The sequence below is a fragment of the Bombina bombina genome, chromosome 6, assembly GCF_027579735.1.
Source record: "Bombina bombina isolate aBomBom1 chromosome 6, aBomBom1.pri, whole genome shotgun sequence".
NCBI lineage: Eukaryota > Metazoa > Chordata > Amphibia > Anura > Bombinatoridae > Bombina > Bombina bombina.
In genome coordinates, this window is record NC_069504.1 from 1081610608 (window position 1) to 1081682696 (window position 72089).

Below are 72089 nucleotides of genomic sequence, written 5' to 3' on the forward strand. Positions count from 1 at the left end.
CCTTGGTCAGTATACACTTGTATAGATTACCTTATGATAGACAGAAACCACCTATCCATAACCAAAGACTCTGACATACAACCAACTTCTTGGTCTGACCACTCTTCAATATGCATTTATTTACAATGGCCAAATCACCCTATCGTACCATTTATTTGGAGAATGGATGATTCCCTACTCCACTACCCACCCACTATGGCAGCAATTACAAAATCACTAATAGAATACTTCCATATCAATGCTAACCCGGACACCCACCCAAGTTCTGTTTGGGAAGCTCACAAGGCAGTTTTACAGGGCGAATGCATTAAACACTCACGGCTAGATTTAGAGTTTTGTCGGTAATGACCCACGTAGCTAATGCAGGCCTAGATTTAGAGTTTGGCGGTAGCCGTGAAAACCAGCGTTAGAGGCTCCTAACGCTGGTTTTAGGCTACCGCCGGTATTTGGAGTCAGTCAGGAAAGGGTCTAACGCTCACTTTTCAGCCGCGACTTTTCCATACCGCAGATCCCCTTACGTCAATTGCGTATACTATCTTTTCAATGGGATCTTTCTAACTCCGGTATTTAGAGTCATGTCTGAAGTGAGTGTTAGAAATCTAACGACAAAACTCCAGCCGCAGAAAAAAGTCAGTAGTTAAGAGCTTTTTGGGCTAACGCCGGTTTATAGAGCTCTTAACTACTGTGCTCTAAAGTACACTAACACCCATAAACTACCTATGTACCCCTAAACCGAGGTCCCCCCACATCGCCGCCACTCGATTACATTTTTTTAACCCCTAATCTGCCGACCGCCACCTACGTTATCCTTATGTACCCCTAATCTGCTGCCCCTAACACCGCTGACCCCTGTATTATATTTATTAACCCCTAACCTGCCCCCCACAACGTCGCCGCCAGCTACCTACAATAATTAACCCCTAATCTGCCGACCGCAAAGCGCCGCTACTTACGTTATCCTTATGTACCCCTAATCTGCTGCCCCTAACACCGCCGACCCCTATATTATATTTATTAACCCCAAATCTGCCCCCCACAACGTCGCCTCCACCTGCCTACACTTATTAACCCCTAATCTGCCGAGCGGACCGCACCGCTATTATAATAAAGTTATTAACCCCTAATCCGCCTCACTAACCCTATAATAAATAGTATTAACCCCTAATCTGCCCTCCCTAACATCGCCGACACCTAACTTCAAACATTAACCCCTAATCTGCCGACTGGAGCTCACCGCTATTCTAATAAATGTATTAACCCCTAAAGCTAAGTCTAACCCTAACACTAACACCCCCCTAAGTTAAATATAATTTAAATCTAACGAAATAAATTAACTCTTATTAAATAAATTATTCCTATTTAAAGCTAAATACGTACCTGTAAAACAAATTATATTTATATTATAGCTATTTTAGGATTTATATTTATTTTACAGGTAACTTTGTATTTATTTTAACCAGGTACAATAGCTAAAATAGTTAAAATAATTACAAAATTACCTGTAAAATAAATCCTAACCTAAGTTACAATTAAACCTAACACTACACTATCAATAAATTAATTAAATAAAATACCTACAATTACCTACAATTAAACCTAACACTACACTATCAATAAATTAATTAAATACAATATCTACAAATAAATACAATGAAATAAACTAACTAAAGTACAAAAAATAAAAAAGAACTAAGTTACAAAAAATAAAAAAATATTTACAAACATCAGAAAAATATTACAACAATTTTAAACTTACCTGATGAAACGGCCAGTGAGCATTATCGGCCGAGAAACGCGTTGTATTTAGCTCCAAATAAATTCCCTTTTAATTATTTTTACCCAGCATTTTGTCCGCTGACTTTTTTTCGCACTGGTGATTTTAAATATTTTTTAGTCACTTGTTTTTACTCTGTTACTAACAAATCTGAATAACAACTTGTATGCACTGTGTATGCTCTGAGCTTTCACTAAGCCTCCAGGTGCATTATTTTGGTTTGTTCACGTCACACCTAGAGGATTTCCTCCCACCAGAGAACAGCTGAGCCACAGCCGATAATCCAGTGCACACGCTGTGTGCAGAGGACAAGCCTGAGCCGATAACGGCTATAAACAATCAGCGTACTGACTGCTGTATTAAGGTCAGCCTGCCTAAATGCACTACTTGTGAGTGCCAACTCCATTGTGAGTATACATCTTGCTGATACTGTGTCTTTTTCGTGTCCATCTGGGTTCAGACGATATTGCACCATTGGTCTTTTTGTGTTTCCTTTCTATCATAACAGATCTCCGATACGACTTCCACACATTCAGCGTAATGACTGCTGTACAAAGGTCAGCCCGCCTATATGCACTACTTGCGAGTGCCAATCTCTTTGTGAGTATCCACTTGGCAGATACTGTTTTTGTTTGTATCAATTTGGTTCTTGACGATATTACACCATTAGGCGCTCTCTCTTTGTGCTCTCAATTTTACAGTTTACCCGACTTACCACCGGTTTGGAGTGGAGCAGCCTTCCAGAATTACAGATTCTGACAGCGTCTATTTCACCTATCTCCTATATACTTCGGACTTTACTGTGAATTCAAATTCGTTTGTATTTTTATTTTTAATACCTAATATATTGTTATAATATTAATATATTATTATTATATTATTAATATTTTATCACCCCTTCTTTATTCTTTGCACATTTTATTGGATGACATTTAATTGGAAGTTATTTTCGAGTACACACTATATATCACCAAATCTTATCTTTTCACATAAGTGCTAACACAATTACAATATGAACATCATATGACCACTAGCAGATTCACTACTTCTATTTATTTTTGTAGATACACAAGTATATAAAACACGCACAACTCTCTTTGCATAATATAGCACACCCTATTGTATGATTTAATATCATACTTTTTTTATTAATTTTAAACTAATTACACCTACTCTAAGCCCCCTAATAAAATAACAAAGACCCCCAAAATAAAAAAATGCCCTACCCTATTCTAAATTACTAAAGTTCAAAGCTCTTTTACCTTACCAGCCCTGAACAGGGCCCTTTGCGGGGCATGCCCCAAAGAAATCAGCTCTTTTGCCTGTAAAAAAAACACACACAATACCCCCCCCCAACATTACAACCCACCACCCACATACCACTAATCTAACCCAAACCCCCCTTAAATAAACCTAACACTAAGCCCCTGAAGATCTTCCTACCTTATCTTCACCATACCAGGTTCACCGATCGATCCAGAAGAGCTCCTCCGATGTCCTGATCCAAGCCCAAGCGGGGGGCTGAAGATGTCCATGATCCGGCTGAAGTCATCATCCAAGCGGGAGCTGAAGAGGTCCATGATCCGGCTGAAGTCATCATCCAAGCGGGAGCTGAAGAGGTCCATGATCCGGCTGAAGTCTTCTATCAACGGCATCTTCAATCTTCTTTCTTCCGGATCCATCTTGCAGACCTCCGACGCGGAGCATCCTGCTGGCCCGACGGACTACTGACGAATGAAGGCTCCTTTAAGGGACGTCATCCAAGATGGCGTCCCTCGAATTCCGATTGGCTGATAGGATTCTATCAGCCAATTGGAATTAAGGTAGGAAAATTCTGATTGGCTGATGGAATCAGTCAATCAGAATCAAGTTCAATCCGATTGGCCGATCCGATCAGCCAATCAGATTGAGCTTGCTTTCTATTGGCTGATCGGAACAGGGGGGTGTTAGTGTTAGGGTTAGACTTAGCTTTAGGGGTTAATACATTTATTAGAATAGCGGTGAGCTCCAGTCGGCAGATTAGGGGTTAATGTTTGAAGTTAGGTGTCGGCGATGTTAGGGAGGGCAGATTAGGGGTTAATACTATTTATTATGGGGTTAGTGAGGCGGATTAGGGGTTAATAACTTTATTATAATAGCAGTGCGGTTCGCTCGGCAGATTAGGGGTTAATAAGTGTAGGCAGGTGGAGGCGACGTTGTGGGGGGCAGATTAGGGGTTAATAAATATAATATAGGGGTCGGCGGTGTTAGGGGCAGCAGATTAGGGGTACATAGGGATAATGTAAGTAGCGGCGGTTTACGGAGCGGCAGATTAGGGGTTAATAATAATATGCAGGGGTCAGCGATAGCGGGGGTGGCAGAATAGGGGTTAATAAGTGTAAGGTTAGGGGTGTTTAGACTCGGGGTACATGTTAGGGTGTTAGGTGCAGACGTAGGAAGTGTTTCCCCATAGCAAACAATGGGGCTGCGTTAGGAGCTGAACGCTGCTTTTTTGCAGGTGTTAGGTTTTTTTTCAGCTCAAACAGCCCCATTGTTTCCTATGGGGGAATCGTGCACGAGCACGTTTTTGAAGCTGGCCGCGTCCGTAAGCAACTCTGGTATCGAGAGTTGAAGTTGCGTTAAATATGCTCTACGCTCCTTTTTTGGAGCCTAACGCAGCCATTCTGTGGACTCTCAATACCAGAGTTATTTTAAAGGTGCGGCCAGAAAAAAGCCTTGATCCCCCTTGATCAGAGTCTTGATCAGAGTCTTGATAAAGGTCTAGCACAGACCGAAACGCGTCGACTGGTGAGTTCTTTTCCAATTGTTATATGATTAAGAAAACTATCTGCACTATTGTGTTTTTACTTTTTTTAGGTATCGTCGAAACTAGAGAAGACTAGGACTTCCGGTTTCTAACCTCATTCCTGCTTCGGCTGCAGGATCATTGCAGGAACGCTAACATTAGCAGAGGGTTTTAGGAATTACTAATCTGTCCGTTGGATTGACTGTTCACTTACATGTTTTTTCTTTTTTTCACAGTGGCCACTGTTTTTTGAATCTATTGGTTTGCTTTAAATTTATGAACCACGACTTTCTGAATTGATTTTGAATTTTGAACGCTACCAAGGTCTATTACAGTGTTCACAGTGCTTATTTGTTTTTTTTGCTCTGATATTTCACGTTATCACGTTAAAGTTTTTTTAGCGTTGCTCACAGTGTTTATTTGAATGTTTTAGAATTTGCTTTGATATTTCACGCTATTTTTAACAATTCAGTGTGTTATTATTATTTGCATTTATAGTTTTTATTTGTCACGCACTAGTTTTCACACTCACGAACATCATCCAGCAATACTACTTTGGACAAAATTTACCCACAATTTGAACAGCACTAAGTTTAGGTTTAACCTACACATAAGTTGGATAAACTGTGAGGACATATCTCACACAACACACATTGTAAATCCTAAACGCTGCTGTAACTAGCAGATTCAATTCACTAGCACCCAAATCACCTTTAAGGACTTCCACAGATAGGTTGTTTAACTCACTCAACCTTCAAGCATTTGCACACACAGGTTGTCACACCATCTCAAACGACACATATTGTATGTCACACAAGCTGCGGTAATTAGCAGATTCATTTATCTTACATAAATCATCTGATCTTACGCAATTCTGTAGCAATTGCACATATAGGTTGCTATACACTATAGACGTATCTTAGGACACCTACATGTCCCACCTCTACTAGTCCACAATCCAAGTGTTTATTTTTTCCAACATTATTTGGAATATTGTGTACTGGGAAACCGGGCATTTTTAGTGCTTTACTAGCCACTGATCAAGGCTAGTACTTTTAATTGGTCTTTTTGTGCTGTTTTATTTCTTTTTAAGTGTCTGTTAGTTGTATTTTACCTGTGAATTTGTATGAATAAATGCACTTTTTATGTAAATTGTGATTTTAACTATTACTGGCTCAGACCCAGCCTTTTGTTGGCGCTTTGGCAACCCCCACCCTTATCTAAATTGTATCTTGACTACTAGGAGTCAATTTTCCAAAGCTAGGGTCTTATTTAGGCAGGCGCTCAGTGTACTCCATTGCAAACTGCTTACACTTATTAACCCCTATTCTGCCGCCCCCGCTATCGCTGACCCCTGCATATTATTATTAACCCCTAATCTGCCGCTCCGTAAACCGCCGCTACTTACATTATCCCTATGTACCCCTAATCTGCTGTCCCTAACACCGCCGACCCCTATATTATATTTATTAACCCCTAATCTGCCCTCCCTAACATCGCCGACACCTATCTTCAAACATTAACCCCTAATCTGCCGACTGGAGCTCACCGCTATTCTAATAAATGTATTAACCCCTAAAGCTAAGTCTAACCCTAACACCCCCCCTAACTTAAATATAATTTAAATCTAACGAAATTAATTAACTCTTATTAAATAAATTATTCCTATTTAAAGCTAAATACTTACCTGTAAAATAAATCCTAATATAGCTACAATATAAATTATAATTATATTATAGCTATTTTAGGATTAATATTTATTTTACAGGTAACTTTGTATTTATTTTAACCAGGTACAATAGCTATTAAATAGTTAAGAACTATTTAATAGCTAAAATAGTTAAAATAATTACAAAATTACCTGTAAAATAAATCCTAACCTAAATTACAATTAAACCTAACACTACACTATCAATAAATAAATTAAATAAAATACCTACAATTACCTACAATTAAACCTAACACTACACTATCAATAAATTAATTAAATACAATACCTACAAATAACTACAATGAAATAAACTAACTAAAGTACAAAAAATAAAAAAGAACTAAGTTACAAAAAATAAAAAAATATTTACAAACATAAGAAAAATATTACAACAATTTTAAACTAATTACACCTACTCTAAGAGCCCTAATAAAATAACAAAGACCCCCAAAATAAAAAAAATGCCCTACCCTATTCTAAATTACAAAAGTTAAAAGCTCTTTTACCTTACCAGCCCTGAACAGGGCCCTTTGTGGGGCATGCCCCAAGAAATTCAGCTCTTTTTCCTGTAAAAAAAACACATACAATACCCCCCCCAACATTACAACCCACCACCCACATACCCCTAATCTAACCCAAACCCCCCTTAAATAAACCTAACACTAAGCCCCTGAAGATCTTCCTACCTTGTCTTCACCATGCCAGGTATCACCGATCCGTCCTGGCTCCGATATCTTCATCCAACCCAAGTGGGGGCTAGACATCCATCATCCGACGGCTGAAGAAGTCCAGAAGAGGCTCCAAAGTCTTCATCCTATCCGGGAAGAAGAGTAGATCCGGACTGGCAACCATCTTCTTCCAAGCGGCATCTTCTATCTTCATCAGATGAAGACCTCCACCGCGGACCCATCTTCTTCCGACGACGACTTCCCAGCGAATGACGGTTCTAATTGAGCTCGCATTCTATTGGGTGTTCCGAGCAGCCAATAGAATGCGAGCTCAATCTGATTGGCTGATCGGATCAGCCAATCGGATTGAACTTGATTCTGATTGGCTGATTCCATCAGCCAATCAGAATATTCCTACCTTAATTCCGATTGGCTGATAGAATCCTATCAGCCAATCGGAATTCGAGGGACGCCATCTTGGATGACGTCCCTTAAAGGAACCGCCATTCGTCGGGAAGTCGTCGTCGGAAGAAGATGAGTCCGCGGTGGAGGTCTTCAAGATGGAGCCGGTCCTCATCGGATGAAGATAGAAGTTGCCGCTTGGAAGAAGATGGTTGCCGGTCCGGATATATTCTTCTTCCCGGATAGGATGAAGACTTTGGAGCCTCTTCTGGACTTCTTCAGCCGTCAGATGATGGATGTCTAGCCCCCGCTTGGGCTTAGATGAAGATTTCGGAGCCTGGAACGATCGGTGATACCTGGCATGGTGAAGACAAGGTAGGAAGTGGCTTAGTGTTAGGTTTATTTAAGGGGGGTTTGGGTTAGATTAGGGGTATGTGGGTGGTGGGTTGTAATGTTGTAATGTTGGGGGGGGGGGTATTGTATGTGTTTTTTTACAGGCAAAATAGCTGAATTCTTTGGGGCATGCCCCGCAAAGGGCCCTGTTCAGGGCTGGTAAGGTAAAAGAGCTTTTAACTTTTGTAATTTAGAATAGGGTAGGGCATTTTTTTATTTTGGGGGTCTTTGTTATTTTATTAGGGGGCTTAGAGTAGGTGTAATTAGTTTAAAATTGTAATATTTTTCTGATGTTTGTAAATATTTTTTTATTTTTTGTAACTTAGTTCTTTTTTATTTTTTGTACTTTAGTTAGTTTATTTCATTGTATTTATTTGTAGATATTGTATTTAATTAATTTATTGATAGTGTAGTGTTAGGTTTAATTGTAGGTACTTGTAGGTATTTTATTTAATTAATTTATTGATAGTGTAGTGTTAGGTTTAATTGTAACTTAGGTTAGGATTTATTTTACAGGTAATTTTGTAATTATTTTAACTAGGTAGCTATTAAATAGTTCTTAACTATTTAATAGCTATTGTACCTGGTTAAAATAAATACAAAGTTACCTGTAAAATAAATATAAATCCTAAAATAGCTATAATATAATTATAATTTATATTGTAGCTATATTAGGGTTTATTTTACAGGTAAGTATTTAGTTTTAAATAGGAATAATTTATTTAATAAGAGTTAATTTATTTCGTTAGATTTAAATTATATTTAATTTAGGGGGGTGTTAGGGTTAGACTTAGCTTTAGGGGTTAATACATATTCGGTCGGCATATTAGGGGTTAATAATTGAAGTTAGGTGTCGGCGATGTTAGGGAGGGCAGATTAGGGGTTAATACTATTTATTATAGGGTTATTGAGGTGGGAGTGAGGCGGATTAGGGGTTAATAACTTTATTATAGTAGCAGTGAGATTCGCTCGGCAGATTAGGGGTTAATAAGTGTAGGCAGGTGGAGGCGACGTTGAGGGGGGCAGATTAGGGGTTAATAAATATAATATAGGGGTCGGCGGTGTTAGGGGCAGCAGATTAGGGGTACATAAGTATAACGTAGGTGGCGGTCGGCAGATTAGGGGTTAAAAAAATTGAATCGAGTGGCGGCGATGTGCGGGGACCTCGGTTTAGGGGTACATAGGTAGTTTATGGGTGTTAGTGTACTTTAGAGCACAGTAGTTAAGAGCTTTATAAACCGGCGTTAGCCCAGAAAGCTCTTAACTACTGACTTTTTTCTGCGGCTGGAGTTTTGTCGTTAGAATTCTAACACTCACTTCAGACACGACTCTAAATACCGGAGTTAGAAAGATCCCATTGAAAAGATTGGATACGCAATTGACGTAAGGGGATCTGCGGTATGGAAAAGTCGCGGCTGAAAAGTGAGCGTTAGACCCTTTTCTGACTGATTCCAAATACCGGTGGTAGCCTAAAACCAGCGTTAGGAGCCTCTAACGTTGGTTTTCACGGCTACCGCCAAACTCTAAATCTAGACCTCAGTTTTTTGGAAAAAAACATACAACAGTACTGTTAACTCACTAACAACAACACTGGAAAGTTTAGAATTTAGGCATAAAAATACCCCAACAGATCTCACAACATTTAAACAATTATCAGAGACTAGACCGGAACTCAATAAGATTCTAACCAAAGAAGCACAAAGAAAAGCATTAAGTCTAAGGAAGACTTATTACTACTACTACTGAAAGTGCAAACAACCAAATCACAAATACACAAATTAATAACAGTAGACAATCAGACCATATATGACAGTAATAATATAGCAAATCACTTCATCTCTTAATTTGCTAAGCTTTATAACTTAGACTCTAATGACTCACTTGAACTGTTAGAACAAATGTGGGCTTATATAAACAATGCCGATCTACCCCGGTTACAGCCTTCCAAAAGAGATGACTTAGAATAACTCTTACAGAAATACTTACTACAATCAGAGATCTACCCTCGGGAAAGAGTCCTGGCCCAGATGGCTTCTCAAATGCATATTACAAGTCATTTAGAAAGATACTGGCTCCACATCTACTAAAACTGTTTCACACACTAGATGAAAACTATGCGCTTTCCCAAGAGATGTTAACAGCGCATATATCTGTAATCCCCAAACCAAATAAGCCTCCCACAGACCCCGGCAGCTACAGATCCATATCCCTCCTTAACACAGAAATTAAGATCCTGGGCAACATTTTAACAAATCAAATTAATAGCATATTACAAAATCTTATACACAAAGATCAAGTTGGCTTTGTCCCAGAGAGAGAGGCTAGGGACAACACTATCAGGGCGTTGACTCTGATTTTATATGCAAAACATATTCTGGCAATCCTTATGGCCACAGACGCAGAGAAGGTGTTTGATGGAATAAATTGGAAATTTTTAAGAGAAACCCTATCATCACTAGGATTCAGCCCTAAAATGATCTCCCACATATTTAGTTTATATACACATCCTACTGCCAAAGTTAAAGCAAATGGTATGCTCTCTGAGCCTTTCAGCATTCAGAATGGTACAAATCAGGGATGCCCCATGTCCCCAATACTGTTTATCCTTTCAATGGAGGTCTTCGCTGCACACATCAGGCAAAAACAAGAGATACAGGGCATTAATATAGGTCCACACAACTTCAAAATAGCAATGTACACAGATGTTGTACTATTTACAATTTCGGACCCACTCCACACTATCTCAGTAGTCCTTAAAGAAATTGACACTTTCGGACGTTTCTCAAACTTTTCGGTCAACGCGCAGAAATCGGAAACCCTGAACATATCCCTGCCACAAAACACATTCCAATCAATTGAATCCATATGCCCTCTAAATTTGCAAAAAAAAGTCCCTCAAATATTTAGGCATCCAACTTTCCTCCACTAATTCACAAATATTTGATGACAACTACCTCACACTTTCTCGTAACATACAGCAAGACTTAAGCACTTGGGCAGCAAAACCAATCACTTGGTGAGGACGTACACAATGCATTAAGATGACAACCTTGCCCAAGATCTTATATTTGTTTCAAACACTCCCCATTCCCATTCCTTAATGGTATATCTTGAATAAAAAAAACATATTAACTTCTTTATCTGGGGAAAAAGCAGACCTAGGATTCATAGGGACAATATGTACCGAGTGTTTGTAAATGGAGGACTAGGCCTACCATGTGTAGCAGATTATCACAACGCAATAATTTGGCAATGAATCCTGGACTGGCACAGATCTCCAGACACTAAGGATTGGGTATCTGTGGATTCCCATATACTTCAAGTTCCAGACGTGGGAGCATTGTGTTGGGTAGCTAGAGAACTCAGGCCACCACAGTGTTCCGAACTGGCAATACACAGACATATTTTTGACTCCTGGGACAATATTATAATGTGAAAGAAACATATCTCCGGAGCTCACTCCCCTCTTTTCCCAATCCCTATAAATGCAGAGGTGATAGGGGGCCTGGACAGAGACCATCAAAGAGTGGTAAAGTGGGGATATTCTACCCCCCTTAAGAACTTTATCCAAAATGGTAAATTACAGACTAGAGAGAATCTTACAACAATTGCAGAAGGCAGATAGTCCAGCTGGTTGAAGTACTCCCAGCTAGCCCATTTTATACACACATCCCCATAAAGAAAAAACTTTTTACGAGAACTAATGCCCTTGGAAAACAGGATTGCATAAAAAACTCACTATCAATTTCCAGAAAACTCTTACAAACAGAACACGCCTTACACCTCCCCACATATTCACTGAAATGGCATGAAGACCTAGAAATTAACATGACCAAGCATGAATGGGCAAGGATATTTAAACTCACTAAAAAAGCATCAATGTCCCCTCAATCATTAGAGTTAAACTTTAAGGTCCTAATGCGTTTTTACCCCTTCACGGTTACAGTCTATATACCCAGATGCTAGAGATAGGTGCTGGAGGATGTAACAAGAAAGGTAGTTATCTCCACATGTAGTGGAACTGTGACAAAATCAGACCCCTATGGCTCTAGATATAGAAAAACTTCAAACCCATGCTAACAAACAAATTTTCCCTGACACCCAAAATTGCACTACTGAACGACCTCCCAAAATTCCCATGCAAACTTAGGCTTACCTTGTTACAAATAGGACTGACAGGAGCTAAAGGTTTAGATGCCCTACACTGGAAAACCCAATATTCCCTGGCATTTAATAATTGGATAGATAAAGTATCAGACCTGCTTAGTACTTTGGAAGAGAGCGGCTACCTGAAGAGGAAAAAAGTAAATTTCCTCACAGACACTAAATTTCTTTGGGAGGACTCCTTACAGACACTAATTTAACGTCTACACCCAGAGACTCGACAACGACAGATAGCTAGAAAATACGTACAGAATGTACACATTCTCTCTACCAGATATTGGAGTCAGGGTATCCTTCCCATTTCAACTCCCTACTACCTATCCCCCACGGTTAACACTCGCTATATCTATACTTCCAAAACTCTATTTCTCTAGCTTTCCTGCTCAAATCTTTGCTTATAGACTTGGAAGGACAAGTTTAAATAGTAAAGAAACTTATGATACGTGGATTTGAAACTCTCTGAGTGATGCTTTGGTGAGCGAACATTACCCAATTTTTAGGGTACTTTAAGTTATTGGTTTTATTGTTATAGTAATCATCCAGTATACAAGCTATGCAGGTATCAAACCTATTATTGGAAAGAAGCTGTAACTTGACTCAATGCTTAAACTTACCTGTAACTGTTTTTCATTTATCAATAAAAGATAATTAAAAAAAAAAAGCTCTACATTTTACAGTTACAGTAATTTGGATTGTACTGGAGAGCAAAACTGAACCCATCACTAGTAATACTAGCACAATGAGTATGCTAATAGCGATCCCCGTGCTATCCATTAAATAGTGCACTTACAAAAGATATGGCCTTGTTAAAATGCTCTGGTTAAAATTTTTAACCATCCGCTTGTAATAAGAGATTATAATTAATTTTTTGTATGAGACCAAACAGAAGATAAAGCACCCTGGGCTTGCAATCTAGGCCTATTTTTGTCAAACTTTAACTCTTTATACACATATTGTATACATAAATGCATTGATGAAAATGGGACAAAGCAGTTGATCTTATATATGGTCAAACTCATCAGTTTGGTTTACTGAGGAATGATAAACACATGTAAAGGGAAAAATCTTATTTCAGATTAATTGTTGGCTTTTTTGGTACAGTTTAATAATTAGGGATGCTGCAATGCTTCTCATTGACTTTTCAAGCTTTCCAAGTAACTGAAAACATTAACTGAGTATCAGTAATTAATTGTGTAGCAAGGTAATTAGAACACAAGTTTCAAGTTTCAGCACATGCTGTGTGGATTTATCTACAATATATTGTTATATTTAATGATACTAAGCTAGTTGGACCAATCATATGTCTCCATTACTGAGAACTAGTCCTCTCTGTTCTCTCCAGCAAGGCAGTAATGGATGGATTAAACAGTCTTCATCAATATCTATGCTCATTACATTGAGACTGATTGCTTGGTACTGACTGAGTGCCACTGTAGGTTATCCAACTCAATATTCATTACATGTATATAAATTATCTATCTTCATTGTTTCAGTTAAGCAGAGCATCATGAATAATGAAAACAATATTTAAGAAAAAAAATCTAAGCAAATCAATTTATAACATTGTATTACTAGGTTAGAAGATGTTTTAGGAACTATCAATTTTCTTGTAAATTTATATTCTTGTAGCCTACAAAAAGACAATAGCAACACTAATCTCATCTAAAATATCCAGTAGGCAAGTTTCACAGAATATCCATAGACCATTGCGTTTCTGCCTCTACAGAGTGAATGTGTAAACCTTTCTCTAATGATCAAGTTACTATTAAGAGCAATAATATTTACTAGTGGCATCCTTTTTCCTATCCACCGATATTTGTGTTCAATAATAATCCACATAAAATATACAGCTCCATTTAGAAAGCTGTGAATGGAGCACCTTCGGCTGCAGTCTTGCATGAGCGATCCTGCAGCTGGTAGTTAAGAAGCAGTGGTCATCAGAGAGCTGATTCTTAACCAATAAACCAACTCTTAGTGGTGGTTTTTAATCCCACCAGACTTGTCCAACTGGGGTGATTGACAGCCCCTTCTTGCTAACCATGATCCTAGGAGGACAGGTTTGGAGATGCTTTTCCTTGTCCGGCCTGCATTTATTAAATGGACCTCACAGTGTCAGGTACCGTACATACTGTATATGCTGATAATTTGACATTCATTTTGTTAACTTCTTATTTACTAAAGGAGAACATCTTCAGGGCAGCAGAGAAGCAACTGGCAAGCAGCTTAAATTTAAATAAAGTTAACACATTAGCAAGTACTACTGCTACAAACCAACAGCAGTACTAAAAAAGATTTTTTAATTGCACAAGGACTGTTTGAGAGCAAAAGTGAAGTGATTGAGAAATCAATCAACTGCCAAGGACATTGCTGGAATGCTACTGAATTATGTTAAACACTAAAGTCATAACGTAACTTTCATGACTCAGATAGAGCATGTAGGTTAAAAACAAAAATAAAAAAATCTTTCCAATTTACTTCTATTATCAAATTGTGCACAGTCTTTTTAAATGCAGGTGTTCTAAGGCACCAGCTCCTACTGATCATGTGCAAGAGTTCACTCTATGGGGTAGATTTATTAAGAGGCAAGCGGACATGATTCTCTGTAGCGAATCATGTCGGCTCGACCTCGCTAAATGCTGATAGCATAAGCTATCTGCATTTATCATTGCACAAGCATTTCTGGTAAAATGCTTGTGCAATGGCACCCCCTGTTCACTGATGGCCAATCAGCCACTAGCAGATGCCATCAATCATCCAGATCGGATCGGGATGATTTCAGTCCGCCACCAAGATGTTAAGGAGCAGCAGTCTTAAGGAACTGAGACGATGGGGCTTTGAAGCAGCATCTGCTGCTTAATAAAAGGGATCTCTATATACATATATGGATTTTATTTTAGGAAATTCTACTGTATTTAATGATCCTTTTAACTGTTAATCTGAAGCATTTCTTACCTATACATTACTTTTTAATTGTACAAACAAATTAACTACATTTTTGAGTTGTGCACATTTATTCTTTTGCTCCTTTCTTAAAGTGCCACTTGTTTTAAATGTTCAAAGAAATGCAAATAATACAGCAAAATGAATAATTTTTTTATACGTCCGAATCTGAATGCACGTCTACTGCACCACGTAGGCAAGTGTTCATATCTGAAGAAAAATAGAAGATTGAGTGCCCAGAGGAATGTACTTTTAGCTCTGAACGTGTGGTTACCTAGTTAACCAAGGTGAAATGAAATCAATATGAGTATTGAACAGAGCGCCTAAAATTAAGGTTTAAAGACTAAAGTACTAAATCGTGTGTATTAGATCTCCTGCCGTATATATATATAAAATGTGTGAGTTGAATTAAAATAACATTTAATACATCAAACAAAATCAGACAAATATAAAACATGGATCCATGTATACAGTTAAAATTAGAACTAGAACAATAAAATCTTGGAATGCAATGTGTTACAAATAAAGAGGCAGATGGCAATAAATTAAGTCTGATATAGATTTTTCAGTCTTCTGTGTTATCTTAGATGGGACAAAAAGTCCACAAATATGAGGAGACTGTGAGTTCCTTCCTTAATTCAGGGGACGGATTTCAAATAAACCCCTTTGGTGTCTGGGTGAAAACAATGTGTCAAAAATATGTGGAAAATAAAAATAAAAATGCGTACAAATCTTAGTGAAAAAATCAAGAGAAAAAACAAAAATATAGAAAATATAAAAATTAAATATAAAATATAAAAAATTAAAATGTAAATAGTGTATACACAAGATAGGCAGTGAATCCAGAAAAAAGAAGATCAAAATATAAAGTTAATAATAGTCAAATGTGACAAACTTGTATTCCTGATGGTGAGAATCTATGTGATGTCCCCTATGGTCCAAATGTCTTTGGGTTTGTGCCCCAAAGGTCCTGCGGGATCCTGTGAAAGATAAATAAAATAGTGCAGAATGTTTCCAAAAGGGTGCTGTCAATAGAATTTAGGCTTACCAGTTTAAAGTCAATGCGCTTTTGTCCTTAAAAGCAGGCCTTTTTCAAGACTAAAATGTATTGCTGGTAGCCTTATATAGTGTTCCCTTATTGTCTCAAATCAGTCAATATGATTTAAGCAGCTCTCATTCTATTGGCTGATTCATCATCCAATAGAATTACAGCTGATTAATAGGAATGCAAGGGACGCCATCTTGGATGGCGTCCCTAGCATTGAAGTTTCAGTGTACGGTGGCGACCGTATGAAAAGGATGCTCCACGCAGGATGTGTTCAGGATGGACCCGCTCCGCGCCTCTGGGATCAAAATAGAAGATGCCGTCTGGATGAAGATTGAAGAGGCCACTTGGATGAAAACTTCTTGCTGCTTGGATCAGGACATCAACACCGGGATGAATATTGAAGAGGCTGCCTGGATGAAGACTTCTCGCCGCCTGGATCAGGACTTCAACTCCGGGATGAAGATCATTTTACATTTTCAAAGAAATGCAAATAATACAGCAAAATGAATAATTTTTGTATATTTTGAATGCACGTCTACTGCACCACGTAGGCAAGTGTTCATATCTGAAGAATAATAGAAGACCGAGCGCCCAGAGGAATGTACTTTTAGCTCTGAACGTGTGGTTACCTAGTTAACCAAGGTGAAAAGAAATCAGTAAGAGTATTGAACAGAGCACCTAAAATTAAGGTTAAAAGGCTAGGGTACTAAGCTAACTAAAAATGAGTGAGTTAAATTAAAATAACATTTAATACATCAAAATACATCAAACAAAATCAGACAAATATAAAACATGGATCCATCATGTATACAGTTAAAATTAGAACTAGAACAATAAAATCTTGGAATGCAATGTGTTAAAAATAAAGAGGCAGATGACATTAAATTAAGTCTGATATAGATTATTCAGTCTTCTGTGTTGTTATCTTAGATTGGACAAAAAGTCCACAAATATGAGGAGACTGTAAGTTCCTTCCTTAATTCAGGCGAGTGATTCCAAATAAACCCCTTTGGTGTCTGGGTGAAAACAATGTGTCAAAAATATGTGGACAATAAAAATAAAAATGCATACAAATCTTAGTGAAAAAATCAAGAGAAAAAACAAAAATATAGAAAATATAAAAATTAAATATAAAATATAAAAATTAAAAATTAAAAATGTAAATAGTGTATACACAAAAAAGACAATGAATCCAGAAAAAAAGTAGATCAAAATATAAAGTTAATAATAGTCAAACTTGTATTCCTGATGGTGAGAATCTATGCGATGTCCCCTATGGTCCAAATGTCTTTGGGGTTGTGCCCCAAAGGTCCTGGGGGATCCTGTGAAAGATAAATAAAATAGTGCAGATTGTTTCCAAAAGGGTGCTGTCAATAGAATTTAGGCTTACCAGTTTAAAGTCAACGCATTTTGGCCTTAGAAGCAGGCCTTTTTCAAGACTAAAAATCATGTATTGCTGGTAGCCTTATATACTGTTCCCTTATTGTCTCAAATCAGTCAATATGATTTAAGCAGCTCTAATTCTAATGGCTGATTCATCATCCAATAGAATTACAGTTGCTTAAATCCTATTGACTGATTTGAACAGCCAATAGGATTTTAGCAGCTCTAATTCCTATTGGCTGATCCAAATTTTTCAGCCAATAGGAATGCAAGGGACGCCATCTTGGATGGCGTCCCTAGCATTGAGGTTTCAGTGTACGGCAGATGTGTTCAGGATGGACCCGCTCCGTGCCTCCAGGATCAAGATAGAAGATGCTGCCTGGATGAAGATTGAAGAGGCCGCCTGGATGAAGACTTCTCACTGCTTGAGGCCATCTGGATGAAGACTTCTCACCGCCTGGATCAGGACTTCAACTCCGGGATGAAGATCGTTCAAGCGGGACTTCAAAAACTGTAAGTGGATCATCAGGGGGTTAGTGTTAGGCTTTTTAAGGTTTTTTGGGTAGGTTTTTTGTTTAGTTTAGGGTCTGGGCAGTAAAAGAGCTAAATGCCATTGTAAGAATCAAGTAACACTAAAGATCTCAACTGCAGGCTTGATGCTAAGTATTGTGCATGTATCACTCAGCAATTGAACTAACAAATAATGTAGCTCAGGAATGCTTCTGTGAAGTATTGTTATGTAGTTTCAATTTGGTGTTGCAAAACAAGAATCAACTTGTTGCAACTTTTACATGAGGAGCAATGAATATACCTCTGTCGTAAACTCAGGAGATAACCCCAAAGGAAAGTTCTGGTATAAGTATGTAACCTAGATTACAAATAATCTCTAAGAAGACTGGCTTTGCTGTTCCCACATAGGGAGAGTGGTTAGTATCCAGCCGTTTCCTTAGACAAGACTACAGCGTGATGGGACTCTGATGATCCGTGCTGCTAGTAACAGGAGAGCTGCAGCTATGTGCCAGATAGAGATAGGTTGGAGATTGAACATTTAGATTTATCCAGGTTTACCAAAAATGGTATTTGTAATCCAATAACAGTATAAGCGAGTTTCAGAGAGAAACACCAACGAGGCTGAGTTCAGCATGAGAGCACAATAACTAAGCACCTATTTAACAACAACTTAACGCCTAGATTTAGAGTTCTGCGTTAGGGTTAAAAAGCAGCATTAAGGGGTCCTAACGCTGCTTTTTAACGCCTGCTGGTATTACGAGTCAGGCAGGAAAGGGTCTACCGCTCACTTTCTTTCTGCGACTCGAGGCTACCGCAGATCCCCTTACGTCAATTGCGTATCCTATCTTTTCTATGGGATTTGCCTAACGCTGGTATTACGAGTCTTGGAACAAGTGAGTGGTAGAGCCTCTACCGACAAGACTCCAACCACAAAAAAAAGTCAGTGTTCACCCAGCCGGGCACCAATGGGCCAGAAGTGGACATCCGGAGCGGCAGAAGTCTTCATCCGATCGGGGCAGAAGAGGTCCTCCAAGCGGCAGATATCTTCATCCAAGCGGCATCTTCAATCTTCAATCAACCGGAGCGGAGCGGATCCATCTTGAATCCATCTGACGCGGAGCCATCCTCTTCTTACAATGTCCTAAGGCCGAATGGAGGTTCCTTTAAATGACATCATCCAAGATGGTGTCCCTCAAATGATCGGAACAGCCAATAGAATGCGAGGTCAAACCGATTGGCTGACTGGATCAGCCAATCGGATTGAACTTCAATCTGATTGGCTGATTGCATCAGCCAATCAGATTTTTCCTACCTTAATTCCGATTGGCTGATAGAATCCTATCAGCCAATTGGAATTCAAGGGACGCCATCTTGGATGACGTCATTTAAAGGAACCTTCATTTGGCCATAGGACATCGTAAGAAGAGGATGGTTCCGCGTTGGATGGATTCAAGATGGCTCCACTCCGCTCTGGTTGATTGAAGATGCCGCTTGGATGAAGACATCTGCCGCTTGGAGGACCTCTTCTGCCCCGATCGGATGAAGATTTCTGCCGCTCCGGATGTCCACTTCTGGCAGATCGATGCCCGGCTGGGTGAACACGGCTCCAGGTAGGGTGATCTTCAGGGGGGTAGTGTTAGTTTTTTTTAAGGGGGGATTGGGTGGGTTATAGAGTAGGGGTATGTGGGTGGTGGGTTGTAATGTTGGGGGGTATTGTATTTTTATTTACAGGTAAAAGAGCTGATTACTTTGGGGCAATGCCCCGCAAAAAGCCCTTTTAAGGGCTGGTAAAAGAGCTGATTACTTTGTAATTTAGGATAGGGTAGGGCATTTTATTATTTTGGGGGGCTTTTTTATTTTAGAGGAATGAGCAGGAAAAAGTTTACAGTACCTCAGCACTCAAGGGGATACTATCAGAGAAGTCATGGTGTCAAGGAGGGGTAAATGCCAGACAGTGGATATATCATAAAACTTAACTTTTACTAATGTGCTGGTAAAAAAATTTTTGAAGGTGTAATACATATAGTGTGTGTAATCACAAAGACATTTAAAACTTAGATTAAAAAAGATATACACAGTATGTGTGTGAGACCCCAAGGAGTCAAATATAGTCCAGAATAAGTAGATTACCACCAAGCCCAGCTCAGGCTCCAAGGGTTAACAGATTGCAGTAAGACTATCTGAAAAAGGGGATTGACCCCTACAACAATTATACTGAGCTATGCAATACTGTAACCGGAGGTATGGGCTGAGCTGCGTGACAAAAACAAATGAAATAAGGAGAGAACAAGGTCTCATAGATAATAGACAGTTAAGTACCCCAAATATTATATTGAGAGTCTCACACACAAAAAAAGGGCTCTCAATATAATATTTGGGGTACTTAACTGTCTATTATCTATGAGACCTTGTTCTCTCCTTATTTCATTTATATACTCGACAGTCAGCACCCCCCTACAGACTACTAGTTATGTAACTTGGCATTCGCAGTGCATTTGCACTATCTGTTATAATCTTAATTGGATAACTATTCGTAAGGGGCCTTTAGTTGCTTGATCACACTATCTACTATTATTACATATGCTTTTTTATTTTATTAGGGGACTTAGATTAGGTGTAATTAGTTTAAGCTTATTGTATTTTTTTTATTTTCTGTAATTTAGTGTTTGTTTGTTTTTGTATTATAGTTTAGTTTATTTAATTGTATTTTAGTTTACATAATTGTAGGTAATTTATTTAATTAGTTTAATGATAGTGTAGTGTTAGGTGTATTTGTAACTTAGGTTAGTATTATTTACAGGTCATTTTGTAATTATTATTATTTTTATTTTTTTTAAACAAGCTTTATTAAGAATATTAATTAGTGATACAGGGGTAAAGACATTCATTACACAATGCAATTCTTTTGAACCAAAAGAAGAATAAAATATATAAAGGCAGAGAATCACTGACAATCTATTGCTATCATAGATCGAATCATAAACATTAATTACAAGCGAAATGAGATTCCACCCAGCAGGTAGGGTGGATATTCCTGTTCCAAATAAACAACGATCAAGAGTGTCTGTATCAGTCTTTAGTTCCCAACAGTTCGTGAAAGCTTGATAATTTAGTAATTTTAACTGATTTATATCATACAGAGAGTATGAAGTATACAAAACATTAATACATTTGTAATATAAGTATTATACTCAGGAGGAGTCAAGAAAAAGAAAGGATAGAAAGAAAAGAGAGATAAGAAAAGAGGTGTATACAGCTAGTGAGGGAGAGGAGGGAAAGAAAAAAAATTTATTTTGGTGGGGAATGGTGAGGGGTAAAGGGTAAGGAAGGTGGTTTAATATTCTGAATTGTGGCAAGTAGATATTCATAGGGTAAACGCTACCCTATTTAACTATGGGCATTAGAGTGTGGTGCCATTCCAAATTGCCAGCATCATCTCATAGGTTTCCAATTGTTTAATTTTCAGGTAATGCAGCTTTTCCAAGATCAGCAAATCCTCCACTGAGGAGCGCCACTCGGCAAGGGCAGGGACCCGCAAGGACTTCCATCTACGAGGGATAAGCCTTTTGGCGCCCGTAAGCATGATCAGCATTAAGGCCTTAGTCGGGCCATCCCTAGTCCTGGGGAGGCTGAGAAGTAGCAATGTCTCGGGTGTGCACGGGACAGGGGTTTGCAGCTTGTGTGACATGGTCTCGAGCACAGCCGACCAAAAGCTCTGTAGCCTGGGGCACGCCCACCAAATATGGAGGAGCGAGCCGTGTTCTCCGCAACCCCTCCAGCACAGGGGGCTCGCGGACGGAAATAGCTTGTGTAACCTCGCCGGAGTGTAGTACCATCTAGTCAACAATTTAAGATGGATTTCCTGAACAACCGCCGAGACAGAGAATCTTTTTCTTAATATGAATGCTCTATTCCATTCCTCTTCATCTATTGTATTATTGAAATCACCTTGCCAAGCCACTGTGTAGGCAGGTAGTTGGGTATCCGGGGGCAGAAGCAAAAGTGTATAGACTTTAGATATCAGCCGTCTAGGTGGGGTAATGTTCACACATAGAGCCTCAAACGGAGTGAGTTGTCTATTAAAAATACCCCTGTGCCTGTGGCTCAGTAGGAAGTGTGCTAGCTGATGATATCTGAGCCAGGATTGGAAGAGTTCTCTGTGTCGTTCCGATAAGTCGTGTTGTGACCGAAGCTTCCCAGCTTCAAGCACGAAATGTAGGATTCCGTCGCGTAGGCTGTAATCAGAGCCCAGTCGAGTGCTCAGGGCATGGTATGGGAGTTCGGGATTTTCTATGATCGGAATCATTGGGGAGTATATAGACGATAAATGAGTACTAGTGGCTAGTAGTCTGTCCCACTCCTGAAAAGTAGCGAGAGTTAGATGATATTTAAGTATAAGCCGAGGGCGGTTCAGCGCAGGCAGCCATGCCACAGCGCCGATGTTATGCCATTTAAAGATCTGACTATCAAGTCTGACCCATTGTTTTTGTGGTGTGTTTCGTGCCCATTCAATCAGTCTTTGCAGCAGTATTGCTCGCCTATATTTGGCCAAGTCAGGGAACCCCAGACCGCCCCTGTCCCGAGGGAGGTATAAAGTCTTCCTAGAAACTCTAGGTCTCACGCCCTGCCATATAAACTGTTCTAGGGAACGTTGTAACTGAGCTAGGAAATCAGTGGGCAATGAGATAGGAACTGTTTGCAATATATATAATATGCGTGGTAAAACATTCATTTTAATTAAGCCAATCTTTCCCAGCCATGACAGCATTTTATTTTTCCAGGATGATAGGTCATTGGTTATTTCTCTTTTCAGTGTTATATAGTTGTTTTTGAAAAGATCGGCAGAGTTGGCAGATAGGTATATCCCAAGATATTTTAGTTTGGAAGAAGCCATGGTAACGTCATGGTTCGATGCTAGAGTCCGAATAAGCTCCATAGGAGCATTAATGTTCAGTATCTCAGACTTAGCTAGGTTTAGGTGGAAGTTGGAAAACTTCCCGTATTGTTCTAATTCGCGCAGGAGCTCTGGGACAGATGTCTGTGAGAGTGTAAAGGATATCGTCCGTGTAACATTTTGTAATTATTTTAACTAGGTAGCTATTAAATAGTTATTAACTATTTAATAGCTATTGTACCTAGTTACAATAAATACAAAGTTGCCTGTAAAATAAATATAAATCCTAAAATAGCTACAATGTAACTATTAGTTATATTGTAGCTATATTAGGGTTTATTTTATAGGTAAGTATTTAGTTTTAATTAGGAATAATTTATTTAATTATAGTAAATTTATTTAGTTTTATTTAAATTATATTTAAGTTAGGAGGGTGTTAGGGTTAGGGTTAGACTTAGGTTTAGGGGTTAATAACTTTATTATAGTAGCAGCGACGTTGGGGGCGGGAGATTAGGGGTTAATAATTTTAGGTAGGTCGCGGCAATATTAGGGAGGGCAGATTAGGGGTTAATAAAATTTATTATAGTGTTTGCGAGGCGGGAGTGCAGCGGTTTAGGGGTTAATACATTTATTATAGTGGCGGCGATGTCCGGTCGGCAGATTAAGGGTTAATAAGTGTAGGTAGGTAGCGGCGATGTTGGGGAGGGGCAGATTAGGGTGTAATAAATATAATGTTGTAGGCGATGTTAGGGGCAGTAGATTAGGGGTTCATAGGTATAATGTAGGTGGCGGCGGTGTCCGGAGCGGCAGATTAGGGGTTAATAATATAATGTAGGTGTCAGCGATAGCAGGGACGGCAGATTTGGGGTTCATAAGTGTAAGGTTAGGGGTGTTTAGACTCGGGGTTCATGTTAGGGTGTTAGGTGTAGATATACATACATATGAGGCAAAAATGAAGATACATGACATCAATTACAATCGTTAGATAATGTAGCAATAACATTAGTGCCTGCTTAACTATATAACACACTTTGTGGATCCTGAAAATTTTCCTTTCTTGTTTATGTTTTAGTTACATAGCGATAAATCCAACAATAACAATAAAACCTTAGTGTCCACATGAAAACCAAACATGCATTTTGTGTCAAAATATTCGTGTCTTGTACCTCTAGGAATCTGAACTAACTTTATAAGGGTATAAGGAGCGCATTTAATTCGTCATCTAGGGGGGACAGCTATTGAAAGGTTATGTAGGTAGCGTTTCCAGGAGCATTGTATGTCAGCAAATTGATCTCTGTTTCCCAATTTAAACGCCCTATATTCTTTCAGTTCAATTAAGTTTGTTACCTTACATCTCCAATCTGACAAGGTGGGAACTAAAGGGGATTTCCAACCCTTAGCGATAAGAGCCTTCAGACTATTTATCATAATAGTTAAGAATTGATGGAAGTGCTTCTGGGGCAGTTTGATGGATTTATTTAGTAGCCATATCAAAGGGTCCATGAGCAAAATTGTCTCTCGAATGATCGGAACAGCCAATAGAATGTGAGGTCAATCCGATTGGCTGATTGGATCAGCAATTGGATTGAACTTCAATCTGATTGGCTGATTGCATCAGCCAATCAGATTTTTCCTACCTTAATTCCGATTGGCTGATAGAATCCTATCAGCCAATCGGAATTCGAGGGACGCCATCTTGGATGACATCATTTAAAGGAACCTTCATTCGGCCTTAGGACATCGTAAGAAGAGGATGTCTCCGCGTCGGATGGATTCAAGATGGCTCTGCTCCACTCCGGTTGATTGAAGATTGAAGATGCCGCTTGGATGAAGACATCTGCCGCTTGGAGGACCTCTTCTGCCCCGATCAGATGAAGACTTCTGCCGCTCCGGATGTCCACTTCTGGCCCATCGGTGCCCGGCTGGGTGAACACGGCTTCAGGTAGGGTGATCTTCAGGGGAGGAAGTGTTAGTTTTTTTTAAGGGGGGATCAGGTGGGTTTTAGAGTAGGGGTATGTGGGTGGTGGGTTGTAATGTTGGGGGGGTATTGTATTTTTATTTACAGGTAAAAGAGCAGATTACTTTGGGGCAATGCCCCGCAAAAAGCCCTTTTAAGGGCTGGTAAAAGAGCTGATTACTTATGTAATTTAGGATAGGGTAGGGCATTTTATTATTTTGGGGGGCTTTTTTATTTTATTAGGGGGCTTAGATTAGGTGTAATTAGTTTAAACTTATTGTAATTTTTTTTTTTCTGTAATTTACTGTTTGTTTTTTTGTATTATAGTTTAGTTTATTTAATTGTATTTTAGTTTACATAATTGTAGGTCATTTATTCAATTAGTTTAATGATAGTGTAGTGTTAGGTGTATTTGTAACTTAGGTTAGGATTTATTTTACAGTTAATTTTGTAATTATTTTAACTAGGTAGCTATTAAATAGTTATTAATTACTTAATAGCTATTGTACCTAGTTAAAATAAATACAAAGTTGTCTGTCTCCAATCTGACAAGGTGGGAACTAAAAGGGGATTTCCAACCCTTAGCGATAAGAGCCTTCAGACTATTTATCATAATAGTTAAGAATTGATGGAAGTGCTTCTGGGGCAGTTTGATGGATTTATTTAGTAGCCATATCAAAGGATCCATTAGCAAAATTGTCTCAAAAATACCCTCAATTTCAGCAATGACCTCCCTCCATAACATGTTAACCTGAGTACACCACCACCACATATGGCTCATGCCACTACCCCCATGGCCACACCTCCAACATCGATAACTAGTATTTGGAAATCATTTATATAGCCTCTTAGGGGTCAAGTACCAGCAATGTAGGATTTTATAATTTATCTCAAGTATAGAGGCAGATGAGGAGGACGATTTTACATTTTGAAATATATTTGTTGCAGTCTGTGGAGTTATAATTATCCCCAGTTCTCTCTCCCAAGACTCAATTGAGTGTGGTAAGTTCCCTGGGGAAGGCTGAGTAACAATCTTATAGATGAGCGAAAGGCTGTGTTTAATTGGTGGATTGGATTTAAATAATATTTCTAGGTTAGTTAATGGACGGGTCAAGTTCCTGAAGTGTCGATGTGTTGTGATATAGTGGTGCACCTTCCTATAGGAAAACCAATTGTTAGCCCACAAGTGACCATTTGCTATTAATTGTTCTTGCATACAAACTGATTCATTGACCACTAGATCCTGTATGGATATGTCTGTTATGGGTGTGGTATTAGGTGAATATTTATACAGGTCTCTTATGGAGAATTCATCATTGTGATAGACTGATGTTAATGGACCTAGGCAGGACGAGAGCTAGGGATTCATCCTATTTACAATGTTCCAAACTTTTAGCATTTCCTTAGTAATTGGGTTGGCCATCTGGACAGTTCCGCGCATAAGGCTTGGAAGCCAACAGGTGGAAGGAAGGTGCAGGGACGGGTTGAGTTTCTCTTCTAAAGATTCCCATCTCTTGTTTTCCTTATGTATTCGCCAATCCAAAACTCTTTGGAGAAAGACAGATTGTCTATAAGAGCTGATAAGCGGTATGCCCAAGCCATCCTGAGCTGGAAATCGCGACATAATGTTTTTATTGATCATAGGGGGACGTCTGTTCCAGATAAAGGAACTAAATAATTGTTGGATTTGGGTTATATAATTATGGGGTAAGGGTATGGGAAGAGTTTGTAGTATGTATAAGAGTCTTGGCAAGGCATTCATTTTAATGGTGTTAATCCTGCCTAACCAGGAAAGCCTTCTCTCACTCCACGACGACAGATCACTCATCAGGGCTGTTTTAATGGGCACGTAATTTAGTTTAAATATTTCTTCAAAGTTATCTGCTAGTTGAATGCCTAAATAACGCAGGGAATCCTTACACCATCGGAACGGACAAATTATGGAGATCTGCTGTTCGGTTTGGGGGGCAAGCTCTATTCCTAATAATTTGAAAGTTTATAGAAAGAGTCTAATTCTTTTAACAAAGGGGGAATCAAATTTACTGGATTTGATAGAGAAAAAAGGATATCATCCACGAACAAGGACAATGTGTATTCCTCTCCCTTTAAGCGAATGCCTGTAACCTCCCTATTATTCCTTATTTTAGTTGCTAGCATTTCTATGAGGCATGTGAAAAGCAGGGGGGACAGATGGCATCCCTGTCTAGTGCCATTGGTGATTTGAAACGGCCAAAACAGGGTGCCATTGAGAAGTATTCTAGCACTTGGGGAGTCATAAAGTGAAAAGATTCTGTGTAGCATTGTGTTCCCTAATCCGAAGGCCTGTAATGTAGCTCGGAGAAAAGGCCATCCGACACGGTCGAAGGCCTTTTCCGTGTTGGTAGATATACAAGCGGAAGGAATGTGTTCTTTATTGGCATACCATAATAGATGAAAGTTATGGATTGTATAATCCTTAGCTTCGTGGTAAGGGACAAAACCAACCTGATCCTGATGAATCAGCTGTGGGAGGATTAAATTTAGTCTGTTTGTTAATATTTTTGAAAATAGTTTAACATCGGAATTTAAAAGAGAGATAGGGCGGTAGTTGGTAATTTGTGTATCGGATTTGTTTGGTTTGGGGATTAATGTAATATTTGCTTGGAGGGCTGAGGGAGGGAAATTTGTGTTTCTTTCTATACTATGAAAGTAGGCCAAGAGGTGAGGTGCTAGAGACTCCCCAAAGGAGATGTAGTAATCATTACCAAATCCATCAGGGCCTGGTGCTTTCCCCGCCTTTAGAGATTTTATTACTATTAGAAGTTCTTCAATGGAGAGGGGGACATCTAATTTATCTCTTTGTTCTATAGTTAAAGTGGGCAAATTTAGTTGTGACAGGTATTCTTGGACAGCACATTCAGTCGGGGAGGTAAAGACTGGTTAAGGTTATATAATGATTCATAATATTGTCTGAATTTATCTGCTATATCTTTTGAATTGTGCCAATATTTTCCAGAATCATCCTGTATGTCCAGGATATATTGATTACATATATTTTTTTTAGTTGCCTGGCCAGGAGCTTCCCCTGTTTGTTAGCACCCTCATAGAAGGTTTTTTTTTAAGAAATAAAGCTTTACATTTGGCTTCTAAGCCTAGGTGAAGATTTAACTGTTGTCTCTTATGTTCCAGGCTATTTTGCTACAAACATTTTGAAAGAACCTGAAGGGGTCAACATTCGGGGGAATATATGTTGACTAGCGTGATCATTTTGTTATAGAGGGTTCCTGATAAAATTAAGTATCTGCCTATCTCTTGTAATGGAATTATGTTTAAAAGGGAGAGATTTATTATTTAAAAGGCATACCCCATTATGTTTAGTGGTGATGGAAGCAAAGTAAGCCTGACCAAATTGTTTGAAAGCTAAATATGGTTTGCGCCCTTTTCTAAATTATGTCTCTTGCAACATAATAATTTGGCTTTTAAGTCTCTTATAGTCTCTAAGAGCTACAGAGCGTTTTTGTGGGATATTAAGCCCCTTGACATTATGTGACAGTATTTTAACATCACATGATTGCGCTAACATGGTAGATTAGTAGGATATAAGCAATATACCAAGAAAAGGTAAAGTCATATAACATGTAAATCAATGATTGGCACATAAATGGACACAACATAGAACATTGTAGAAACAGTAACTAGACTCATAACAAAGTGAACAACATAACAGTAAACCATGAGTGTATTAACCTTGGTATACACCATAACAGGGTATTTTAGGTCAGAGTTGAGTGATATTTCTGATTATACTAAGTGTATTGTGACAGGTCCTAGCACGGTAAAGGGTGACAAAGGTTACAAACATACATTTAGTCCTATTAGTCTACATAATGGGTGGTTGGCACAGAGAGCAACACCCTAGAGTGATAATGTAAAAACAAAGTAAGGATACAGTGTAGAATTGAACTGTCTCCAGCCCATCACATAGAATCATTGCAACATGGGCCTAAAGTCCTGTGAGCTTAAAACTCTCCCAGGCTGATGTATCTGCTGTTCAAGCATCTTCTGGTGGGGCTAGTCCTATATTTCTACATTTAGATTGAACTCTGTTCCAATGAGGACGTTGGTCTTTGGGGTCACCAAGATTCTTGCCCACTTGTTGCAGTGAAATTCCCAACACATTGTCCAGTGGAAGTGGGAAGGATATATTTAAAGTCTTTGCCAAGTTTTCTAAGTCAGAAAGGTTCTCGTAGACAGTCTGGGATCCATTGTGATTAACGACTAAGCTAAATAGGAAGCCCCAACGGTATCTAATGTTGTGGTCCTGAAGTGTCTTGGTAATGAATATAACTTCTTTACGCCTTTGGACTGTTTGTGGGCTAAGATCTTCATAGATTTGAAGATTATGGCCGTTGAAGGGTATAGTTTGCCTTGACCTGGCAACATGCCAAATTTCTTCTTTAGTAGAGAACCTCAAAAAACGCAAGATAACATCTCTTGGTGCAATTGTGGCTTGGGGAGGGGTCTAAGGGCCCTATGGGCTCTTTTGATTTTATCATTCTGAATTGGTGTTGATCTCAAAGTCAGAAATTTGAAGAGGTCCCTAAGATAGGATTTAAGGAGGTCTGGCGTGATATCTTCTGGGATACCTCTGACCATTAAGTTATTACGTCTCCCACGGTTGTCTAGATCCTCAATCTTATCATTGAGTGATTGTAGCATGGCATCTTTTATAGATAGTTGAGTGGTATTAGAGCTCACCATTTTATCTAGTGTGTCCTGACCCTCTTCAAGGTAGTCGATACGTGATCCCATTACAGTGAGGTCTTTTATAAGGTCTTTCATTTCGCTCATAATAAAGGCTTTCAAGGATTCCAGATCAGTTTTTGTGGGGTGGCCTGCAATCTGTGACGGCAGCGCATCTAGAGGGTTACGTTTTGCAGATAAGGAGGCTGCTTGGAATTCTGTAATAGATTCTCCTTGTGTCTGTGGTAACTCCAAATTCTCTGAATTTTGAAAAAAATGTGCACACAGAAGGGGTAGACTGTGAGGATTTGCTTTGTTTATCTATTTTAGGCCCTTTTTTAGAAGCCATTTTGTGGCCTTGATATGTGAAGAAAAGTTAATCCCCAGGTCCAAATGATCTCAAGGTACAAAAGTACCCTGCACAGTGTTTAGTAAAATTGATTGGTGACAACCGCCTGCAACTCCCCAGCTCCCTTTAGTAAAACCACAGATTAGGACTTCATGGGGAAACTTCACTAATATGTGGGAAATTGCATTTGGATCAAAATAATTTCCAACTTCTTGCAAAATATATCAGTATCGTTTCCTAAGCGCCTAAAGGGTTGCCGGTCAGCCCTCCAGACCTCTAAATATATATGCAATTGTGATGTCCCAGCGTGTGAGTACCTGTTTACATGTACCAATCTCCTGCAGATGAAATAATTCCTCCCTGTAGTGTTTCAGGGGCCACGTGGGCTTATTAGATTATGGTAGCAAACAATCTGCATCTAGTGATCTTGACCAATAGCGTGGTGCAACTCCAGTGGATCTCCCCACATTTATTTATTTGAAGCAAAAGAACTGTTTATCTCAGGGCAATGCCCTGCAAAAGGCCCTTTTAAGGGCCCCCAAAAAGGCCCTTTTAAGGGCCCTTGGCAGTTTGGGGGTGGGGGTTTGTATAGTGTTAGGGGGTGTTTGTATTTATTTGAAGCAAAAGAGCTGTTTATCTCAGGGCAGTGCCCTACAAAAGGCCCTTTTAAGGGCGCCCCAAAAGGTCCTTTTAAGGGCCCTTGGTGGTTTATTCTAGATTAGGCTTTTTTATTTTGGGGTGTTTTTTTTTATATTTAAGGGTTTTAGAATAGAATAATTTTTATTTTTTTGAATAATTTTGTTTGTTTTTGTAATGGTAGGTTTTTTTTTGTGTTAATGTTAGGTTTTAGTGTAAGGTAGGTTAGGTTTTATTTGACAGGTAAGTTTGTATTTATTTTAACTAGTTAGTTAGTAAATAGTTAATAACTATTTACTAACTTGTCTACCTAGTTAAAATAAATACAAACTTACCTGTGAAATAAAAATAAAACCTAAGCTAGCTACAATATAACTATTAATTATATTGTAGCTAGCTTAGGTTTTATTTCACAGGTAAGTATTTAGTTTTAACTAGGTATTAGTTAGTTAATAATTGTATTTAATTTAGATCTAATTTAATTATTTTAAAATTAGGGGGTGTTAGGGTTAGGGTTATGTTTAGGGTTAGGGGTTAATAGTTTAATTTAGATTGTTGCGATGTAGGGGGCTGGTGGTTTAGGGGTTAATAGGTTTATTTAGGTAATAATTGTAAATTTAATTTAGATCTAGTTTAATTATGTTAAAGTTAGGGGGTGTTACGGTTAGGGTTACGTTAGGGTTAGGGTTACGTTAGGTTTAGGGGTTAATAGTTTAATTTAGGTTGTTGCGATGTGGGGGCTGGCGTTTTAGGGGTTAATAGGTTTATTTAGTGGTAGTGATGTGGGAGGCCAGAGGTTTAGGGGTTAATAGCTTTATTTAGGTGGCAGCGATATCGGGAGCGGTGGAATAGGGGTTAATAACTTTAATATAGTTGCGGCAATGTTGGGGTGAGGCAGAATATGGGTTAATAACTTTAGTATAGTGGCGGCGATATCGGGAGCGGCACATTAGGGGTTAATAATTTTATTTAGGTGGCGGCGATATCAGGAGCAGCAGATTAGGGGTTAATAACTGTAGGCAGGCGTCTGTGATGTCAGGGGCAGCAGATTAGGGGTGTTTAGACTTGGGGTTTATGTTAGGGTGTTAGGTTTAAACTGTATTTTCTTTTTCCCCATAGACATCAATGGGGCTGCGTCACAGAGCTTTTGTTTCCGTGATCGCAGGTGTTAGACTTTTTTTTTTTGCCGGCTCTCCCCATTGATGTCTATGGGGAAAGCGTGCACGAGAACATCAAAACACTGCTGTTTTTGTGTGCGGTATGGAGCTCAACGCAGCTATATCGCCGGGTTTTTTTAAACTTGTAATGGCAGCGCTTTAGGGGTTAAATAACACAACTTTTGTGGCGTTCTTTACTTTCCCTATATCGCTCAAAACTCGTAATCTAGGTGTTTGTTTCTTACAACTGAGATGAGAGCTCACGGGATTATCCAATATTGTGCATAATGCATGTCATTAAAAAGCAGATGTGTTAACTAATATATTTATAAGCAGATATATATTAAAAACTGATATATAAAAAACTGATATATAAAAAACAAATATGCATAAAAGTGGTTATATATAAGAACATATATGTATAAAAAGGGGAAAAGGTTTATTTAAAACACACACATATATGTCATATATAGCAGCAACTTATATAGTATATAATCAAAGCCTTCTGAATTTGAGAGTAATAAAATATGAAGATGGAGATCTAGGTACGTGATTTTGAATATATTAGATTGAATATAGGTCTCACAAAATTGGGTTAATATTTTGTCTAAACAAGGTGGATCAAGAGGGGCTTTACTAGCATGAAGATGTTTAATACATTCAGTGAACTTACATAATGAAGCGCAGTTGTTTAAAAATTATTTCTATATTAAATAAAACAATTAGAGATCAATTATAAACTTATTATGCCATGGGATTGCTAGAGTGTATGATAAGGTAAATAATGATAGGGATATAGGGATTCTATATATACACATGGTAAACCACAATGGTTATATACTCGATAGTGGACACTACATGTGGATGTATTCCAATATATTTTTTAATAATCTATGTTGTTGTCCCTTATGATATTGGGGCCCATAGCTTCCCAGGAGTTAGACTTTAATTGTGATTGACTTTTGGATTATGTGATAGAGGTTTTACAGGCTTTTGCTTCCTGGAGTTGGTGTTTAAACACTGGGCTAGGATATAATATGTCCTAAACATAGTATTTTAGAAGATCAATATGACGATCTACTCTTAAATGTATATTGTATCCAACTTAATATAAGTTCTACTTATTGAAGTATCATAGCCCTCTTTTAAAGATGTTTCATTGGTGGATTTGAGGAGCAGAGGGTTTTGTCATCACAGGGGACTTATATAAAATATATAGAGAGAGATATAGGAGTTCTATGTGTTCTATTCTATAAAGAATCAGGTAAGCTACTCTATACATATTAACCCCTAAACCGCCGCACCCTGACCCTGCCGGACTCAATCCGACACAGATCGATTCTTACGTTACTCCAGATGTTCCGCACACAAGTTCGGCACAATCTGACTACTTTTGCTAGTTATCAAAAAACTAGCAGGTACGCTCGGCACTTTTCCGGCCCAGCGTACCTGGTTTTCAAACCGCCACCCTGGAGGCGGCGGATCCCATAAGAATGAATGGGAGTCTGACCATAGCGAAAGTACAAGTTCGCTGCTGCCAGACATCCCATTGATTCCTATGGGAGCTGTCTACACCTAACACCCTAACATGTACCCCGAGTCTAAACACCACTAATTTGTCCCCCCTACACCACCGCAACTAAATAAAGTTATTACCCCCTAAACCACCGCTCCCGGAGCCCACCGCAAGCTACTCTATACATATTAACCCCTAAACCGCCGCACCCTGACCCTGCCGCAACTATAATAAATGTATTAACCCCTAAACTGCCGCTCCCGGAGCCCACTGCCACCTACATTATACCTAGTAACACCTATCCTGCACCCCCTATACCACCGCCCTCTATAATAAAGTTATTAACCCCTATCCTGCTGATCCCGCACCTTGCCACAACTAAATAAATAGTTTAACCCCTAAACCGCCGCTCCCGGACCCTGCCGCAACCTATATTAAATGTATTAACCCCTAATCTGCCCCCCCTACACCGTCGCCACCTATAATACATTTATTAACCCCTATCCTGCCCCCCACTACACCGCCACCACTGTAATAAATTTATTAACCCCTAAACCTAAGTCTAACACTAACCCTAACACCCCCCTAACTTAAATATTAATTAAATAAATCTAAATAATATTTCTATTATGAACTAAATTAATCCTATTTAAAACAAAATACTTACCTTTAAAATAAACCCTAATATAGCTACAATATAATTATTATTTATATTGTAGCTATATTAGGGTTTATTTTTATTTTACAGGCATCTTTCAATTTATTTTAACTAGGTACAATAGCTATTAAATAGTTATTAACTATTTAATAGCTTACCTAGCTAAAATAAAGAGAAATTTACCTGTAAAATAAAAACTAACCTAAGTTACAATTACACCTAACACTACACTATACTTTAATAAATTATTCCTATTTAAAACTAAATACTTACCTGTAAAATAAACCCTAAGATAGCTACAATGTAATTAATAATTACATTTTAGCTATTTTAGGAATTATATTTATTTTACAGGTAACTTTGTATTTATTTTAGCTAGTTAGAATAGTTATTAAATAGTTATTAACTATTTAATAACTACCTAGCTAAAAGAAATACAAAATTACCTGTAAAATAAATCCTAACCTAAGTTACAATTAAACCTAACACTACACTATCATTAAATAAATTAAATAAATTTACTACAAATAACTACAATTAAATACCATTACATAAACTAACTAAAGTACAAAAAAAAAGCTAAGTTACAAAAAATAAAAAAAATAGGTTACAAACATTTAAAAAATATTACAACAATTTTAAGCTAATTACACCTAATCTAAGCCCCCTAATAAAATAACAAACCCCCCCCCAAAATAAAAAAATGCCCTACCCTATTCTAAATTAAAAAAGTTCAAAGCTCTTTTACCTTACCAGCCCTTAAAAGGGCCTTTTGTGGGGCATGCCCCAAAGAATTCAGCTCTTTTGCCTGTAAAAGAAAAATACAACCCCCCCAACATTAAAACCCACCACCCACATACCCCTAATCTAACCAAAATCCCCCTTAAAATAACCTAACACTAATCCCCTGAAGATCATCCTACCTTGAGTCATCTTCACTCAGCCGAGCAGCGATGGAACCGAAGAGGAGATCCGGAGCGGCAGAAGTCATCATCCAAGGGGCGCTGAAGAAATCTTCCATCCGATGAAATGATCCTCCAGTCGGCGCTGAAGAAGTCTTCCATCCGGGCGATGTCATCTTCCAAGAGGCGCTGAAGAAGTCTTCTATCCGGGCGATGTCATCTTCCAAGCGGGGTCATCTTCCAAGTGGTGGGTTTTAATGTTGGGGGGGTTGTATTTTTCTTTTACAGGCAAAAGAGCTTAATTATTTGGGGCATGCCCCACAAAAGGTCCTTTTAAGGGCTGGTAAGGTAAAAGAGCTTTGAACTTTTTTAATTTAGAGTAGGGTAGGGCATTTTTTTATTTTGGGGGTTTTGTTATTTTATTAGGGGGCTTAGATTAGGTGTAAGTAGCTTAAAATTGTTGTAATATTTTTAAAATGTTTGTAACTTATTTTTTTTATTTTTTGTAACTTAGCTGTTTTTATTTTTTGTACTTTAGTTAGTTTATGTAATTGTATTTAATTGTAGTTATTTGTAGTTAATTTATTTAATTAATTTAATGATAGTGTAGTGTTAGGTTTAATTGTAACTTAGGTTAGGATTTATTTTACAGGTAATTTTGTATTTCTTTTAGCTAGGTAGTTATTAAATAGTTAATAATAGTTAATAAACTAGCTAAAATAAATACAAAGTTACCTGTAAAATAAATATAAATCCTAAGATAGCTACAATGTAATTATTAATTACATTGTAGCTATCTTACGGCTAGATTTAGAGTTTTGTCGGTAACGACCCGCGTAGCTAACGCTGGCTTTTTTTTGGCCGCACCTTTTAAATACCGCTGGTATTTAGAGTTCACAGAATGGCTGGGTTTTCAGTGCGTTAGGCTCCAAAAAGGGAGCGTAGAGCATAATTTACCGCCACTGCAACTCTCGATACTAGCGGTGCTTACGGACGCGGCCAGCTTCAAAAACGTGCTCGTGCACGATATCCCCTTAGGAAACAATGGGGCAGTTTGAGCTGAAAAAAAACTAACACCTGCAAAAAAGCAGCGTTAAGCTCCTAACGCAGCCCCATTGTTTCCTATAGGGAAACACTTCCTAAGTCTGCACCTAACACTCTAACATGAACCCCGAGTCTAAACACCCCTAACCTTACACTTATTAACCCCTAATCTGCCGCCCCCGCTATCGCTGACACCTGCATATTTTTTTTAACCCCTAATCTGCTGCTCCGTACACCGCTGCAACCTAAATTATACCTATGTACCCCTAATCTGCTGCCCCTAACACCGCCGACCCCTATATTATATTTATTAACCCCTAATCTGCCGCCCCCAACGTTGCCTCCACCTACCTACAATTATTAACCCCTAATCTGCCGACCGGACCACACCGCTACTATAATAAATGTATTAACCCCTAAAGCTAAGTCTAACCCTAACACTAACACCCCCCTAACTTAAATATAATTTAAATCTAACTAAATAAATGAACTCTTATTAAATAAATTATTCCTATTTAAAGCTAAATACTTACCTGTAAAATAAACCCTAATATAGCTACTATATAAATTATAATTATATTGTAGCTATTTTAGGATTAATATTTATTTTACAGGCAACTTTGCAATTATTTTAACCAGGTACAATAGCTATTAAATAGTTAATAACGATTTAATAGTTACCTAGTTAAAATAATTACAAAATTACCTGTAAAATAAATCCTAACCTAAGTTACAATTAAACCTAACACTACACTATCAATAAATTAATTAAATAAAATACCTACAATTACCTACAATTAAACCTAACACTGCACTATCAATAAATTAATTAAATAAATACAATACCTACAAATAAATACAATTAAATAAACTAACTAAAGTACAAAAAATAAAAAAGAACTAAGTTACAAAAAATAAAAAAATATTTACAAACATTAGAAAAATATTACAACAATTTTAAACTAATTACACCTACTCTAAGCCACCTAATAAAATAACAAAGACCCCCAACATAAAAAAATGCCCTACCCTATTCTAAAATTAAAATAGAAAAGCTCTTTTACCTTACCAGCCCTGAAAAGGGCCCTTTGCGGGGCATGCCCCAAAGAATTCAGCTCTTTTGCCTGTAAAAAGAAAACATATAATACCACCCCCCAACATTACAACCCACCACCCACATACCCCTAATCTAACCCAAGCCCCCCTTAAATAAACCCAACACTAAGCCCCTGAAGATCTCCCTACCTTGTCTTCACCACGCTGGGTTCACCGATCGATCCAGAAGAGCCTCCGATGTCTTGATCCAAGCCCAAGCGGGGGGCTGAAGATGTCCATGATCCGACTGAAGTCTTCATCCAAGCGGGAGCTGAAGAGGTCCATGATCAGGCTGAAGTCTTCTATCAAGCGGCATCTTCAATCTTCTTTCTTCCGGATCCATGGTCATCCCGCTGATGCGGAAAATCCATCTTCACCGACGACTTCCCGACGAATGACGGTTCCTTTAAGCCAATCGGAATTAAGGTAGGAAAATGCTGATTGGCTGATGGAATCAGCCAATCAGATTCAAGTTCAATCCGATTGGCTGTTCCGATCAGCCAATAGAATGCAAGCTCAATCTGATTGGCTGATCGGATCAGCCAATCGGATTGAACTTGAGTAATTTAATAGCTATTGTACCTAGTTAAAATAAATTGAAATTTGCCTGTAAAATAAAAATAAATCCTAAGATAGCTACAATATATTTATTATTTATATTGTAGCTATATTAGGGTTTATTTTAAAGGTATTTAGTTTTAAATAGGATTAATTTAGTTCATAATAGAAATATTATTTAGATTTATTTAATTAATATTTAAGTTAGGGGGTTTTAGGGTTAGTGTTAGACTTAGGTTTAGGGGTTAATAATTTTATTACAGTGGCGGCGGTGTAGAAGGGGGCAGGATAGGGGTTAATAAATTTATTATAGGTGGCGACGGTGTAGGGGGGGCAGGATAGGGGTTAATAAATTTAATATAGGTTGCGGCGGGGTCAGGGAGCGGCGGTTTAGGGGTTAAACTATTTATTTAGTTGCGGCGAGGTGCGGGATCAGCAGGATAGGGGTTAATAACTTTATTATAGAGGGCAACGGTATAGGGGGGGGCAGGATAGGGGTTACTAGGTATAATGTAGGTGGCAGCGGTGTCCGGGAGCGGCGGTTTAGGGGTTAATACATTTATAAGAGTTGCGGCGGGGTCTAGGAGTGGCGGTTTAGGGGTTAGTAACTTTATTTAGTTGCGGGAGGCTCCGGGGGCGCCGGTATAGGGGGTAGAACAGTGTAGTTAGTGTGGGTGCTTAGTGACAGGCTAGCAAGAAAGCTGTTAAAAAAGCCGAAGAGCAGCGAGATCGGATGAGTGATAACTCTCACAGTCCGCTGCTCATCGCCCCGTACTTGGTGCGCAGCTTTTTGACAGCTTTTTTGATAACTTAGGCGAATTTTTGCAGGTCCGCGGCGGCGATGTGAGGCGAGCTTAGGCGGGCGTATTGGGCCGGCGAAGGCAGGAAAAGTAGACACGTTGATAACTACCCCCCATTGGCTGAAGTTGTTCCCAATATCTGTCATAGTGGTCTTCCACCTGTTAATCTTAGCGTATTTCTATTAACAGAAAACCACAGATTTCCCTCTATGATAACTAGTAGGGTTAAACATGTAAACATGGGCGAATCTTTTTCTATAAGTCTAGTAGATGTGGTGTTCACATCTTTATATTCAAAAGATGTGTGAGGTCATCTTTATTGTTGAGGCCCTTTGGGTGTACACAATCTAGGTGGAAAATCCATTTTGAATCAGCCATAAGAAGTTCCCTTTCGTAATCTCCATCTCTCACCAGTGAAGCTCAGGTGTTTAATGTTACCTTGATGTTTTGTTGTGAAGTGTCTATACAGTGCCGTCTCCATATTCAGCTTCTCAATGAGCAATATGTGTTCTCTTATCCTATATTTCAAGGGTCTTGATGCTTGCCCTATGTCCACATGTGCATTGCATCATATATATTACCCCTTTGTCCTGGCATCTTATAAGATCCCTGATCTTATAATATTGATTCATATTGTAGAATTGGATATTTTCCGTTTTCTTACCGCTTTTACATGCTTTACAGCTGGGGCATTTGAAAAAAAATCCTTTGATTTTTTTTCCCACTGATGTCTTTTAGGCGCTCTGTTTAATACTTATATTGATTTCAAGTGTTCATATCTATAGGTTCGTTTACATTATATCTAAATCCTGTCATAGCCGGGGTAGTGTTGTTGTTATCTAAATTTAAATATACGGTTAAAGAAGTAGGCACAAAACATTTTCTACAAACCAGTACCCTTAAACCAATGGCCAAAATAAAATATAAACATTTCTAAGGTTATAATCCATTCAATATATGAAAAAACTACTGAGAATATTGTAGCCAGCTGTATGCTCATTTTTTGAACGTGAGTCTAGGGGCGAGATTACATATGCGGCGCAGGCTTCAGCGTAACTGCTGAAACCTGTGTCGCCTGTAATTTCACCTTGCTCATCGGGGTATCACATATACGGCAACGGCAGTTCATAAACTGCTGTAAGTCGGATAAACTAGCGATGTCCAGAAATGTGTTTAAATACAAATTTCTGAAGTCGCCAGTGACTTATGGCACGTTAGAAACTGCCTGCACCTAAGGAAAAAAAAATGTTATATCACCCGTAAAAGTCTAACTAGCCTCCCAAAAATAAACCCGACACATCAAACCCCTATATCCGCCATCACCCCCATATTGGAACTATTAATAAATATACAAACCCCTAAACCGACAACCCCACAACGCATTATGCCTAATTAAACTATCCGCCATCCACCCACATCGCAATCTACCTAATATATGTATTAACCCCTTAATCCCCCAACCCCAACTGATTTGAACAGCCAATAGGATTTCAGTAGCTCTCATCCTATTGACTAATTTGAATTTGAAGAATCAAATTAGCCAATAGGAATGCAAGGTACCCCATATTTAAACGCGTACCTTGAATTAAATTCTTTGTGTGCGGCGGTGATCGTGCAAAGAGGATCTTCACGCTTGATGACTCCTCGGTCGCCTGTCTTCTGTTCCATGCTCATCTCATCTCCGCTCTGCGCTGGCTTGGTACTAGATGAAGATATAAGATGATAAAGGCAGCTAACACTGCCGAAACGCGTAGATTTGCTTACTTTCACTACAAACTTATTCACAATAATTGTCATATGTTACAACTCACAGGTTCATTTCGACCTCTATGACAAATATATAGAGAGATATATGAATAATCCCTGTGTGTAACCTTTTCTCAGTGCTGATTTACAACTTTTTCCTTTCACGGCACAAAAAAACAGGTTCATTTCTACCTCCCTGAAAACATTGAGGTAGATGTATGAGTAATTCCTGTGTGCCCATCTACTGCATTTGTATCTGCACTATAATAAGAACTTTCTGCTGTATAAAAAATAATTCAAAAAATACAGCGGATACTATACAAGCCGGAACCTACTTTGGACAAAGAATCCTCTAAAAGAAAGGGATAAAGACGGATCAACATCGCGCTGTTTTGAACAGCTGAAAATCCATCATCCTGACTTTATAGAAAACCTTTGGACACTTGCAAGTATTACTAGTGACATAAAGTGTCTATTTTCTACTGAGACTCTCTTGTTTCAAATCTGTATCCACTTTTGGCTCACAGGATTGGAAGATTCTGACTAGTCAGGTGACGTGACACACACAGCTCACGGCTTATTTTCTCATAGCTGCTTCTAATGGCTACAGATTGGACTCACTCGATATTTGCTCCAAACATAAGAGCGGTTTGTAATTATTAGCTCTCTGCAGCCACACTGTTTTTTTGCCAATCGATATACTGCTATTACATATATATATCTGCCTAATCAAGGTTGTACTTGTGTTCTAGATATCTATGCAACATTATAGTACTAATTGTCTTTTAAATATTCACATTTAATTTTTATATCTAAATGTATATGGCCTAACTATATTTTAACCAAGTCGATGCCGGCATCATATATGTATTTTTAACTATTTGGGTATAGTGTATATTACGGTATTCATTGCTACGATACCCACATATGACCAATATACATTTTTCAATAAAACTTTTTTTTTTTTTTTTTTTTTTTTTTTTTTTAATAATTTTTATTGAGGGTTTTTCAAAATGACAACATGAAACCATGACATATACATATTACAAAACATAGCAGTGATTGTCTTAACAACAATATGACAGGAAAAGAAAACATAACGTGAATGTCAAAATATATCTGAAACCCTCCTTTTATGTTTTTTATAGGATACTGTGAGTAGCTATTATTCCAGGCCATAGTGGTAAAAGACGCTCTAAAAGAGCACTGTAGCTACCAGATAGACCCAATTTTGAACATATAATTGAATGCTTCTTATTGTTGAGGGCAGGGTCATAATATCAAGAGCAAAATAAAGAGCAAGGGGGAAAGTAGGGAAATGTCAGCGGGTAAGCACCGCTTACGCAAATAATTTTTCTATGTAATCATATTATTACGTACTTAAGTTATTTAATGGAAATGATAGGGATAGCAATGTAACTAGCTATGGTCAACAACAATGGGGGGGGGGGGGGTATTGGGGCATTAATGTAGTATCTCCCCTCAGGGATATTGTCACCACTGGACAGAGACGGTTGAGGGATGGTGGATATGACCCGCTCCTAGATGCAGAGCGGGAAAGGATGAGGGGAGATACAGTCGGTAAAGAGATAACAGATAACATGGGAGCTAGTGGCTCTGTAAAACTGAAACCCGGGAATAGTATAGTGGTTAAAAAGTGGAACTATATAGGAGATAATAAACATGTAAATATGGGCTATACTATATAATATTAGAGATATATGTTGGGTACCAATGTATATTAATCTTTTAACACCTGGGGTATACTATATATCTAGCAAAAACCATAAGTAGAATGAAATCATACTAGAGAATAGGAATGTGCATAGCAAACCCCTTTCTATCAGGACTAGGGGGTGTAGGTAATGTCACTAGGAGTACAACTTGAATTGTGGTACGGAGGCACATTTCAAAACCTATAAGCAGCCATAGTAGTCTATGAGACATCTATAACAATAACAGATAATAGCACACATTGGAATCTTAGCGGTAAGATTTCAAGGGAGATAGGGCATTACAGCTGTATAGGCATAAGTAAGACGCAATATAACATGTTCTATAATCATACGTTTATGAGGCTTCTAGAACCATTTTAAACATACTAACCAGTACATTATATCACAGGCCCTGTTAGTATTATTTTACCATTAATGTATGTTCTGGTTTAGAAAGGCTGGCTAGTAAAGTGTAAAATCAGCGTCCCATTAACTACACACAGATAATATAGTACTATAGTAGATTGTCAGTTCAGAATGGATATATGCAAAAACTTATTTAGCAAGCTGATGATACTATTATAAGAAGGCGTAGAGTGAGATGTGATCCCACATATAGTGTGAATACAAGGCAATAAAACTATCCCTAGTAAAAGGTACCTGCGTCATACAGAATATATTAATGAAGGTTGAGTCGATGTCGTGGGCACCTTTCTAGAGCAGTATTGTATATAGTTATTGATAGATTATGCACATCCGGTTTAGGATTGGGCTGGTGCCTAAGGATGTTATTATGAGATACTAGATATTCAGTATTATTCATAAAGTGTAGAAAGCTAAGAGAGATGCAGTATTTAAAAGCTGGGCAACTAACATAATAGAAATGAGTCTATGTGTTTCAATAAGATTATCTAACAGCTAATCGTCAGTGCGTGTATATTTTCTCATACTTAGTCAGAAGGATTAAAGGCATAGTATAGACACAAAGAGATATCTCTTTAAAAAAAAAACATACTGAGTAAAACATTATAAACGTACATTTTGATATGGCTGGTAAGCCTAGATGGTCAAGATATTGGGCTTAAGCGGTGACTTCAGCTGATATAGCTTTCTGCTGTACTCATGAAATAGTAATATCTTATTTTACATATAAGGTCATGTTACATTAGTAATTAAGAAAATAGTAGTGACCAACAGGTAAGTTTTAACAAGTTACAAGTACTTAAGCAATAATAAACAAGCATTAATCTATTTCTATAGTCACATTCAAGACAAGCAATATTAACATCGATATCTGGATCTCTAGGTTATAGCTGCTATCTTGCATAATAACTGCAGATCATCACCCTGTGCATATTAAACTTCAGATTGGTCCTTTTAATCCTGTTGCAATCAAAATTATTCCAATAAGCTGTAGAATAACTAAAAGTTCAAGATGTATATTAGTAATATAATATATAATAAGACTGGTGCCATGTATAACAAATTGGGCACTCTCTTCAAACCTGCCAGCTTTCATTAGAATGCCCAGACCTTGAATACCCAGCGATGGGATCAGGCTGAGAATCCAAAGTTATCAGCCTATGCCAGTTTTCATATGAATCACTGATCCCAAGTCTAAGTTCTCTTGAGCGGGCACTATTAATAAGATGCATGGCTTGGCCTCCATTGACTGACATACCATATCACTCTGTGGTGGCCGCTCAAAACTTGCGGCGGTTTGCGATGGAGATGCAGCGTGACTAATGAGACCTGGACTATAGCGGGTCAATTGCAGAGCTCCCAAAACCTCATCGCTTTTGTGTGGCAGAGGAGGCTGATGGAGTATCAACGACAAGCATGTCTTGGGTGTCACTGTCTGTGCGCTTCTGAGACCCCGGACACGCAATTGCTTGGAATCCTCCTCCACCATTAGTATAGGATCCGATCTCGGCTGGGCCTCTAATCTCATCAGAGCTGGGCCCTTCGTGTCTGTACGGTTCCTGTCGGTTGACATCCGGTCTGTATTTCTGGCATTCTTCTGTACCGGCACCAATAAGTGATCTAATAGTGACAATAGGTCATCAGCTAGGCTCCTATAGTGTCTCTCTAACATTTGCTGAGTATTCAGCTCCCAGAGCAGTAGCGCTTCCATAGTAGGGAGGTTAGATGTAATCAATGGAGTTCAATGGTCCCACGCGGTATGTTTGGAGAGTGTATAATGAAAAGCCAGCAGAATTATGGCAATTCTTAAATTACTGGTAGCTTGAAGCTTGCAGCAGCTAATATTCATGTCCAAGGAAGTAATTTCAGGCTTTTAGAGATGATTTATTTCTGAATTTTATAGCAGAAAGCCTGGAGCTAAGGAGAAACACGCCTGGCTTCTGTAGTGGTTGGCTCCGCCCCCCCTCAATAAAACTTTTTATATATCACTTGGCTTCATTCTCTTTAAAATAATAGAATATATTATATCATACAATTTTTTTCTGGTGAGCTCCCATATAGAGTGCTTATCCCACCCTCTTTCTTATACTATTCACTTATAGTCAGTATATGGAGATTTACTAGACTTCTAAGGGATTTAAGCTTACACCGTTTTTATAGCACTCACACCACATTTTTTACCTACCTATTGGGCACCCATGGTCTAGATGCATACCTTGTCAACTTTTTACAGCAAGAGAATTCCCAAATATTAGATAATATGTTTATGTTCTGGAACCCTTATGTCAGAAATCTTTTGCAAACATATTTGCATGTCCCTAAATTCCTTTTTTTGTTCTTAACAATGTTGTCTTTTATATCTTTGTGTTTATTTATACCACTATATGTATATAGTGTAAATATTTTATTATTCTGAGCATGAATAATTGCAAATATAATATGTAATCAGGGTACCATATGTATTTATTTGCAATTAATAGATATTTTAAGAGCTTTGCCAGTTTTCTCTCTGCACCTGTGTAACCCCTCCTTATTGGAGTCTAGTTTGAAACACCACCCCTACACAGGTGCGCTGGCATATAAGATGACATTTCTTAATGAAAATAAAATTCAAGAGAAGGAAGAACACTGAAAATAGCATGACAGTAAAGAGGTGATTGACGCAAGCATCAATCTGCTTTGATAAATTGCCCCCTAAGTCTGTTAAATTAGAAAAAACAAGTTTATTATTTTAGGAAGGCAAATACAATTGTTTGTTTACTTTATATCTAGATCCGGTCATAGCCAGGGTAGTGTTGTTGTTATCTATATCTATAGGTTTGTTAACATTATATCTAAATCCGGTCACCCTTAAACCAACGGCGAGAATAAAATATAAACATTTCTAAGGTTATAATCTGTTAAATATATGGAAAAACTACTGAGAATATTGTAGCCAGCTGTATGCTCATTTTTCAAACGTTAGTCTAGAATCTAATGCATAACTTGTCAGCTTTTTACAGCAAGAGAATTCCCAAATATTAGATAATATGTTTATGTTCTGGAACCCCTGCTTGTCAAGCTGTATTCCCAAAGGTCAGACCTAAGAGCAGATGCATGTCCCCATTGGACTCTGTATGCCCAAGATATCATAGCAGAAGTGAGACACTGTATATCAGATGTCTTCCCAAATACCAACCCTCTGATGTTGCCTCCAACTTCTTAATACCAGCTGTAATTTTAAAATATTAGCTCTCAGACCGTGTCTGTTAAGTTAAAAAAAAAAAGTTTATTTAGGAAGGCAAATTCAATTGTAGTACAGAAGGCAAATTCAATTGTAGTACAAAATCACAAACCCAAAACTTAGGGCCAGATTACGAGTGGAGAGCAAAATTGAGCTTTCACAAGCACGATATTTGTTCTACACTTGTAATACCAGCACAAGCAATTGTGTGCTGCTACTAGAAGTGACCCTCAATGCGAACCCCACCTCGCGTTCGCATTGTATGGAAGATTTGCACTCACAAGAGCGTGCTTCCATAGGCTTCAATGGGAGCCTCGTTCTAATGCCGTCATACACAGCACAGAAGCGCAGCAATTGGCAGCTAATTAAAAATGTATATGTATATGAATATATACAAAACATGGAAGAGGACTGAACTCTCAGACTGGACTGGGTACACATCCTGTGACCCTGCAACATGCACAGTCCGGGGTGCTCAATAGCAGTCACAGGTAGCTGTTCCATCCCCAGAGTCTAAAGCAGTTGATCCCAGACAAGCCCAGGTACCACATCAAGGTCTCTCCCAAAACCTGGGTCCCTAATGCAGCCATACAATACAAGCTCAATCAAACAAACTGGGAACAAGTCAAGGGGGCACATACTTAAAGGGACATGAAACCCACATTTTTTCTCTCATGATTCAGACAGAAAATACAATTTTAAACAACTTTCTAATTTACTTCTATTATCTAATTTGTTTCATTTTCTTGGTATCCTTTGTTGAAGAAGCAGCAATGCACTAATGGTTTCTAACTGAACTCCTGGGTAAGTCAATCACGATCAATATATATATTCAGCCACCAATCAACATCTAGAACCTAGGTTCTCTGCTGCTCCTGAACTTGTCTAGATAAAGCTTTCAGCAAAGAATAACAAGAGAAGTAAGCAAATTAAATAATTATAGAAGTAAATGGGAAAGTTGTTTAAAATTTAGACATATAGAAAACATGGAAGGGGACAGCACTCTCAGACTGGACTGGGTACACATCCTGTGACCATGCAACATGCACAGCCCTGGGTGCTCAATATTACTCACAGGTAGCTGTGCAATCTCCAGAATCCCAGACAGTTAACACCCGACCAGTCTGGGTGCAAGGCCCATAGGGAAAATTACAAAACAACTTAATACAACACACAGAGAAAATCCAGCACTTACTTGCAAGCAATCAGCTAAGATTAAAAGCAAAACTGGAATAGTTAGTCACTGCATCTGGTCAAATGGAATAAGCCCAGGTACCACGTCAAGGTTTCTCCCAAAACCTGGGTACCTAATGTAGCCATACAATGCAAGCTCTCAATCAAACAAACTGGGAACAAGTCAAGGGTGCACAGACTTATGTAATCTCCCTAAACATTTACAAAACACGGAAGGGGACAGCACTCTCAGACTGGACTGGATATTCATCCTTTGACCCTGCAACATGCACAACCCTGGGTAGAAGGGACAGTGGTGAGGAGAGGGATATTTCATCCTCCCCTTAAGTCATGTGAGCACAATGGGGGAGCAGCCTAATATTTTGGGGTGCTTTTTCATCCCCCTTGCACCTCAGTAGAACTGTCACTAGTTTGGTGGCTTCTATGGGCCCTTGTAAAAAAGGGTATAAGGACAATGTTTATTCTACTGCCCATTTGGTGTAGACGCCACTTTGTGCTAATAATGTAAACACATTAAGAGCTTTACTGGTGCAAGACAAGCTATAGCTCCTAGTAGCCCCCACCCCAATGCCACTAATGTTATTGATTAGTGGGAAAGCTAATAAACTGTATACAACACTATTAAGCAATCCATTATATCCATTTAGTATTTTGTGGGTAGATGCAACCAGTACTGTACAAAATCTTATTAACACAAGAGATTAGGTAAGATTGACAAAAACTCAATTTTTGCAGAGAAATGTTTAATTAGAAAGTAGATTTTTATATTAGAACTGCATCTATTGGATTTGTGATGTCAATCACTGTTTAAAAGGTTTTTGTACAGTAATATAATTAAAACTTTCTTTTTTGAAGACGGCTTCGGGCTGCTTGAGAATCAGTAAAACACAGCTGTGTTCTCTAAGAAACAATACATTTTACATCAACACTGGGCATTTTTAATGAAGTAGAAATCAATATTTTAAAAAGACACCTTCTCTGATCAGCTCAGGGACTAAAATGTTTAATACAAAATATAGAATGTTATAGGTCAACAGCTGCCACACAATATTGCCCAAGCCTGTGCATTACGTTTCACAAGTTTTAGTTTCCCTCATATATATAAATATATATTATTAAGCTAATTTTTGGGGTTATTAATGTGGTTTATTATATACAATTGAACAATTGAAAAATATAAATGTAATAATTAAAAAAATTTCAGAAATAAAGATTCCAACGTCATATACCTACCCAGAAATAAATGTCAGCCCTATTAACAGGAACGTGCTTAAAGCTGTTTACATTTAGTTTTTTTTTTTTAAACAAATATATAGGGGCCAAATTATCAATGTGGGGACGGACATGATCCGCTGTAGTGGATCATGTCTGCCGCACATCAATAAATGGCAAGAGCATACGCTGTTGGTATTTATAATTGCACAAGCATTTCACTAGAAATGCTTGTGCAATGTCACCCCCTGCACATTCGCGGGTGTCAATCAACCCGATCGTATGATATCGAGTGGATTGCTGTCCGCCGCCTCAGAGTCTTAAGACCGCTGCTTCTTAACGCATGTTTCCGGTGAGCCAGAAGGTCTCTCGCAAACAGATGCATTTAAATGCATACAGGGCTTGATATATCGGCCCCATAATCTTCAAATTTTATTGTACAAAAAAAGCTTAAAGTGACAGTCTACTTGAATATTTTTTGTTTAAAGATATAGATAATTCCTTTATATCCCATTCCCTAGTTTTGCATAACCAACACTGTTATATTAATATATTTTTACCTTTGTGATTACCTTTTATCCAAGCCTCTGCAGACAGCCCCCTTTTCTCAGTGCTCAGGTTATAAAGTATTTTAATATAACAATGTTGGTTGAGCTAAGCTGGGGAATGGGTAGTAAAGGCATTATCGATCTTTTTAAGCAATAAAAAGTAGACTGTCCCTTTAAAGGGATACTAAATCCAATTTTTTTCTTTAATGGTTAAGATAGAGCATGCAATTTTAAGCAACTTTCTAATTTACTCCTATTATCAAATCTTTATTTAAAAAGCAGGAACCTGGGTTTTGCTTGCTTATTGATTTACTGAATGTAGTCACCAAAAGGCAAGCACTATCCAGGGTGCTGAATTCTAAATGGGCCGGCACCTAAACTTTTCATATAAAGATAGCAAGAGAACGTTGAAAAATTGATAATAGGAGTAAATTAGAAAGTTGCTTAAAATGGCATGCTTTATCTGAATCCTGAAAGAAAAAAAAAAATTGGGTTTAGTATCCCTTTAAGTTGCCTAAATGTAAATCAGTTGTCTCAAATTGTAAATCATATATCTTGTTTTCCAATGCCCAAGACTATATTAAAAGTTTATAGGTTTTAGATTCCAACACTGCAAATTAAAAACATTATAGAATCTTATATGGACTAATGCATTAGAACTGAGATATAGGGCGCCTACACTTTTGTGTTTAACCTTTGCCAAAGGGTTAAACAGATATTTAAAGTCAAGTCTGGAGAAGCAACACACTTATCATGGCCAGTGATTGGCTGATGCATAAATATTCAACCGCTAATCTGTTTACAGGGGGGTTTCATCTCAGGACCTTTAGCGTATTGTCTGTTTATAGCTGACTATAAATATCTGTTTAACCCTCTAAAAATAATACCAGCTATGTTTGATTTAAAAAGACAATAAAGTCAAAATTGATTGGATAGCACATGACATTTTAAACAAATTTCCAATTTACATCTATTGTCAATTTTGCCTAGGTTTCTTGGTATCCTTTGTTAAAGAGTAATTCTTAGACCCCAATTCTAAAAAGATCCCTAGGCTGGTGAGATTCTATAAGAATTGTCTGCTAGTACTTCTATTATTCTGGCGGAATGATCTAAAGCCACTTTTTACCCTGAAAATAGAAAGGAGATGTATATATATTACAAAAGTGCACAATAAAATTTGTAATTTAAAAATCATACAAAACAAATAACTGAACCATTCAAACAAAAATAAACATTAAAAAAACTGTACTGTTAAAGTGCATCAAAATTCGTAATGAAATTGTTCAATAATTATATTTTATAAAAAAACATAAAATATGTAGGTAAATTACACAGGAATACATTATATTAACTGTGCACAGCACAAATCATAATTTAAGAGCACCGGATGTGCAAAAAAAAAAAAGAAACAATTTCATACTTAAAAGTACAAAATACAAAGCGTACTTTTTTTTCATAAAATGGGCTTCACATGGGCGTTTCATGGGGGCATATTCATTTTTCTCTCAAATCCCAGCATAATTCTATAAACAGTTCTCACTATTTTTTCTGGCAAGTTAAAAGCGGTGAGTTTTCACCAAAATACTTAAAACACAAATTATTCTGGAAAGAAAAACCTATGCATACAAAAATGACACCGAATGTCAGGTACAGTTCACTGAAAACAGCGTCATTTGATTTGTATTAAGTGTAAAAAATTCATATTTTAAAACTCGTCTGTCTCCCCCTCTGTACCTCGCCGTCCATTGTAAACCTTTACCTAGCAGAGAGCTTTCATTATTTGTATGGGAGACATCTCGCCTCTCGCAGGGACAGCCCCCTTTTTACAAGCATTCCATGAGCGCTGCCCCTGCGAGTGTTGGTGTGGAAAACCGCGTCATGACCAGCACATTTTTTTAGAATCGGGGGCCTAAGTGAGCTCAGGAGTGTACTTGTGTCTTTAGCCATCTGGTAGCAATGCTTGCAACAATGTGATAAAATGTTGCAAACGCTAGTGCCACGGAATACTAAAGATATGTGCATACTCCTAAGCTCCTATCATCTAACTTAGGTTTACTCTTCAAGAAAGAATACCAAGAGAACAATGTTATTGTTTAAAAAGATAGATAATCCCTTTATTTACCATTCCCTAGTTTTGCATAACCAACACTGTTTTTAGAAATATACTTTTTACCTTTGTAATTACCTTGTATCTAAGCCTCTGCTGACTGCCTCCATATCTCAGATCTTTTGACAGACTTGCATTTCAGGCAATTAGCGCTGACTCTTAAATACCTTCACGTGCATGAGCACAGTGTTATCTATATGAAACACATGAACTAACGCCCTCTAGTAGTGAAAAACTGTCAAATGCAGAGGCGGCCTTCAAGGGCTTAGAAATTAGCATATGAGCCTGCCTATGTTTAGCTTTCAACTAAGAATAACAAGAGAATAAAGCAAATTTGATGATACAAGTAAATTAGAAAGTTGTTTAAAATTACATGTCCTATCTGAATCATGAAAGTTTAATTTGGTCTTTACTATCCCTTTAAGTATTTTACTCTAATAAACATACCATAAAGTTTTAGTACTTAAAGGGATACTAAACACAATTTTTTTACTTTCATGATTCAGATAGAGCATGCCATTTTAAGCAACTTTCTAATTTACTCCTATTATCATTTTTTTTTCGTTCTCTTGCTATCTTTATTTAAAAAGCAGGAATGTAAAGATAAGAAGCCGACCCATTTTAGGTTTATTACCATGGATAGCGGTTGCTTATTGGTGGCTACATTTAGCAAAGCAATAAGCAAGCATAGGTTCTGAACCAAAAATGGGGCGGCTCCTATGCTTTACATTCCTACTTTTTAAATAAAGATGGCAAGAGAACGAAGAAAAATTATAACAGGAATAAATTAGAAAATTGCTCATAATTGTATTCTCTATCTGAATCATGAAAGAAAAAAAATGAGTTTAGTATCCCTTTAAAGGACCACTCAGTGCAGTAGGATTGCTTAATTAACAAGTGCATAATAAAAGACAATGATTTAACACCTACTCTAAATTTCAAATAAGCAGTAGATTTTTTTCTGACAAATTATTTTTTTCTCCCATTTCCCCGCCCTCTGTGTCATGTGACAGACATCAGCCAATCACAGACTAGTATAGTATACCCTGTGAGATGGTGCACATGCTAAGTAGGATCTTGTTCCCCAGAAAGTGTGAACATAAAAAAATTTGATAATGGAATAAAATTGTAAAGTATCTTAAAACTGCATTCTCTTTCTGAACCATTAAAATTTATTTTGACTTCTTCCGGTGGGCGGAGCTAGCGGCTGGCAGCAAAGGGAAAGAGCTCCGCAAACCAGCTCAATATACACGCTATTTTTTTGCTGCCAGCTATCATTTCCCACGATATTGCCTTGTTGAGCGACTACCCAGAGACCCCCAACCAGCCAAGAGAAGATCGTGAAGGGCTGACACATCGCCCTAGCCCCGGGAGACATTTGATACCGCGCCACGCTGCGCAAACAACAAACTCGCGAGCGCCATCTTGGCAGAGCCCTCCCTACCTCCGTAAGCGCCCTTGTTTTTTGGGAAAGCACCAGAACTGACCCGGCACAGAGAGACACTGCAGGGAAGCAGGAGTAACCGCTGAGGCACCGCAGGAGACCACGCGACTGGTAATAACTGCCCAGACAGCGACAGCGCCAGATAAGCATACAGAGCACCTCTGACTAAGGGAATCATACAGGCCTAAAACAGATACACGGACAAGACGCCTAGTGTGTATGCTGCGTGGCCTTGTGTGGGGTGTAGCTTGTAACAGATAGCTTCCACCACATTAATCTGCTCCACTGAAGCGAAAGCACAACACAGTGACATAATTCCTGATATTTAAGGGGCTTATGTAATTTATGTAACTTTTCCTGCTGAGACTCATGCCTTAACACATCACTGGCTCACAGATAGAGGCCGACATGTTGTGAATCCACAAATAAGGAGCCTAATACACATTCTATGCAGCCTCATATGTTATGCTAACTGTGACAAGTAACCTTAATTGCACCAGCCTGCACTTTCTAAGGGGAGACACAGAGCAGCACAAACTTGTTGAAAGTCTAAGGGCTTAGCTCCTACAGAGTCCCACACTTTAAAGCTGCGGCAGCTCGCAGATAGAGGCAGAAACTGAAAAGCACATTGTGTAAACTATAATTCAGATACCTAATATACATGACAAGCAGCCCCATGAGCTATGCAAACTGTGACCAGCGGTTTTAATCACACCACCCTGCCTTATTTGAGAGGAGACATAAAGTGGTACAACTCGGCCACTGAAAATTCTACTAACTACCTCCAAGCATAGAACATTCAAGTCTGCATTCACCAGCTGATGATCTATAGGGAAAATATTAAAAGTGTGGTGTTGAGAATGAGACAGACAACGTTTAGCTATATCACATTTTGCTAAATCTACCACATGGCACTGCATATTTCATAGAACTCTTAAAACATCCTTAAACCTTAACGCAACAGCGCCACCTACTGGTGTCAACTTCTAGGTCAAAATACCTGCCTGAACTCAAAAATTACTCTTTTTTCTTGCTCATTGACCTCATATGAAGGTGGATAAATATTTCAAACCCCTCTCCAGTTCATCGGTGAGCACAATGTCTTCAAAGTCCAAACAATCAGACAGGAGGCAACGTCATGTTGCAGAGATACACATAGAAAATCCGCCATCGCCGAATACCTCACACCTAACTACTGGGGACTCAACAAATCTACTGCAAGAATTGAAATCCCTCTTTCTACCAAAGATGGAATCTCTACAGGCCGGTATGGATACTTTGACTAGCGAAGTGCGACAATTTTCTGCAAGGATGAACCAAGCAGAGCAGAGAATTTCAGACATGGAAGATTGTCAAAACAGTACTACTACCTCCATCAGGCAGTTATTGCGCCAAATTCAAGCTCTGCAAGACAAGGTAGAAGACCTTGAGAATCGTAGTAGACGCAACAATCTTCGCATAATTGGTGTCCCTGAAAATATAAAAAATAAGGACTTATTGCAATTCACAGCATTGACATTTCCCAGGCTATTGGGCATAGACCCTGACCGACTCCCACTGGATGTGGAAAGAGCCCATCACATTGGTCCAGATAATGGGCTCTCCACCACCACTTCAGCAAAGCCCCGACAGGTCATCTTCAAATGTTTAAACTACCAACAAAAGCTCACGCTGTTAAGGGCCTACAGATCACTAAATGCAGACGTCCTGTTTGAGGGGAAAAAACTCCTATTTCAAGACTTTTCTGCGAAGGTAACAAAGATGCGTAAGGAATTTGCCCCTTACTGCTCCCAACTATATGAGGAAGGCAGACAAGTTGCACTTCTATATCCCGCAAAACTTCGACTAGAAACTCCAAGAGGTGCCAAGTTTTTCCGCTCCCCCAAAGAACTAAAGACCTTCTTAGACGCAGAAAAACACCAAGTGGAACCATGAGTTGGTAACACTTAGGGTCACTTGAAAGACTCTTTGTCACGCTCAGCTGCTGGGAAGCTCTGCAGTCCTCTCTGTGTGCTTGATTGACAGGTGTCTGAGCCACCCCTTCCTGATGATGTCACAACCAGGCTTTTTATTCTGGCTTCCTGTTTCTCCAGTGTCCGTTTGTTTGTTAACTTTGAGGCTTCTGTTAGGATTTCGCTGAGGAATCTCTCTAACTGCTGCTTTTCTGTTGCCAATCTCTTCAAGGACTTACTATGCTGGATTAACCTTCAACCTCCTGAATACCTGTCTCCAAACAATGCAAGTACTGTTTGTTTTGTGAAACTTTCAAACTTCCTGTTTACCTGCTGCAAACCCTGCATATTCAGACTACTCTGTGTAGTGCAAACTATTCAAATACTGTTATTTCTGTGAATCCTTCAATCTGCATGTTTACCTGTTTCCAAACTCTGCAAATACTATTATTCAGTGTAAACCTTCAAACTGCTGGATATCCTGTTGCCAATCTCCACAAGTACTGATTATCTGTGTTAACCTTCAAACTACCAGCTTACCTGTTGCTATCACTGCAAGTTCTGACAACACAGTGTTAACCTTCAAACTTCCTGATTACATGTTATTAATTCTGCAAGTTCTGACTACACAGTGTTTACCCTCAAACTGCCTGATTACCTGTTGCATACTCTGCAAAGACTGTCTACACAGTGTTAACTCTCAAACTGCCTGATTACCTGTTGCATACTCTGCAAAGACTGTCTACACAGTGTTAACTCTCAAACTGCCTGATTACCTGTTGCATACTCTGCAAAGACTGTCTACTCAGTGTTAACCCTCAAAATGCCTGATTACCTGTTGCATATTCTGCAAAGACTGTCTACACAGTGTTAACCTTCAGACTGCCTGATAACAAATGACCTACTCCTGCATTATTAACTGTTTCCTGTTTTACCCTTCTTCTGTCTGAGTATAAGTGACTATCCCTGCTCTCCTGATTCTGTGGAAGGCATTTCCTGAAACCAGTTCCTTATTCAGAAGTCTATCTGGCTGATATCATGAATTACTTTGGCACAGGCTAACCCTGCTCCATATTGTGAGTACTTTGTTTTTTGGAGGTTGTCGTGGGGTCACGTCCTGGATTAAACTCAGAGTGCAAGGGTGTTGTTTAAGTTCGCCCTTGCATTTGGGTCTACTTCTGTATATTTCCTAACCTGACAGTACAAACGGACCATAATATGGACCCTGACGTGTTATCCAGGGCTGTAGCTCTACAAGGGCAACTTCTAGGAAATCATTCTGCTCATTTGCAATCTTTGGATTCCAAGCTTGACCAGATTACTGCTCTGCTACATAACCTCTCCGCTCCTTCTCAAGCGACGGTGACTCCTGCTGCCACTGCTACTAGCACCAATGCTGTCTTTAATCCACCTCAAACTGTTGGACAGAATATACCACGAATCCCACTTCCAGATAAATATGACGGTAATCCTGAAGAATGCCGTGGATTCCTTAATCAGTGTCGTTTACACTTCAGAAACAATCCTCAAGTTTTTTCCAATTCTACTTCCAAAATCACCTTTATTATTTCTCTCTTGAAGGGTAAGGCTCTAGCCTGGGTGTCCCCTCTTTTAGAGAAGAATGATCCGTTACTACAGGATGTGGAATTATTTGTGTCCATTTTTTCTTCTGTTTTTGACAAGCCTGGGAGGTCTGCAGCGGCTGAGGCAGGATTGTTGGATCTGAGACAGGGATCCCTTTCGGTAGCTCAATATGCTATTGAATTCAGGACTTTAGCCGCAGAAACTGATTGGAACCATGGAGCCTTACGGGCAGCCTTTTGCAAAGGACTTTGCGAACGCCTTAAGGATGAACTAGTATTTCGGGAACTCCCCGATTCATTGGAGGGTCTTATCAATTTATGTATTACTCTTGACGCCCGGCATTCTGAACGTCTTCAGGAGAGAGATAGGAATCGGAGATCCTTTGTTAAATCTTCATTTCGTCCTCCTATTCGAACCTCAAGTCTTTCTAATAATAATTCCCAATCTCCTGAGTCTGTGGAACCCATGGAAGTAGGAGCTATTAAATTGTCAGAAGCTGAACGCCATAGAAGGCGTACTCTTGGGTTATGTCTGTATTGTGGTACCAAAGGACATTTACTGAAGGACTGTCCTATCCGGCCAGTAAAAGCCAAGGCTTAACTTTTGATAGAGGGACAGAGTTAAGCCAGAATCCCATGTCTTCCCTCAATTCTAAACTTTTTGTTCCTGTAACTATCTCTTTTGGAAACACCAAGTTTCGAGCTCAAGCTCTCATCGATTCTGGAGCTGCTGGAGTATTCATTGATTCAAACTTTGCTGACTCTCTCAGGATTCCTCTTCAAGCCAAGAAACAGTTAATTAAGGTAACTACTGTCAGTGGACAGCCTCTAGGTACTGGTATCATAAAACATTCTACCATTCCTCTTCTTTTGACTGTGGGCATACTTCATTCTGAAATTATTCGTTTTGATGTCATCTCTTCTCCCCACATACCATTGATTCTGGGGTTACCTTGGTTGCAGCTTCATGATCCAGTTTTCTCATGGTCTAAAGGAGAACTTATTTCCTGGGGAACTACCTGTTTCAAACATTGCCTGCAAAATCCCTCTAAACCATCCTGTCCTGTCGTAGCTATGGTGGAAGTTCCTGAATCATTGCCCAATTACTATCATGCCTTTAGTGATGTGTTTTCTAAAAAAGAGGCTGAGACGTTACCTCCACACCGGATATTTGACTGTCCTATCGAATTGTATTCAGGGGCTCCTCTACCTAAGGGAAGGACCTATCCCCTCTCTCGTCAAGAAAATGTCTCTCTTGAGGAATACATAAAGGACAACTTAGCCAGAGGATTCATTCGTCCTTCCTCTTCACCTGTGGGTGCAGGTTTTTTCTTCATTGGGAAAAAAGATGGAGGTCTTCGTCCCTGTATTGATTATCGAGCCTTGAATCAGATTACTGTCAAAAACAGCTATCCTTTGCCGCTCATTTCTGAGTTATTCGATCGTCTTCAAGGTGCTTCTATTTTTTCCAAGTTAGATCTCCATGGGGCCTACAATCTGGTCAGAATCCGTAAAGGAGACGAATGGAAGACGGCATTTAACACTAGATTTGGTCACTATGAGTATCTAGTAATGCAATTTGGATTGTGCAATGCACCAGCAGTATTTCAGCACTTTGTTAACGAAATCTTCAGAGATTATCTAAATCAATTTGTTATCATTTACCTCGATGACATTCTAATCTATTCAAAAACATTACATGAACATGTACATCATGTAAGACTGGTTCTTCAGAGGTTACGAGACAATTCCCTGTTCGCTAAATTAGAGAAATGCTCTTTTCATCAGAGTTCCATCCCCTTTTTGGGGTATATCATTTCTGAATCAGGTTTTGAGATGGATCCTGCTAAACTGTCGGCTATCAAGGACTGGCCCAGACCAACTACTCTCAAATCCCTGCAGAGGTTTCTTGGCTTTGCCAATTACTATAGAAAGTTTATAAAGAACTTTGCTGACATCACGTCTCCACTCACTTCTCTTACTAAGAAAGGGCAAAATTGTAAGAACTGGTCCTCTTCGGCAGTACAGGCTTTTGAAACGCTAAAATCAGCATTTTCTTCTGCACCTCTTCTCAGTCATCCAATTCCTGATTTCCAGTTTATTTTGGAGGTTGACGCTTCCTCTATAGCAGCTGGAGCTGTTCTCTCCCAACGTGATCCGACTACCAGCAAGATACATCCTGTGGCGTTCTTTTCGAAAAAATTCAATCCTTCCGAGTTAAATTATGATGTGGGCAATAAGGAGCTTTTGGCTATAAAATTAGCTTTGGATGAATGGAGGCATTGGTTAGAGGGTACCAGTCAACCTTTTTTCATTCTGACAGAGCACAAGAATCTTTTATACCTCCAAACAGCTACACGTCTCAATCCTCGTCAGGCTCGGTGGGCCTTGTTCTTCTCCAGGTTTAATTTTGTACTTTCCTATGTTCCTGGTTCAAAAAATTCCAAGGCAGATGCTTTATCTAGGCAGTTCCAATCTTCTGAACCTTCTCCATTGGATTCAGAACCTATACTATGTCCAGTCAAAGTTTTGGCTCAAGTATCCTCTTTTCCAGTACAGGCTTTACATGCTGCTCAAGTCCGGGTACCATCTTCTTGCAAACTACCTTCTGGTATCCTGTATGTACCCAAAGGATTACGTCTTCAGCTTCTACGTTGGGCTCATAACAACATTTCAGCAGGTCATCCGGGAATAACCAATACATTGTGGAAACTGAAGCAGCATGTTTGGTGGTCCACTATGAGGAGGGATGTTAAGGATTATATTGCTGCTTGTAGTTCTTGTGCTTTGAACAAACAATCTTCTCATCAACCGTTTGGTCTATTACACCCTCTTCCTATTCCTCATTACCCTTGGTCTCACTTATCCATGGACTTTGTTACAGATCTTCCTGTTTCTGTTGGAAATACGACCATTTGGGTAGTGGTGGATCGGTTCTCCAAGTCGGCTCACTTCATACCTCTTCCAGGCTTGCCTACAGCTCAAAGACTTTCTGAACTCTTTGTTCTACATATGTCTCGTTTACATGGTTTTCCCACTGACATAGTCTCAGATCGTGGAGTCCAATTTGTTTCCAAATTTTGGAGGTCTTTTTGTAAACACTTCAGAATCAACATATCACTTTCTACTGCACACCATCCTCAATCCAATGGACAGACTGAGCGTGTAAATCAAGCCTTGGAATCTTTTCTAAGAAATTATGTAGACCATCACCACTCCAACTGGTCTCAGTTATTGCCTTTGGCGGAATTAGCTCACAACTCACGTTATAACGCCTCATTACAGACCTCTCCCTTTAAGGCAGCTTATGGATTTGAACCTAGAACCTTTCCTATGATTACCAGTTCTACTGAAGTCCCTGGAGCAGATCGTATAGTGAAAAATCTCAGTAATCACTGGCAACTCATTCGTCAAAATCTACTCTCTTCTTCCTTAAGACATAAGAAATATGCTGATCGCAGAAGGTGCAAGGCTCCTTTACTTCGTACTGGAGACAGAGTATTTTTATCCACCAGATTCATATGTCTAAAACAACCTTGTACCAAGTTGGGTCCTAAGTACATTGGACCTTTTCGAATTGTTTCCAGAGTTTGTTCTTCTGCATACCGCCTGGCCTTACCCAAGATCCATCCAGTGTTTCATGTCTCCCTACTCAAGCCAGTCATCTACAATCGGAACTCTATCAAGAGTAAACCACCTCCTCCACTTTCCGTAGAGGGAACTTCTGAGTTTGAAGTCAGCCAGATTCTCGATTCCAAGCTACGGGGCAATCGGCTGTACTACCTGGTCCATTGGAAGGGTTATCCTATCTCTGAACGATCTTGGGAACCGGCCTCTCATGTTCATGCTCCAGCTCTTGTCAAGTCTTTTCACAAGAAATACCCTGCCAGGCCCGGTCGGGTCCCCCGGAGGGGACCTTGAGGAGGGGGCACTGTCACGCTCAGCTGCTGGGAAGCTCTGCAGTCCTCTCTGTGTGCTTGATTGACAGGTGTCTGAGCCACCCCTTCCTGATGATGTCACAACCAGGCTTTTTATTCTGGCTTCCTGTTTCTCCAGTGTCCGTTTGTTTGTTAACTTTGAGGCTTCTGTTAGGATTTCGCTGAGGAATCTCTCTAACTGCTGCTTTTCTGTTGCCAATCTCTTCAAGGACTTACTATGCTGGATTAACCTTCAACCTCCTGAATACCTGTCTCCAAACAATGCAAGTACTGTTTGTTTTGTGAAACTTTCAAACTTCCTGTTTACCTGCTGCAAACCCTGCATATTCAGACTACTCTGTGTAGTGCAAACTATTCAAATACTGTTATTTCTGTGAATCCTTCAATCTGCATGTTTACCTGTTTCCAAACTCTGCAAATACTATTATTCAGTGTAAACCTTCAAACTGCTGGATATCCTGTTGCCAATCTCCACAAGTACTGATTATCTGTGTTAACCTTCAAACTACCAGCTTACCTGTTGCTATCACTGCAAGTTCTGACAACACAGTGTTAACCTTCAAACTACCTGATTACATGTTATTAATTCTGCAAGTTCTGACTACACAGTGTTTACCCTCAAACTGCCTGATTACCTGTTGCATACTCTGCAAAGACTGTCTACACAGTGTTAACTCTCAAACTGCCTGATTACCTGTTGCATACTCTGCAAAGACTGTCTACACAGTGTTAACTCTCAAACTGCCTGATTACCTGTTGCATACTCTGCAAAGACTGTCTACTCAGTGTTAACCCTCAAACTGCCTGATTACCTGTTGCATATTCTGCAAAGACTGTCTACACAGTGTTAACCTTCAGACTGCCTGAACAAATGACCTACTCCTGCATTATTAACTGTTTCCTGTTTTACCCTGTCTGAGTATAAGTGACTATCCCTGCTCTCCTGATTCTGTGGAAGGCATTTCCTGAAACCAGTTCCTTATTCAGAAGTCTATCTGGCTGATATCATGAATTACTTTGGCACAGGCTAACCCTGCTCCATATCGTGAGTACTTTGTTTTTTGGAGGTTGTCGTGGGGTCACGTCCTGGATTAAACTCAGAGTGCAAGGGTGTTGTTTAAGTTCGCCCTTGCATTTGGGTCTACTTCTGGATATTTCCTAACCTGACACTCTTCTTTGCATGAAGGGTCCTAGATGTAGGATTCATGCAGATACCTTTGCTCCTGGGGCAGCTACTCCTGTTCCATTGAGAAAAGGGCTGGTTAAGACTGTTATTGTTGTTGTTATTATTTATGTTGTTTATGTTATTATTTTCTTTGTAAGGTATATGCTCGCCTTCACTTATGTCAGGATCCATTTCTTTGATCTCAGGTATCTGAGGACAAGCATTCCTTGTAACTTGATGTTGCAGAACAGCCCCTTAAATACCCGCTTTGCAGCTATTATATGCATTAACCTTTTTCTTCTTTCTAATTTATTGCTACAGAAATGTTCCCTACCTATTCATCCTGAAGCTAATACATGCATTAACCATCTTCTGTTTTTAGCAGGATTCAGTTTGGCTGTGCACGGCGGATGGTCTGACAGTAAAGACAATACCTTTCCACAACGACCGCTTACTAAAGATGTCTGTGAGTCTTTTTCATTATTGCACCACACACAGGGGCACACAAACAGCAACACTGACGCTCTCCACTTCCTTCCTCCAGTCATTTGGCCTAAATACCCCTGAACTCTTGTTGGGGTCCCTGATCTGACCTCCCACCACCAGACACCCTCGCTGACTTTGCCCCCCCTCCAATTACCCTCATGACTACAAACATTAATGTAGTGTCCTGGAATGTAGGAGGTATAACATCTCCAGCCAAAAGGAGCAGAATACTCCAATATCTTAACTCCATACATGCAGACATAGCGTTTCTGCAGGAAACACACCTCACTGCGGAAGAGCATGAAAAATTAAAGATCAGATGGGTGGGTCAGATTATGTATTCACCGTCGGAGGGGAGGAGGTGTGGAGTGGCAATCTTAATACGGAAAAATCTGCCGGTGACCTTCTCCAACACAAAAATAGATAGACAGGGACGCTATATTTTCACCTCATTACACGCTCATACCCACACTTTCCAACTGTGCAATGTGTATGGCCCAAATCACTCTGACCAAACCTTTTGGGCATCACTACAATCACTTCTTGCCCAACATTCTGACTCGCCAGTAATAGTAGGGGGAGACTTTAATATGGCGCAAGCCCATCCACTGGATAGATTTTTTGACCCATCCCACCTTGGTACCAAAAAAGTTACCCACTTTAAACACAAACAAGACATGCAAATTATAGCTATGTTTAGAGATGGATTGGGCCTACCCGACCTATGGAGATCTCGACATCCAGATCAGCGGGACTACACTTGTGTCTCTAAGACACACCACACCTTCTCCCGAATAGATTATTTTCTTACTTCCCCCCAAATCACTCCCAACATACTGAGCACATCTATCCTCCCAATTACGATCTCAGACCATGCTCCCATAAAATTAACGCTTCAACCTTGTAGAGCAGAGTCCCGCAAGCAGTCATGGAAGTTCCCCTCCCAGCTATATACCAATGCAGACTTTAGACAACATCTGAAGGCATACTGGTTAGAACACACTTTTGACAATGAGCAACACAGCACAAATCCGGACCTGTTCTGGCACGCCTCCAAGGCGGTCATTAGGGGCAAAATCACAGCATACACAGCCCACCATTTTCAATCTAAAAAGAGGATCACCACACAGCTCCTAGCAGACTTAACTACTGCCTATAATGACTATCTAGCTCACCCCACGGAGTCAAACCGCCAAAGATACTACACTGTTAAAAAGGACAGAGATACACACTTACAGATTCTTGATAATAAATTTAACCTGCACAGGCAAGGCAGGTTTTACCGTCATGGTAACAAGGCTGGTAAACTCTTAGCAAACTTGGTGAGACTCCATACGCCCAAGTCCATTATAACTGCAATTAAAGCAGGTTATCACCTCAAAACAGACACTAAAGATATAATGCAGGTGTTCACAGCCTATTACAAATCCCTATATACTAGACAGACTATAAGTGGGGAAGATAAGAACACATTTTGGCAAAAGGTTACAGTACCCCGGTTGTCGGACACTCACAGAAACAGCCTAAATTCTCCCATACATGTACAAGAGGTACTACGTGCTATTGGGAACTCGAAGATAGGAAAGGCAGCAGGTCCTGATGCCCTTCCGATTGAATATTATAAGATCCTTAGCACTGACATAGCTCCTCCAGCCTTAGCCACCACATATTCTAACTATCTACTAGGGAAAGCCACTCCAGACAAGAGATTCACAGACGCTAACATATGCATAATCCCGAAACCAAATAGGGATCATACACAACCCTCCTCATACTGACCGATATCGTTGCTTAACAGCGACTATAAATTATTCACTAAAATCTTAGCAGATAGGTTAGCAGCTCTCTTACCGGAAGTCATACACCCTGACCAGACTGGTTTCATCAAACACTGCACTTCAGTGATCAACATCAGGAAGACACTAGCCGTCATATCCCACTATAACAATCAACACTACCCAGTCTCACAGAAACCTAATACTGACGCCTGCCTTCTCGCCATTGACGCCGAGAAGGCATTTGATAGAATAGAATGGGATCACTTGTACACTTCTTTGGAAAAATTTGGCATATCTGGACACTTTCTTAACGTAATTCGATAGCTGTACACATCACCATCAGCCTCTATAATTATTAATGGCCAGTTGTCCCCATCTTTCCTTTTGGAGAGAGGAACCAGACAGGGTTGCCCTCTGTCCCCACCACTCTTTAATTTAGCAATAGAGCCATTAGCATGCTACATCCGTCAAGGCTGCGAAGGACTAAAAATTCACAGACAAACCGTACACTTGTCCCTCTATGCTGACGACCTTCTGTTGTATGTCCCCAACCCACATGTCAATGTGCCCAACTTGTTACACATACTAAACGACTTTGGCAAATTCACAGGCTACAAAGTTAATACGGATAAATCCGAATTGACATGGCTGCTTAGCTCCCAAAAAAAACCACTACAAGGCACTGACTTAAAAATAACCTCTGGAACTTTCACCTATCTAGGAATCCACTTGCATATTGACACTAATAAATTGTACCACCTGAATATAGGTAACACTATAACCCTTATTAATAATCAAGTAAAGGGGTGGGGAACTTGCCCCTCTCCCTCACAGGTAGGATTCATCTTTTAAAAATGATCATCTTGCCAAAGCTGCTTTACCCCCTCCAGATGCTTCCTCTCCTCCTTACAAAATGAGACCTCAACGATTTAACCACCTTGTTTGGCAGGTTTGTCTGGAGTAGAGGAAAACCAATAATAAGTAGACTCCAGCTGGCAATGCCAATCAGCTCGGGTGGACTTAGCCTCCCTAATCGGAGATGGTATAACTGGGCATCGCTGACCAAGATTATAGTGGGATGGCTGACCCACTCAGGCCATTTCAGTCACCCCTTAGAATACGAACTATTAGCACCAATACACCCTGCTTTTCTGCCACACACCCAGCTTTCAACCCTCCCCCAACACGTAAAACACAACATATTGTTTAGGGACCCGCTGAGGGCCTGGACTAAACTTTGCAAAACATGGGGAATGGAGTTTACATTCAGTAGATACTTACCGCTACAGGGCAATCCTGACTTCATACCAAGATACACAACGGCTGTTTTTAGGCTTTGGGAACGTCAGGGGCTAAAGATGGTGGCGCAATTGCTTAACCCTACTACACACCACATACTCCCTTTTTCTGATCTTCAAGCACAGTACGCTCTCCCTAACATGCATAGATTCGCTTATTTTCAAAGTAGACACTAGGTCCAGAGCCTTCTGCCTAGGGGCCTTCCGGCATTGGACAAGACCCAGACTAAAATTATCACACTTTGTAATTTGGCAGCCCAGGGAATACATTCCATCACACCCATTTATAAACTAATTGTAGCACACAATGAGACGCAAACAGTAAACCTTGTAATACTCATGGCCAGGAAATTAATGTTACAGTATTGGGCCAAGAATAGAGAACCTCCTTTTAAAAAACTAACTCACGCGTTCTGACGGAACAGGTGGATGTACAAGGAGACCGAGAGGTCAGAGTTAAAACATTTTTAAACAAGTGGAAGCCATACATACGGTATTTACCGAGAGGAATACGGGAAAGACTCCTAGGTCCTTTCCAACATACAGTGTTTATGCTTAATGAAAATCTTCATGGCCGTTGGTGCCTGACAGGTTCTGAGGTCGACATGATTTAACAGGTTTAGCTACCGTTTCACATGACAGACGCAGGGAATAGATCACAGTTTACTTGACTAGACCCAAGGTTTGCGACCAAGACCATCCGCTGATGCATGCCCACTTATATATGTCACATGGTATTGGCATTGATTACCTTTACGGCTGAGAGCATGCCATCCAACTATTTACTGGTTTGTAGAGCGCAAGTACTATGATCCCATATGGAGGTCCTGAACAGGCACAATTCTACATGCCTATAGATAGGATCTTGCATATGTGTTAATAAACAACGTAACTGTTGTGCAGTCAGTACCTCCTGAATTGTTTCCCCCCTTTTTTTCCTTCCCCCATTGCGCTCAGTTATACTTGATAATGCTAGGTCTTCAAATCAATCAATGCCAGTGGTTATTCTTTTCTTGTTTCTGAATTTGTTGTGTTGAGTTTTGTTTTATTTGTTTTATTTATTGTTATGTTTATATGTTATAATAATGCAGAGGGCTTGGCCGTCCCACACGGTACACGACAAGACTTTTTGGCATACAAAACAAAACAGAGTAGCTGCACTCAAATACTTATTATAAAAGAAACAGGTGCTGCCTAGAAAATAATATTTTCACAAACATAGCAAGAGAGTGGATTCCCCAAATTGAGGGGTTTCCAAAAGTCTAGGCTTAATCAGCACAACCGTTAGTAATAACAACTCAAGAGACATAAGTGTCAAAAATATAAAAATATCCTTTAATAAATCACACAATTCACAGACATACCACATTCATGCATGGGATCCCAGTAATAAAAAGTCAATAGACTGAGAGAAAACTTCTGGTGCACCAGGGTGAACTGGATACGTATATATATATATATTAACCAGTGGTATTAGATATTTGTAATCCACAAAAGAGATAGTTCCATATCTTTAGAGTCCCCAAAGTGCCGCTCTGCTGAACTAGCCAGACCAAACCCTCGACCCAAAAACAGTGATCGAATCACCTTTCAAAGCATACTTTTTCAAGCCGTGTGTGTTATTCACAGGTGCATCAATTGGTATTTCCTTCTTGACCACATTTGGTAAATAGTACTACCTGTGTTTGTAGTGCCAACGGCAGGATCTTCAATGCTTACATGGAGCGCGGTCTTACAGGGCAGGTCAGGGCTAGTCGGGATCCAATGCTGTGGAAACAAAAAAGCATTGGATCCCGACTAGCCCCGACCTGCCCTGTAAGACCGTGCTCCATGTAAGCATTGAAGATCCTGCCGTTGGCACTACAAACACAGGTAGTACTATTTACCAAATGTGGTCAAGAAGGAAATACCAATTGATGCACCTGTGAATAACACACACGGCTTGAAAAAGTATGCTTTGAAAGGTGATTCGATCACTGTTTTTGGGTCGAGGGTTTGGTCTGGCTAGTTCAGCAGAGCGGCACTTTGGGGACTCTAAAGATATGGAACTATCTCTTTTGTGGATTACAAATATCTAATACCACTGGTTAATATATATATATATATACGTATCCAGTTCACCCTGGTGCACCAGAAGTTTGCTCTCAGTCTATTGACTTTTTTATTACTGGGATCCCATGCATGAATGTGGTATGTCTGTGAATTGTGTGATTTATTAAAGGATATTTTTATATTTTTGACACTTATGTCTCTTGAGTTGTTATTACTAACGGTTGTGCTGATTAAGCCTAGACATTTGGAAACACCTCAATTTGGGGAATCCACTCTCTTGCTATGTTTGTGAAAAGACTTTTTGGCCTCCAGGTGGACTTTAGTGTATTGCTGAGACTGCATTTTGTTGCCTACAACTTGCCTTGTAATGTTTGATACTGTATAATGCCGTGTGGCGTTGTCCAGGTTCCCCTGTCAAAAATTCAATAAAAAAAGTTTAAAAAAAAAAAAAATATTTTGACTTGAGTGCACCTTTAATTATGATGCAAAATAGAGATGGTTACATGTGGTGACAGTGTTAGACCAGTGCCTTGACTATCTTCAGGGAATAGTGATGCACTGACATTTCAACAGTAATTGTTATATAATAATGAGTTCTTTTTTGGCTGAAAAGTAGTATAAAATTATTATTGATTTTATTATGTGCTTGTCTATTACTATACACGTGTAACATTTAGTTTTTATTAAAAGTTTGCCAACTAATTTTGTCCAAAAATGTCAGAAATGAAAGAAACTAAAGAAAAAAAATGAACAAATATAAGATTCATTCTTTTTAAAGAGACAGTCTACTCCAAAAATGTTATTGTTTAAAACTATAGATAATCTCTTTATTACCCATTCCCCAGTTTTGCACAGCACATGGTTATATTAATATACTTTTTACCTCTGTGATTACCTTTTATCTAAGCCTCTTTTGACAGCCCCCTGATCACATGGCTATTTATTATCTATTGACTTGCATTTTAGCCAATTACTCATAAATAACTCCACAGGAGTTAGCACAATGTTGTCTATATGGCTCACGTGAGCTAGCAGTCTCCTGTTGTGAAAAACAAATAAAAAACATGTGATAAGAGGCTGCATGTAGTGGCTTAGAAGCAAGCAGAATTTAGAGTTCCAAATGTTATAAAGTATATTAAAGGGACAGTCTAGTCAAAATTAATCTTTCCTGATTCAGATAGGGAATGCAATTTTAAACAACTTTCCAATTCACTTTTATAATCAAATTTGCTTTGTCCTCTTGGTATTCTTTGTTGAAAGCTAAACCTAGGTAGGCTCATATGCTAATTTCGAAGCTCTTGATGCTGCCCCTTATTTCAATGCATTTGGCAATTGTATTACAGCTAGAGGGTGTTAGCTCATGTGTGCCATACAGATAACAATGTGACCACGCCCGTGGAGTTACAAATGAGAGGGCACTGATTGGCTAAATGCAAGCCTGTCAAATGAGCTGAAATAAGGGGGCAGTCTGCAAAGGCTTAGATACAAGGTGATCACAGAGGTAAATAGTTTATTAATATAACTGTGTTGGTTATGCAAAACTGGGGAATGGGTAATAAAGGGATTATCTATCTTTTAAAACAATAAACATTCTGGTGTAGGCTTTCCCTTTAATATAACAATATTGGTTGTGCAAAGCTGGGGAATGGGTAGTAAAGGCGTTATCCATCTTTTTAAACAAAAAAAAAATTGCTTTATTTTAATAAAATTGTATGGAACTTTTCTATCTTAAATAGGATTTTCCTATGAAATTATTATTTGTTGACATTATTCCTGCTGATTTTCCCGGCGGATGATCATACAGCATTTTAATTGGTTGGCACCTTCAATGGGCAAAATTCTGTGCTACTAAACTACCAATTACCTTGGAAACTGTCAAAATGTGAAAATGATGTGCTGAACTAGGATTTTTGTTTCAGGGGATCTTGTTCTGTTTATTTACTGGTTTTGGGATTTCTTTTGGGAATATTGATATTTCAGTGGTCATATGCTGCACTGCCATTTAAACCTTCTACAGGGCTGGCCATTCAGTGGGACTTAAACCTTCCCCTAGGGTGGTCATATATTTGCGTGTAAACCTTAAGAATAGTAATGTGCTGGCAACAGACCTACCCTAGAGATGGTTATATTCTGGAATTTAAACCTACTAAGTGGTTGGTGAACTGTTTTCATTTTATCTTACACCAAGGATGGGCATATGTTGACAATTAATCTATCCCAGGAATAGTCATGTGTTGGCTTTTAAACCTACTCCAGGGATAGTGATATGCTGGCATTTGAAGGACCATTAAAAATAGTATAATTGTATCATCCCCAAATGCACAATATAAAGACAATGCAAAAACACTTACGCTGAATTTTAAATTATCAGTAAAAAAAATCTGAGAAATTATAAAAATTGCTTAATTTTTCTGCCCACTGTATCATGTGACAGCCATCAACCAATCACAGACTCATATATGTATACACTGCCAATTCAGGGCAGAATTACAAGTGAGACGCAACGGACGTTGTGCTAATGCAATGGCGATTTCGTGATCCATTTTTCTCCCATTTTTCTCCCGCTGATATCAGGATAAATTGCGATTGCGCTAGCGCTACAGTCTTTTCCACATCAATCCATACCGCGATCTAAGAGCTCTGGTAAACTGTGTTCCGAAATACAAAAATTGCACAATACACAACAAAAATATATTACAATGTACACTTACACCCATAAAATACACTATTAACCCCTAAACCCATAAAACGGCATCACCTCACATCGCCAACCCTTAATAATACTATTAACCCCTAAACCGCCATCCCACCACATTGCAGATACTAAACTACAGTATTAGCCGCTAAACCACCCCCACATCACAAACACTAAATAAAACTATTAACCCCTAAACCGCCATCCCCCATAACGCAAAGTAACAAACTAACATCTAAACCCCCTAACCTAACACCCCCTAACTTAACCCCAATTAAAAAAAAAAACATAAATTAAATTAAAACTATCCTAACTACCCTTAAAAAAATTAAAACTTACCTGTAAAATTAAATTAAAACCTAGGCTTACCCTAAAAAAAACCTAACATTACTTCAATTTTTTTAGATAAGAATAAATAAAAACGAACACAAATAACATACATTACAAAAAATAAAAAGCCTTTCCACCGCCACCGGGATAGAGATAGAAGATGGAATGTGGCCTGGAGGAAGATGGACTCGCAATGGATGAAGATGGAGTGATGACGGGATGGAGCGCCGCCCATCATCATCGGTGAGTACCAATTTTGGGGCTAAACTTGGTTTTTTGGCTTGGGAATTTTTTTTTAGATTATTGGTTATTTATTTTATTTGGGCAGAAAAAGAGCTGAATGCCTTTAAAGGCAATGCAAATCCAAATGCCTTTGTTGGGGCAAAGGGTAGTTTCGTTTTTTTTAGTTGTGTTTTTTTCAGGGGGCCCTTTTAAGGGCTATTGATAGTTTATTTGTAGAATAGGGTTTTTGGGGGGTGGTTGGGTGGGTATTAGAATAGAATTTCTTTTTTTTTTTTTTGGTAATTTCGTTTGTTATTTTTTGTAAGGGTAAGTGTTTTTTTTTTAATGATATTTTTTGTGTAAATGTTAGGTTTTATATTTTTTGTTAATGTTAGTTTTTAATTTTTTTTGTAAAGGGTAGTTTTTTTTATTTTTTGGTAAGGTTAGGTTTTTTATTTTTAAGCAATGGTAAAAAATGTAGGGGCTAATAGTTTATTTATATAATTTGCGTTGTGGGGGATGGCAGTTTAGGGGTTAACAGTTTTATTTAGTGTTTTTGATGTGGTGGGATGGCAGATTAGGGTTAGGCTATGTGCTTATGTTAGGGTGTTAGGTTTTTTTCAAATTTTTTGTTGTTTTTGCGAGTAGGGTGTTAGTTTTTTCCACTTTCTTTTCTCTATTGATTATTAATGGGGAACACATTCATGTGCACGCGAAAACTCCCCAAGCGATGTTTGCGATTCTTGGGCTACCGCAAGCGGAAAAACATTTTTTTTTCAACTTCCCGAGAAGCACAAAAAGCATTTTGCTAGCAAAATTTTTTGATTTGCCGTGCGTTAAACCATCTTGTGCTTCGAACTAACATCAATGTTTCCCAACATAAAGTTACATATTAGCATGTTGGTAAATATGAACAATACTAATGGATATCTCAGTAAAAGCATTACATGTTCCCTTACAATATTAATTTTCTGAACTAATTTTCATTTTGAATGCAGATGTGTAAAGCACTCATATAATCCACAGGAGGGGAGATTGATTTGTTTGGCAGTGTATTTTCCACAGTGCAAAAATTAATTCTAATTACTTTTATTGCAATGAGTTACTGGTCTACATATTGTCTGTAAATACATGTAAATACATACTGATTTGAGAAATTAATATAAAATCTGTCCAGTGCTTTAATCAATTGCTAAGCAACATATCAATGATCACATAGTTCTAGAAATCATTTAGTTTACAACATATTGATCTGGCTCATACCATATTGACAATGTGGATAACTTAGAGATCCAACATAACTTAAAACACATGTGGTAGCCATTTTTTCTTTTCTAATTTTACTTACATTTTATATATGAAATTTGTTTTCAAAATTTTCATTTAAAAGAGAAATATAATTATTTTAAATTTATATTTGTGGCTGAAAATGAGCAATAGGGCAATTTACCTTTGGGCTGAAAAGATTATGTGGTCCATATACATTCATTAATGCAGTATTTATTGCAATTTAACCTTTATGACTTCTATTTCCATCCAGTAAATATAGAAAGGTGAAAACTTCAAGCTCATATCTGCTATTTACTGGTTTCCTTTTCCTTGGCAGCTCTTTGGCATGTGATGTAAGCAATATAAGCAAAACATCTGGTTTTATTATATTAATAATGTGTAAAACCATGAGAAACTATAAGACAATAGTGATGTTGTGAACCTAAAATTTTGTGTTCGTGAACGGCGAACGCGAACTTCCGCAAAAATTTGCGAACCGCCATAGACTTCAATAGGCAGGCGAATTTTAAAACCCACAGGGACTCTTTCTGGCCACAAAAGTGATGGAAAAGTTGTTTCAAGGGGACTAACACCTGGACTGTGGCATGCCGGAGGGGGATCCATGGCAAAACTCCCATGGAAAATTACATAGTTGATGCAGAGTCTGGTTTTAATCCATAAAGGGCAATCACCTAACATTACTAAATTGTTTGGAATAACGTGCTTTAAAACATCAGGTATGATGTTGTATCGTTCAGGTAGTGTAAGGTTTTTTTTTTTTTTAAATGTACACTACTGTTTTAGCAGATATGACTTGCACTGGTGTGACACTGTGCCCTGGCAGGACCTGGAACGTACACGTGTGAGGGAAACTGACTGCTATTATTTCACAGTAAAAAATGTTTTTTTTTTTTTTTAAATGTATGTACACTACTGTTTTAGTAGATATGACTTGCACTGGTGTGACACTGTGCCCTGGCAGGACTTGGAGCGCACACGTGTGAGGGAAACTGACTGCTATTATTTCACAGTAAAAAAAGTTTTTTTGTTTTTTTTTAAATGTATGTAAACTACTGTTTTTGTAGATATGACTTGCACTGGTGTGACACTGTGCCCTGGCAGGACCTGGAACGCACACGTGTGAGGGAAACTGACTGGTATTATTTCACAGTAAAAAAAGGTTGTTGTTTTTTTTTAAATGTATGTACACTACTGTTTTAGTAGATATGACTTGCCCTGGTGTGACACTGTGCCCTGGCAGGACCTGGTGCGCACACGTGTGAGGGAAACTGACTGCTATTATTTCACGATAAAAAAGTTTTTTTTTTTTAATGTATGTACACTACTGTTTTAGCAGATATGACTTGCACTGGTGTGACACTGTGCCCTGGCAGGACCTGGAACGCACACATGTGAAGGAAACTGACTGCTATTATTTCACAGTAAAAAAAGTTTTTTGTTTTTTTTTAAATGTACACTACTGTTTTAGCAGATATGACTTGCACTGGTGTCACACTGTGCCCTGGCAGGACCTCAACCGCACACGTGTGAAGGAAACTGACTGCTATTATTTCAAATTAAAAAAAGTTTTTTTTTATTTTAAATGTATACTACTTTTTTTTAACAAATGTATACTACTTTTT